At 48.2% G+C, this 72,089-nt stretch overlaps 2 protein-coding genes and 1 pseudogene across 4 annotated transcripts in view; 2 read left to right on the plus strand and 1 right to left on the minus strand.

Annotated features, from left to right (window-relative positions):
• Nucleotides 1–383: 383 nt before the first annotated feature.
• On the plus strand, nt 384–24,318 carry LOC109688523 (cell adhesion molecule CEACAM6-like; annotated as a pseudogene).
• An 8,934-nt stretch (nt 24,319–33,252) lies between these two features.
• On the plus strand, nt 33,253–44,027 carry Ceacam3 (CEA cell adhesion molecule 3). The gene is given in 6 exon segments (XM_074057346.1): nt 33,253–33,410; nt 34,237–34,511; nt 34,514–34,606; nt 42,106–42,155; nt 42,157–42,224; nt 43,919–44,027. Coding segments are annotated over 6 exon segments (648 nt in total). The 5' UTR covers nt 33,253–33,357.
• A 26,628-nt stretch (nt 44,028–70,655) lies between these two features.
• Nucleotides 70,656–72,089, minus strand: part of Lypd4 (LY6/PLAUR domain containing 4) — a 1,947-nt gene continuing 513 nt past the window's right edge. For all 3 annotated transcript variants that reach the window (XM_020166909.1, XM_074058164.1, XM_020166910.1), the window contains 2 exons: nt 71,440–71,766; nt 70,656–70,858 (listed from right to left, as the gene is read on the minus strand). In XM_020166909.1, the coding sequence (XP_020022498.1) occupies nt 70,656–70,858; nt 71,440–71,766 (530 nt within the window). The remainder of the gene's footprint in view (nt 70,859–71,439; nt 71,767–72,089) is intronic.

Here is a 72,089-nt window from a genome sequence, read left to right on the forward strand (position 1 = left end):
GTAGAGCAAGAGGACTCTGGTTTTGTGTAACGCCAGAGCAGTTCCTTGCTTCTAAGGAGAGGGGGGGTTGTGAGGTGTGACAGGTGTCTCTGATATGAACCTGGTCCTCTGCTAAGGGAGTCCCCAGTGTGGTCTGAGAGGATCCACACCTTCCCTGACCCAGTGAGGTCCAGACGTCCTGAGGATGAGGAAGATGGAGATGCCCCCAGAAGTGAGAGAAAGAGGCTGAGAGCCTCACACCAGCCCTGGTTTCAGGACTCAGATGGCTCTGAGGTCTTTGAAGTGGGAGAGGGGATGGAATATTGTGGCTCATACGAGGACACAGGGACACTGATCCTGTCTTCTCCTCAAACACGCTCTAGCACATCTCAATGGCCGTTAACATGGTGCTGGATCCCCAGTACTGCAGACACAGCTTGGCCTGGCACAGACCACTGACCTTAGTTTGATGACATCCTATTGGCACCTCAGAGAGGAGCTTGGTTGTGAACAGTTAAGAATTCCAGATGGAAGGTGATGCATTATTACAACTACATGGAAATTTTATAAATGCTTAGTAGGAAGTGATACAAAATCCTTACAACTCTACAGTCTACATTTTCCTTACTGTCCACCAGGGGACAAAAGCTCCCCCAGCCTGAAGCCACCCAAAGGGCTACTGAACTCAGTCTAGCAAAGCCTGACCAGCCCCAGTCAGGACTCAACTCACTCCCCCTTGTTCTCCAGCCTCCTCCTTCAGGCTCTGCAAGCTTCATTCTGATGCTGTCACTCTGTAGGCATCAGAGTGCTTCTACCCTTTGTCCCTCACAGGGATGTCTTCAGGTCTCATTCAAAAAGGTCCTTATCTAGGGCAGCTCTCTGTGATCCCCGGGCCCGCACAGGCCCTGGCGCAACCATACTGTCCCTCTTACCCCTCTCTCAGCCATAATTAACTCCCCCCTTCAGCCTTTCTTCACATGGTGAGGTCTGGGGACTGAAACCTAACCCAAAGAAAGGGGAAGAAGGCAGGAGGCAGGATTGAGAGAGGAGGGAACAGACAGGTGTCCTGGACATAGTCTCTACCATGTGACCCTGGGAAGAGCTTTTGCCTTGGGTCAGATCAGAGGCAGGAAGGAGAGCAGAGCTGACCCTGAAGCAGCCCTGCTTGGGAGCGGGTCTAGAGCAGAAACTCTGTTACACAGAGGGAGGACAGAGCCGGAAGCAAAGACCACGGAGACCCTGTCAGCCCCTCCCAGCAGAATGGGTGTCCCCTGGCAGGAGGTCCTGCTCTCAGGTGAGGGGGAGACCTCTCTGGGAGTGTGCAGGAGAAAGGAAGCATAGAGACTGGCTGGGGGTCTCCTGGGGGAAGATAAGATCCTGGGAGGGGACCTATGCCTTCTGTTTGGAGCCTGAGGGGAGAGGACACAAAGAGTGACACAGGCTCAGTCACAAAAACTCTAGTGAACAGAAATTGGAAAAGAGGGGAGGAAAAGCTATTCCAAGTTGATCACCACTGGCCACTGTATTTCAACAATTAATATGATGAACTATGTAAGGTATCTCACCAAACAAAAATCTAACATACATTAAATATGTCCTAGTTAGTACTTCAAATTGTCAGATATTTGTTCATCCATGGCTCTGAGAGCACTGGTTCATTCATCCACAGTTACCTGAGCCAGTTCCAGGCACTGGACTACAACAAAGATCAGACCCATCCCTGTCCCCACAGAGCTCTTGTTCTAGTGGGCAGCAAGACAGAGAAGCAAGGACATCTAGAAGGTGAGGTCAGGGAGTGACAAGAGCCACAGAGAGAAGAGCACAGAGAGAGGTGAGAAAGGGTCTCCAGAGGAGAAGGTCAGGGAAGGAGTTCACCAGGACACCCTGAGTGTGAGCAGGGATGTGAGGGCAGCGCGGAGCAAGCCGTGCAGACACCTGGGAAGGGTGTTCCACACAAAGGAAGTGATGAGTTCAGGGTCAGTGAAGGAATGGCGGTCACGCTGCTGACCTGTACCCTAGGAGACACTCATGCACCACACAAATATCACACACACACACACACACACACACACACACACACCAAGGAATGCGGGTACAGACAACTGATCAGGGCTCAGCGTTCTATCTTTCTATCTATCCTGAAGGTCACAATATTAATGATTTCTCTCTCCTCCCTCCTAGTCTCACTTTTTACCTTCTGGAACCTGTCCACCACTGCCCAACTCACCATTGAATCAGTGCCAGCCAATGCTGCTGAAGGCAGTGACATTTTCCTACGTGTGCGCAACCTGTCAGAACCTTCAAGCATATTACTGGTACAAAAGTGAAGAGGTGATGTGTAACCATCAAATTGCACTTTATGTGATAGCTGCTCAATACACACTAAACCAGAGCATGCATACAGCGGTAGACAGACAATATACCCCAATGGATCCCTGCTGTTCCAGAAAGTCACCCAGTATGACACGGGATTCTACATCCTACAAACTGTAAGTAAGGATTTTAATTATGAAGACGTCTTTGTGGAGCTCCATGTGTTCAGCGAGTGATTCTCTGCTCACTGGGTGTTGGGTGGGGTTATTCCACTTCAGGTGTGCCAGGCCTGCACTGTGACACCTCCCCTTCTGCACTGTGCCCTCACATTAGGTTTGATTAGAACATAGTAATTAGACAAACATCAAAAGATAACCATCATTCTTGTGACTGATAGAGAAACAATAAACTGACGGGGTAATCGGTCCCCAGGGCCACACCCCTGCAAGACATCATAGAACTGAGAGGGGGACCCGAAGGCCTCCCTGGGATTTTCACAGACAAACTCTATCCTGGGAAGTCTCTGTCCTTGGCCCCTGTCTCAGGTTTATGACTCCAGACGACCCGAGAAAACCTTGGCCTCCTATTTGGGCTGATGAGAAATGGTGATTTCCTGCCTGTGTGCTCTCATGGCTCTGGTAACTGGTCACCAGTCAGTGCACTGCCCCGTGAGCCACATCTAGGCAAGGGCATCTGGGCATCTCCCTCTCCTGAGGCTCAGCACCTCAGACTTCTCCTCTGACCCATGTAGGACAAATGTGACCTGCAGAACCTCAGAGCTTAGACTAAGACATTGCCATGCTCTGTACAGAAATAGTCCCTTCAAGAATTGGTCTTAGATCTGGATATTAACACAATTATTACAATTTGCCCAGTGTCACAAATTCCCATCTCAGATCTTTCAGACATGCATGGCCACAAGAGCCTGAAGTGCAGCAAGTTCATTCTCCCTGCCTTCTGCCAGTCTGCTCTTCTGCACTTGAAAACTTCCACAAGCTTTGCCCCTGCTGCCCGGCTTGCCTCTTCCTTACCTTCCCCAACTAATGCTGACCTTCCTGTTCCCTTCCTGCTAAACCCTGGGGCCAGGCCACCCTCCTGGGCACAGGAATCAGTTCAAGTAGCTGTCCCCTGTGCCTATCACAAGACAATGTCCCCCACTCTGCAGTAGCCTCCACTGGGTCCCTGACTAGCACTGCTTTCTTCCATGACGCTGATATGTGAAACAGCCCACAACCAAGACAAGCAACATCCCTGTCCACTCTCTGCACTGACTCAACCAGGGGGTCAGAGAGAGGACAGGACTGCACGCCCTAAAGCCCCAGCCTCCTCCACCCCTCTCACTCTGTCCACCCTGGTTCCACTGTGGCACTCAGGATCCTCCAGTGGTCCTGGGAGCTTCCCCAAGGGGCAGCTGGCCAGACGGTGCCGTCTGATGGGCTCACTGAATATCTCACACCCATCTGTGTCCCCTAGTGACACCATTGTCACAGGTGGGTCCTTTACAAGGTCCAGACGCTCCACCCACTGATCATTTCAATGAGACTCTGCCTCATTTGGAAGAACTTGAAAAAACTGTAGTTGAGATTTGTAGCCAAAAGAAATCGAGAAAACATTTCACACATCTGTGTTGGGTTCCTCCCCCGCCTTACCTGAGACTCCATAGCAGCTGGGGACATAGACGTCTAAATTACTCATGTGATGTATAACACAATGAGTTTGGTATGATTCCTCCTTTATATACTAGTGCATCTCAGACTTCTCCTCTAACCCTTTGTCCCAGGAGACTCACATCACAATGTGACCTGCAGGACTTCAGAGCTCAGACTAAGACATTGTCATGCTCTACAGAAATAGTCCCTTCAAGAATTGGTCTTAGATCTGGATATTAACACAATTAATACAATTTGCCCAGTGTCACAATTCCCATCTCAGATCTTTCAGACACGCATGGCCACAAGAGCCTGAAGTGCAGCAAGTTCATTCTCCCTGCCTTCTGCCAGTCTGCTCTTCTGCACTTGAAAACCTCCACAAGCTTTGCAGGAGAGACACAGGGTCCTTATCTGTCCTCTGCAGAGGGAGTAGGGACACTAAAGCCTAAGGACAAGAAGGTAGTCCTGCTCTAAAGCCTGTCTGTGGCCCTCACTCTTTCCTAGATCATTCTTTGGAATCACTGTATTTTTGGGTCCCTGGCTCATGATGGTGACCATCAAACATCTGAGCAGAATTGTCCAATTTTGCGGTTCCAACCTATCCTTGAAGCCAAATACCAGGCTTGCTCCTGATTTGCTTTTGCATGACGTCTACCAACACACTTGGTCCTCCGGCCAAGCCATGTTGGCTCCTAGAAGTTTAAGCACAATGGATAGTCCATCAGGACCTTTCTCTAGGACAGCCTTGAAAAGCAGAGTCAGAGGTCATACCCAAGGTGAGCAGGGGAAGTCTGTGCAGCTGAAGGGACTGAGAACCCACAGGTCCTGAGGCCAGGGAAGCAGTAGGTCAGTGAGGATGAGGGGAAGCACTGAGGGGCTCTGACTCCAGGTCCTGGGCCTGTCCATGCTCAAAGGCTTAGGCTATGTTCACACATGAGAAAGCCAGCGCTTTTCCACATAAGCTCAGGTGGCCCCACGTATTCTGAGTGCTCAGGTCCTCAGGCATCTGCTGTGAGATGCACTCCTGACTGGCTCCTTAAGGACTCAGGTTTGTTGGGAAGAGTAAGAGAGGGAGACTTGAAGCTAAGAGACTTCTGCAGGGAACACAGGGCTGTCTTCTCTCTGATGACTGCACAGCGAAATTACCCAAACCCTTCATCACAAGCACCAACTACAACCCGGGTGAAGACGAGGACTCTGTAGCATTAACATGTGAGCCTGAGACTCCCGACACAACCTACCTGTGGTGGATAAATGGTCACAGCCTTCCAGACAGGGACAGGGTGGAGCTGTCCAAGTGCAACAGAACACTCACTTTACCCAGAGTCACAAGGAATGACACTGGAAACTATGAGTGTGGAACCTGGAACCCAGTGAGCATCAACCAAAGTGACCCTGTCACCCTGAATGTTCTCTGTGATTAACTCTATTCCCCCATGGCCCTGGCTGTCAGGCCCAATACACAGGGTCAGAGATGAGGCCACTCAGTCCCTCTCAGGTCCCAGTACACAGTCCCTCATCCCTGGGCATCCAGGCAGGCCATGCTAACCTGTCCCAGGTACATCTCGGCAGCCCAGCCTTGAGCAATTGATGGGGGAAGGGGCTGCTCCTGTCTGGAGAGGATGGGGTCACCTCCTGTGGTGGAGAAACAAGACTTGGGTCATACTCAGTCTCAGTGAACAGAGGAGAGTGTAGTTGGGATGTTTTAAAGTGTGTGTTGTCATGATGAGGCGAGAGCACACAAGGGAGGTAGGAGGGTAGGTAAGACACCTAAGAAACTAGTTGGCATTTTTTGCCCTCAACACAGAGAAACTAAAGCAGATACTTTGGGGCAACTGAGGCCAATAGGAGAGGAGGACCAGGAACTAGAGAAAAGGTTAGTTCAAGAAGAATTAACTTAGAAGGTAACACACACGCACAGGAAATTAATGTGAGTCAACTCCCTGTATAGCTATCCTTATCTCAACTAGCAAAAACCCTTGGTCCTTCCTATTATTGCTTATACTCTCTCTTCAACAAAATTAGAGATAAGGGCAAAATAGTTTCTGCCAGGCAGCGAGGGGGTAGAGGGGGAGAGAAAGGGGGTGGGGGGTGTAAGGGAGGTGGAGGAGGGAAGGGGGGAGAAATGACCCAAACATTGTATGCACATATGAATAAAATAAAAATAAAAAAATATAATAAATAATAAAGTGTGTGTTGTGCTGAGGATGGAACCCAGGGCCTTGTGCATGCTAGGCAAGTGCTCTGTCACTGAAGCTACATTACTAGCCCTGGTTGGGACTTTTTAAAAACAAATTTGTTTATCACTCAGGGTCTTCTTCAAGGCAGAATCTTTCCTCTGTTGACATCACAGGTGACTTTATTCTGTTTGTTCTTGATGGCCTGGATACCCCCACCATATCCCCTGCAGTCTCATATTTCCATCCAGGGGCAAACCTCAGCCTTTCCTGCCATGCAGCTTCTAACCCAGCTGCACAGGTTTTTCAATGGGAGGCCCCAGTCATCCACACAAGAGCTCTTTATCCCCAATGTCACTGCAAATAATGGTGGATCCTACACCCACCTTGTCCATAACTCTGTCACTGGCCTCAGTAGGACCACAGTCAATAATATTCCAGTCTTTGAAAAGTGCATCCTGGAAACATGAGCGCCAAGTTCTAGGGTGGTGCCCTGGGTTTTCTGGAAAGAGCAGGAAGAAGTTCACCCCAGCTTGTATCCACAATCACTAGCAAATTCCGGTCCTTTCCTGAGTCTCCAGCTCCATCTCTGAGAGCCTCTCTCCTCTTGATTATCTCATTTCTTATGGCTGACCTAGGGCTTCAGCCTGAAAAGGTGAGGAGCAAGATTTTCCAGGCCCACAGAGCCCCCAGTACCAGGTTTGAAGCCTTCCCAGGAGAAGAGTGGAGGGTCTATAAGGTCAAATACCTTCCTTCTATTATTAACCCATCCCACTCCATCAACTCTGTTTTCTTTTGCCTCCTTCATCATCTACAACTAATACCCAGGGCTTTGAAACATGCTCAGACTGCTTTTCCCCAAATAAGAGGAGGAAACCCCATCAGGTGTGGGGTGAGCTGCTCAGAGCTCTGCTCCTGTCCCACCTTGTGAGGGGCTCTGCTGTGACTCCAAGTGAGGTGGGGGAGTTGGAGTGGAAAGAAACCCTAAGAATCTTTTGTGAGTGTGGTTAACTTTTAAGGCCAATCAATGCTGGACTCCCTCCACCCCAGCTCAGCTGTAGGGAAATGAGGAAACTGAATTTCAGACCCAATGCCTCTGAGCTGTTCCCTGACTCTGAGGTCCCAGCTGATAGCGCTCTGGACACCAGCATGTGTGATACACCACACAGAGGCCTGAGGGACGCTCGCTTGGAGAACAGAGAGCTATACCCTGGGGTCCATGTGTAGGAGGGAAGGGCAGTGCCGAGGTGAATATGTGAGAGAAGGTGAGACGACCAGCCATTGTCAGCACTGTGTCCACCCCTCTCTACAGACTTCATTCATTATGATAGTCTCTTGGTGAGCCAGGAGGTCTATTTCCTTGTTGTTTTGTTTTATTTTTATGATGATACTGGAGTTTGAACTGGGGGGGGGGTTCGAGATAGGGACTCCCAAACTATTTGTCCTGGCTGGCTTCAAACCTCAATCTTCCTGATCTCTGCATCCTGAGTTGCTAGGATCACAGGCATGAGTCACCACTGCCCGGTTCTATTTCCTTGTTAATTAAGAAATTCTTTACGTTTGGCCCTCAATAACTCTTAATGTCATGGTGACTGGGTGGGCCATCTTTGTTCTCTAATAAATTACTTACAAGGAAGCACATGCATTCGTATTTCATGTTATCCTTCCCTTACCTGAGTCGGGGCTGATAATTCCAACTTACACAGGAACATATACTAGAGATGAGAGTCTAATCTTTTACAGAGCAACCCCAAAAACATGTGGTGAAAATAGAATTCCCAACACAACAGGGATCAAAGATGGCACCCAGTGGAAAGTGAATAGGTGCTCAGGGCTCTGCCCTCATGAATGGAGCCCTGCTGCTGACCCAGGAGTGGGCCAGTTAGCGAGCGTGTAGGTTCATCACGAAGGGATGAGGTTCTCCCCTTCCCTCCTCTCTCTCACACACGCTCTCCTCATGGAGAGCTCTCCTCATCCCAATCTGTGATGCAGCAAGAGGCCCTCAGGAGATGTAGCCCTTGGTCTCAGACTTCCCAACCTCCAGAACTGTGAGCAAAAAAAAAAAAAACCTGTTCTTAATAAATTATCCAGTCACATGGTGTTCTGTTATAGCAACACAGAATGAATGCAGACAATCATAAAAGTTCTAGAAAATGAAGACATGTGAACACATGGGGAAAATTCCACCTGATGAGAATGTGGGACCCATAGACTGAAAAGAGATTCCCCATGTGGATCCTACAGAGACATCCAAGGGAGGAGTCCGTAGTCACACTGGGTGATCTAGAGACAGAGGGAGGTACAGTCTGCCTTACAGATCATCACCTACTCAAAGATGCCCAACCTTACAAAAGGTAAATCCATCCACTGCCCCCCTTACACCTCTCTGTGGGCGCCTAGCACTGGAGGACACTTCTGAGAAAGCAGCCAGATCCAGGTCACACTCAAACCCCTGATCCTCAGTTTACTCATCTGTAAAACGATAACACAAGCCTGGATCTTAAAGTTGTCATGAGGACATTTATTAGATCTATGGCATTAAAGTCCTCATCACAGGGCCTGCAGGGTCACGGCTCAGGCAATGCAATCGCTGGTAACACTTCCATGAACTTGGTTGTTAGCTGGTGAGTCAGGCAGACTTGGGTGAGCATGTTGCTGTATCACTGACCTGTTCTGTGACCTTCATGGGTTATTTAAGCACAATGATCCTAAATCTGCAGAATGGAGTGACATCTGCTGCCCCTCACGGGGACAGAAGGATGAGGTGAGATGTAGGAAAAGTGACTTCCTCCACACAGAGGGCCCTGAGAGCAGGCAGTCACCACCATTATCACTAATGAGCCTTTGCTGACTGGTCAGGACCTGCCCTCTAAGACAGTCATTGGAGGGACAAGAGGAAGCAGAGGAAGAGGCACTAACAGGAACATGACAGAGCCTGGCACAGCCTGCAGGTGGGGAAATATGAGAGTTAGAGCAAGTCAGGGTTTCAACAAAGGAAATGAAACAACTGCTGGCAGAGGCAGACTCAGAGGACGTGGAGATGACAACACAACAAACCACTTTCACACCTCCAGTGTCATTGTTTCTGGTCCCCTCCCTGCAAGGCCCCTTGTTATTTCCCTGGAACACAGTTCTTCTCTTTCTCTTCTCCTTTTAGCAGAAGGAAACCACCCAGGCCTCTGTGTGGGGGTCATTGCAGGCATCATGACAAGAGTCCTAGTCAGTGTGGTTCTTGTGGCCACATTGGCCCATTTCCTGCTCCTCAGAAGGACTGGCAGGTACTGAGGCTTCTCTCCACGTGATCCCACCCTAGGCTGACTAGGCAGGAGGGAGACCCCATTCTTGAGTCCCCCAACCTCCCATGGATGCTTGTCCCTGTTCTTCTCGCTCCTCCTTAACCAGCTGCTGACCCTGGGCTGCTTCCTCAACTGCTTCCTCCTCTGTAAATGGCACAACTAGGAACCCAGGTGAGATTTGTCCTAGTCTCTCACACAGCAAGCCTGAAGTGCTACCTGAGGAGTCCATGCTCAATCAGCAAACATCTCTTCCCTTTGTATTCATCCACCTCCCAGGGAGGGGTCACATCTTAGGTCTGAGGGGTGGTCTTGGCTAAGGTCACACAGTTAGAGTGGAAGAACCTGGACAGGCTGGGTGGGGTCAGCACCCCACATTGCTGCTGTGCCACAACCCCTGATAGGTGAGATGGGACTGCCAGGGCCCAGCTAGGACAGTGGGTCCTGAATGTCCTGTCTCCTGCCAAGGCAGATGGAAGAGAAGACAAAGCCACTGACACATTTCAGCAACTCCTGACTTAAGCAGTACAGGGACAATCGCAATGCATGCAGCTCCCCCAGGGTCCTGCCCACACAGCTGGCCCTGCTTTCCCTCCCCGGCCTGGACCCTTCCACTAAGTCAAACCCTCAAGTTGCCTCCTTTCCTGGGCCCTCAGGTCCTTTCCTGGGTCCTGTGTCAGTGTGTCCTGGGTCTGCATCTGCCTGAGGGACCTTCCCCTCTATTCCAAGATGGAAATGGATTCTGAAAGTCTTTGCTCAGTTCCCCTCTACTGGGTCCCCTGCTCTTACCACAGAAGTGATGGAGAGAGGAGGTGTCCACATAATCTTTGAAATGGGGTCCCCTCCTCATCCCATGTCTGCTCCCAAACCTCCAACCTCTCCCTGCTCCCTCATTAACAACCTGAGCTTTTCTAGGGCCAACCATCTACATGACTTCAGAGACCACAAGCTCCCAGCATCCACTCCAGGTGAGTGCCCCTTGACCCCACGTGTGGCTGGAGCCCCCACACTTGTCTATCCTGCCAGTCACCCCTCTGGGATCTGACCCTTTTCCTGGGGCTTCACAGAGCTTCTCAGAAAACACTAGGTGCAGTGGACCCCAAACTCCAGGTCAGCACAGACACATGGGATCTAGTTATGGTCACCTCCTCAACCTCAGTGGTCATTTGGTCTTAAAATCTTGGCGATCGTCTCCCAGAAAATGCTCTGTGAAATCAGAGGACCTCCCGCAGTCCACCTTTAGGAAGGGCCCAGACTTCCTCACACCCTCTTGCTAACTCCTGTCTGTATCCCTAGGTCGAGGACCCTTGGACAGCTCCACTTCTTTGGTAAGCCTTTACCCTCCCCTTTCAGAAACGGGGGGCACCAGCTGTGCAGGCTCAGGCCAGGATGCTGTCACCCCCACTGCAGTACAGGTCCACTTTCCCCCCATATCAGGACAGTGTTATCCCAGTCATGACCAGGAATGAGCGTTTATGCAGGGGCAGGACCACCCTTACCAATCCTGACCCAATCTGTGTCTCTCTGACAATCAGAGTGGACCCCTGGAGTCCTGCAGATGCACAGTGGTTTCTAGGAGGATCAAGCAAGTATACTGGGACATGGAGTGTGCAGAGTGGGTGCAGCCACAACAGGATATGGAGTTTGGTGCATACTCCACCCCAGGAGGTACAGCTGTTCACTCCTGAGGGGAAATGGGGAAGTAGAATCAAGGATGTAAGCTCTGCCTGTCAGAGACCAGAACCTTCTAGGCTTTGCCTGGCATTTGCTCACTGAAACCTAAGCCTGGTTGGCCCTCCTTCCCAGTCCCCTGCCATCTGTTCTCTCTTCTCCCTCTGCCGCAGGCCCCTCTTCCTGGACCAAGGGCAGCTGTTCCCATTTATGAGGTAAGTGTGGGAGACAAGGCTCTGGTGACACTGGCCCGAAAGCATTCAGATCTGCTCCCACCCCACACCTGGCTGAGCTTTGAGATTCAAGAATCAGCAGTAAAAAGGGGATGAGGAGGTGGTGAGCAGAGGATGAGGGACCTTGGGACTGGAGCCCTGAGCTCAGTCCAGCCAGGGCAGAGAGCAGCTTGGGATGGACAAGGCCTGGGAGACTTGGACCCTTCTCTGAGAAGGACACAGGGCTCAGTGACCTCTTCATTCATTTTACAGGAATTACTAAAACATGACATGAATGTTTATGGCCAGACCACAAAGCACACGTGACTTCTTAGTTTCCTCTAGAAACTTCTGCTTATGGGTCAGGGAGAGTCTCTCTAAACCTTCAGATTCTGGCTTGTGGGCCAGAGATGGGCTCTGAGCCCTGACTTGGGGAGGGAGCCCTATCCTGGGTTTCTAGAGATCCAAACAGGCTGACTGGGGCTCTGGACAGGACAGATCAATCTTCCCTGTCTGACATAAACAGGGGAGATTCCAGGGAAAGTGAATGGAGCACACTAGTTGTCACCTGGAAAGCTGATGAAATAGAGTCCCTTTCCTTCACTGGCTCCTTTTGTTCTTATGGGAGCTTCTCTGAGCCGAAATTCACATGAAATTGTGAATCTCTCCTGGGGATTACCCTTAACAAGGGGGAATATTTGCATGTTGTTACCACAAGCTCTGTATTCCTATGATACAGAAGAGGTAGAAGCCAGGGTTAAAGCCGGGGTCCCTGCACAGGGAGGGGTGAGATTCCCAAGAGCCCTGTAACCAGCAGAGTGCTCAGGGGTCCCCACCATCCAAAGACTCAGAGTGGCCTGTCATGGCCACTGTGTGTCTCCTCTGCCCAAAAGGCAAATCTCCAGGACATCTTCATCTGTGTGGGGACACAGAGAGTGGTCGGCAGAGTAACCAGCATGGGACAGACCCAGGCTCAGATCCCCAACAATGTCTTCCAGACACTGCCTGGAATCTTGGCCCTGTACTCCCCATCTTTTTCCACTTTTTGCTTGACTGGGCCTCACTGGGCCCAGTCTCTTCTCCACACTTAAGCACCCAGGGCAGAGCTCACTGGGTGACTTTTCCAGGCTCCATGGTGGTGGTACAATGTGTCTCTTCTTGACCTGGCCACAGGATGTCCACCTGCAGTCTCCTCCACACACCTGGGCCTCTGCTCCAAGTCCTTCTCTGATGGCTTCACATCTCCTCACTTGGATCAAGCACCACATCCCACAGACAGCTCTCCCTGCACTAGAGCTCTGAGGATGTTCTGTTAATGCCTGAGTGTGGTTGTCCTGGGATGAAAAGCAGGAAAACAACCCCAGGGTTTTATGCAGTGATCTGGTCACCGTTACTCCTTATTCTACATGCACAGAGTCTAGCTTAGGCCAGGAGACTCCTCCTTCCTTCTTTGCCTATTGAAGCTGTGATAAATTGCCTCAAGCACGATGGCATTAAAACAACAACAACAACAGAAATTAACATGTCCACTTGGCTATGTTTATCTGGTGGCCAGCAGACAGCCTGTTTCCTCACAGACGAGCAGCTGCCTGGTTTCTGGGGCTGTGAATCCTTCTTTTACTTTGAAGCCAACAGTATGGCGTCTTGGAGCCCCTCTCTGCTCTGAACCCTTCTCACACCTCCTGCTCCTCCTCAACTCTCCTGCCTCCTCTCTCATTGTAAGAAAAGGACCTTGTGATCACTCACATCTCATCAGCTGCATAAATCACAGAACCTGCCAGTTTTGTGATCCTTCTGTAATCTATAGAGTGCCTTTTCCATGTCACATATTCTAAGGCTCTGAGGATGAGGTTGTGGACATCCTTAAAGGAACTTGTTCTGTGTACTGCCCTTCCCAAGGCCATTTTGTCATCTTTTCACTGAGTCGCCCTTCTTGGTATCATCCCTACAGTGACGTCCACTGCACCTTCCAGCTCCTCTGAGGAATGCAGGAGCACATGGCACTCCTTGGCTTCTTGGTGGTGTTCAGCTGTTAGGCACTAAAGAACAGAAAAGTCACTGTTTACCTTCCCTTCCTGATCATCAGCACCATGGACAGTGTCTCGGGACCACTGGTTCCCAGGCTCTGCAGCAAGGAGGAGACAGTGGAAGGCAGTGAGAGAGAGGTGTGGGAAAGAGGGAGTGAGGGCAGTTTTGCAGATTGATTCTCCACTAATTTCTGTTTTATGAGTCCTCTGCAGATTGAGGGACCTTAGGGTCATTGCATGTTTACCACCTCTTGTGCTTGTCACATGACTGCACCCCTGAGTGTGGCACTGGGGAGACTGAGAGCAAGCTCTAACTCACAGTGAGTGTTTCTGTTCCTGAGAGTAAGGGATGGGTGTGTGGCTCAGTGGCAGAGCTTTTGCCTACCATAGGCAACTCCCTGTTTGATTATCAGGAGGACCATATCAGTCAATCAATCAGTCCCTTGAGATTCAGGACAATATTTTCCCCTAAAAATGTAGGAATCTTTTCATGATTAATTTCTTGCCTCAGTGCCTGACCTTTTTTTTTCTTTTTCTTTTTCTTTTTGTGATGGGATTTTTCAAGATAGAGCTCATGAACTATTTGCCCAGCCTGGCTTCAAACCACAGTCCTCCTGATCTCTGCCTCCTGCATAGCTAGTATTACAGGCATGAGCCACGGGCATCTGACTCAGTGCCTGACCTTTTTTTAATGACCACATCACCCAACTTGAAGGCACTCTGAGTCCTCCCCTCCCCAAGCCTCTGATGGAGACAGACACAAACACATCTCTTCTCACCATCCAGCCCTCCAAGGTCAACCCCAGGCCAAGTTCTTCCCCAGCCCCGCTGCAACAGGATGACCTCCTTGATGTTCTTTCTCCAGAAAGGCAGGTTCCAGCCTCTGTTTCAGTAGCCTGTGCTCCCTGCCCAGTAGCTCAAACTTACCCTTCTGCCTGCCTCAAAGTCAAATACTGAAGCCACCCGCTCCCTCAGGTGCTAATGACTCCCCACCCTCTGTACCTTATCCTGTCCTAGTCAGTTGCCAACTGGTCCCAAGATTCCCCTGAGCATCTGCAGGGATGGTGCTCACAGAGGTGATGACTCACGGCCATGGCCAGATTTAAAGGGAATGAAAAGAAACTTGGGGTGGAATAAACAAGCAGCAGATCATGTTCAGCCTCCTTCTTCACTGCTCAAGTGGACTGTGCATGGCTATCAGACAAGGAGATGAAAAGAAACCTCACGATGTCCAGTGAACATTTCCTTCTCATCGCCTCTTTTACCTGTGGGCAACACCGGACCCACACGGCTACCCAGATGTAAGGCTCCACCATCTGGGCATGGGTAGGTGAGCAAACCTCAAACACCATCACTTGTAATTCACAAACACTCCACCCTCTGCAATGACGGTGTCCATTGCCACCAAATGTGGGTGCGCCACTCTCCCTCACAGTCAGGGAAGTGGAAATGCATCCCTCATGCCTTTGTCTCAGAAGGTGAAAATAAACAAAAATAAATGTTACCATAACTCAGAAGGTGGAAGAGCTCCCTGGTGGAAGCCTTCCTTCTCATGGTGTGGTCTGGGAACTGAAACCTAACCCAAAGAAAGGAACAGGGACAGAATCAGGACTGAGAGGGGAGGGGACAGACAAGTATACTGGACACAGACTCCACCCCAGCCCATGTGACACTGGGAAGAGCTCTTGCCCTGGTGGAGGCTCAGCTCAGAGCGAGGAAGGACAACAGAGTGACTCCCAGAGCAGCCCTGCTTAGGAGAGGATCTGGAGCTGAAGCTCTGCTCCACAGAGAGAGGACAGAGCAGGCAGCAGACACCATGGAGACCCCCTCAGCTCCTCCCAGCAGAATGGGCGACACCTGGCAGGGGGTCCTGCTCTCAGGTAAGGGGACGATTCCTTGTGTGTGAGCAGGAGGAGGGGAGCACAGAGACTAGATGGGGTCTCCTGGGAAGATAAGATCCTGAGAGGGAACATAGGGCTCTGTTTGGAGCCTGAGAGGAGAGGACACAAAGAGTGACACAGGCTCAGGCACAGGAAACTCTTAGTGAACAGGAATTAGAAAGGAGGGGAAGAAAAGCCTTTCCAAGTTGACCATCACTGGCCACTGTAATTTTAAAATTAATGTGAACAAGTATGTCAACTGTGTCTCACCAAAAAATATACAATCGATACATTAAATACGTCCTTAGTTACCACTTAGTTACCACCTTCAAAACTGACATACCGCTGTTCCTGAGGCCCTGGGAACGCTAGCTCCTCACCCACAGGAACCTGAGCCTGCTCCAGGCACTGGGTTACAACAAAGATCAGAGCAGGCCCTGTCCTCACACAGCTCTCCTTCTAGTGGCAGGAGCACAGCACAGCAAGGACATCCAGAAGGTGAGGTCAGGGAGAGACAAGAGCCACAGGGACAGAGCAGGGAGAGGTGAGAAAGTGAAGACCCAGGGCCTCCAAAAGAGGGGGTCAAGGAAGGCGTCTCCCCAGGGTGCCCTAAGTGTGAACAAGGATGTGAATGCAGTGAGGGGTGAGCCATGCAGACACTGGGAAAGAGTGCGCCACACAGAGGAAGTGACGAGTTCAGGGGCAGTGAAGGAATGAGGTCAGCAGAGATCATGCTGCTGACCTCAACTCAACAGGAGACACCAACATGCGTGCACACACACATATTCACACACACACACACACACACACACACACACGCCAAGGCTGAGGGTTGCAGACACGTCCTCAGGATCCAGGGTCCAAATTTCCATCCAACACAACATTGAAAAATTCTCTCTCCTCTGGAACCTGCCCAACACTACCCACTCACCATTGAATCGGTGCTAGTCAATGCTGCTGAAGGCAGTGACGTTCTTCTACGTGTGCACAATCTGTCAGAGAACCTTTATGGCTATCGTTGGTTCAAAGGCAAAGAGGCAGTTGAATCTCTTAGAATTGCAGCACTTGTAATAACCATTCAAAAAAGAAAACCAGGCCCTGCATACAGCAGTAAAGAGACAATATGTCCCAATGGATTCCTATGGCTCTAGAATGTCATCCAGAACAACACAGGATTCTAAAGCCTTGCAATCATAACCAGACATCTTCAGGCTAAAGAAGCATCTGTGCAGCTCCTTGTGTATGGCAAGTGATTCTCTGTGACCTCTGAGTGCTGGATGGGGTTAATTCCACTTCACATGCACAAGTCTGCCAGGCCTGGACTGTGCCTATTTCCCCTCCCCATGCATTATGTCCCCTGGTTGGGATTTGAACATTGAGTCCAGTGTTAGAAATGCCGTTCACAAACAGTGATCAAAGTAACACTTGGGAGTCGCTCAGCAAGGCAAAAAGAAAAGTTTTACTTCTGCAGAAGGGTACAGCTACAGACCACAGTCCGATAGAACACACCTGGGTGGGGAGTTCACCCAGATCATATTCCTGAGCACAACTCCTCCCAAGGACTGGTCCACACTTGGGCTCACAACACACTGCGGCTAGCTATTATTTGGGGGTAAGGGAAAGGTTTTCCAACGTACTGACATTTTTATAGGTCAGTGAGAAAGTGATTTCTCGAGGTCCCCTGAAGATAGGGGACAGAGACTGACATTTTACTCATCAAGAAGTTTGAGAGTAGGGCATCTGGCAGTAAACAGCCTTTTGACTGCAAGAACCTTGCTGGGTCAAGCAAGGTTTCACAAAGCACAGGAAAGTTGGCTGGCATCCACACATTAACTCCTTTGACAGAAAAGACCTAACTTTATTTGATTCTCACAATTCCAGCCTTTTATTTACAGTTCTTTTCTTCAAACTTAGCTAGTATCAATTGACTTCTGGTCAAGCCCAACCATCTACTTGCCCCCATCCTTATCAGACTGGACATTCCAAGAGTGCCTCATTAGTCCATTCTGTTCTTGAGTCTTGTCACCTATATTTTATGACTATTGCTCATTATTTTGGTGAGACCCCCCCCTTTTGTTTTTTGGGAAATTTCATTGTGCCTCAGCACCTGTGTGCGAAGCTGGTTTTTTCATGTCTCCCTAAATGTTTTGTTTTTAAGTGTCTTTTGTCTCCTTAATCTATAACAAAGTTACTTTTGTTATTTATCCCTTTACATTTACATCTCTAGAGATATTTTTGTTATTTTTGTTTATATTTGTCCCCTTATATTCCCTCCTCCTCAGAGGTAACCCTGACTTCTATCAGGAAAAGGGATGCTGTCTCAAGGGGTCCTGGAACAGTCAGCCAGGGTCTCTTCCAAGAAGTCGAAGGGGGTCTCTCAAAGTCCATGGTACCAGGAGGAGGTTTCCCTCATGTGTGGCTTTGTCTCCATCACCATCTGGAGCTTGATTGTCTCCAACCTTGAAGAAACAAACTTGATAAGCAGATTAAGAGACCAAGGGGCAAGTAGAGGGAGGAATCAGGTTAGAGACAGTAGTCAAGATTTAATTTTTTTTATACTTGTAGCAGGACATGTTGGCTATAGTACATTTTTTCAATGTCTGGACCTGTGGTTTTTCTTGTACTGAGTAGAATTACCATGGCAACAATACATTATCAGTATATGTCCAAGAAAAACCCATTGTTTAAAAAAAAAGTTTAAAACATCATCTTTAAGTATTAAAGGACATGTCTAGAGCCAGTAAAAATAGTCACTTTGTCTCTATTTAAGTAGAAGACCCTGGCTAAAAACATGAGTTTGTGTCTGGAAGGGCTTTAATGCCAGATAGCCACACATGCATAAAAACCACTTCCTCAATCCTCTCAGCTTTGGTTATTTTTGAAAGGTCTGGCTTCAGAGACTCCATTGGAACTTTGATGGCATTCCCCTCTTGTCTCCAAACTGCTTGCCTCTGAGCAGGCTCCTCTGAAGATCTGTCTCCCCTCCAAGTACTAACCAGGCCCAACCCTGCTTAGCTTCTGAGATAGGGTATATTCAGGGTGCTATGGCCATAGACCTGGATCTTTTTCAATAGGTCATTTTTGTCCCCATTGTGAAGATTTGTTTTTTTCCTGGATCTTTTTGTTTTTGGTCCACATGGAGGGGGAGGGGATAATAACAAGCAGATCAGGTGGGAGTCAGTACCAACTAGACCTTTTTGGCCAAATTTAAACAACAAAGAGGCTTCTAGATAAGGACAATACAAAACAAAATCCAACAAAAGCAGATGTCTAAAAGCTAACCTGGGGCTGGAGATGTGGCTCAGTTAGTAGAGTGCCTGATTTGTAAACACATAAGCCCTGAGTTCAAACCCCAGTCCTACCACAAAAATAAAAAATAAAGCAAAACAAATAGGTATGACTATGTTCTAAAAGCTAACCTGGTTGACACATAAGTACTTATTAGTCATTTTCCATGGACTGGATTGTAAATGCCCCAGGAGGATCAGAACTGTGATGACAAAAATCTTAAAAGAGCCATGGTTAAAATTTTAATGGACAATTTAGCAACCAACAGAGCAGTATATCAGTACCACTAACTTCTTGCTACAGTGTTTATCTAAACTTAGTGTTTTAGAAGGCTTGATATACTTGGAAAACACAAATATATTTATATACAGGAGCCAGCAACAGCATCACAGCTCTATGAGGTTATACATACATTTTAATTTAGTTGTTACTGTTGAAGTAAAACCTTAGATTTGCCCATCACTTCAAGGTGGGGCAGTGTCAGTGAGCCCAAGTAGCCTAGTCACAGACACATATAGGGTACCGACTGCATTAGAATCACCCAAGACAATAGTTATATAACCATAATTATGAAGTTATCTAAAAGATTTTACATAAACCCACTCTTAAATTAATTTTATTTAGTTATGATTCAGTTACCTCAGTAGTCAACACCCTGACAAAAATCGCCAGAGAACACAGGTAAATATTCTTGGAGACTAAGTATGGAGTTAGGAAACCTAGTGGCTGAGAATCATGGCTCAGATGTTGATAAGGGATCACATCCCAGATTGTTGACATTAACAGATGGCTCATGACATACAGCAGGCTCCCACCAACCTGTAGTCAATGGAGTCCCCCTAAAATAACAGGTCCAATCTTATCATACCAGGCCAAAAATTCCCTCTGCCTGCCACGTGGAAGGAGTAGGACTAACATCTCCACTCTGTTGAGTCCAGTAACAAAAACTTGAGGTCTCAAGACTTCCAGTGTAGTGCTCCTTTTTGGCTTTTCCCTTATCCTAACTGGAGCATGGATTTTGACTTTGTTTTTTTTTTTTTTACTTTGATTTGCATAAGTAAATCTGACCCAACCCTCATATCAGTGCAGCAGCACTCCCCGTCCTCAGCTGCCTCTTGCCTCTCTGTATTTTAATAAACTCTTGGTGTCTTGATAAATCTTTGGATTAACCTGTAGCACCAAAAATCCCTAACAGTTATCTTGATAAAACAAAAACTTTTCCTTTAAGACAGTTTTTTTAAATGTTATCAAGAACAGAACAATATTTTTTAAGACAGCCTTGTTTGTTATGAGATTAGAAAATTAAGTTTTAGTTTAACATCAGTGCATAAAATTTTGACCTTACAAAACCTTTAATGTAGCTCTTAGATTTTAGTCAACTTAATCACTTACATAAGCACTTATAGGCTCCATCTTTTTATGACAACTTACTCTGTATCTTATGACACCTTATTCTGTACCTCCTGAGGGAGCTTGTCCGTATCCCTTCTTTTTCCATTTTGAGATAATTTTGAGGACAAACCCTTCTTTACATAATCCTTTTTTTCTATCTAAAAGTATTTTTTCCTTTAACCTTTCATTTTTAAAAACCATATCCTTAATACCTTTTATGTATTGTTTTTGTTACTTGTTGAAAATAACTCATAAAACCTTTTAACTTAGAGTCTTATATTTGCATGAGAAAACCAGAAAGAAAGCAACTTTAAAATTATTTTTATATATAAATACAATTTATAGAAAGCTCATTTGTTAATAGACCCATATATTATAAAAGAGAATTAAATCCCAGATTTTATTTAAGACAGAATTAAGCATGCTAGAAAAAAAATGTCAATTTAAACATGCATAAGATGAGCTGGAATTCCAGGAGAAATAAAATTTTGCCCAATGGTATAAACAAAAATCATACACACACACACACACACACACACACACACACACACAATCAGAAAAACCTTTTAAACCATGTCTAGAGGTCTCTTGATGGAATGGTGGGTGATGCATCTATTCTTTTGTGAGTCTCCCTCTTTGGAACTGAATTTTTGTTACCCATCCCTTAACCTTGGTTGTGTCTATTTCCCTGGGAAAAGCTCAAACCTCACTCCTCCCGCCACAAGTACTGGAGTTTTCTTTCACTTTATCCAAAGTGCTTTCTTTTCCTCCAAAGTCAGAACTTGTCTAAGTCCCAGTCACACCCACCCAGCTTCTGGGATGTCCCAGCCACCAAGGAAATACCCTTACCTTGGTCAGTGCCCAGAGTTGCCCTGGCTGCTGCAGTGCTTGCTATAAGGGACCCTTCCCTGAGTTGGTGAGTGACTCTCAAACTTGGGTTCATTTTTGGCCTTGAGGATGGCAGATCTCCCCACTCTGAGGCTGCAGCAACTAGGCAGCAGGACGATCCTCCTTTAAGAAGGGGGTCCCTGTGATCCCCATGGCAACAAAGTTGGCCCCACATTGTCAGAAATGCCATTGTCAAACGGTGATCAAAGAAACACTTGGAGCTGCTCAGCAAGGCAAAAAGAGACGTTTTACTTCTGCAGAAGGGTGCAGCCACAGACCACGGTCCGACAGAACACACCTGGGTGGGGAGTTCACCCAGATCATATTCCTGATGCATGACTCCTCCCAAGGACTGGTCCACACTTGGGCTCACAACACACTGCGGCTAGCTATTATTTTGGGTAAGGGAAAGGTTTTCCAACACAGCGACATTTTTATAGCTCAGTGAGAAAGTGATTTCTCGAGGTCCCCTGAAGATAGGGGACAGAGGCTGACATTTTACTCATCAAGGAGTTTGAGAGTAGGGCATCTGGCAGTAAACAGCTCTTTGTCTGATTGCAAGAAATTTGCAGGATCAAGCAACGATTTGCAAAGTACGGGGAGGTTAGCTGGCATCTACACATTAACTAACTCCTTTGACAGAAAAGGCCGAACTTTAGTTGATTCTCACAACTCCAGCATTTTCTTTTATTTACATCTTCCTCCCCAGCCCCCCACCCCCATTTCCCTTAAGCAGACAATCCATGCCCTCCCTCACTGGACTTCAAGTCTGACATTTATTTCCTGATATGTTGGTATCACTCCATGATTCAGCCTGCCACTGCACAGAGCCCAGTGTGAAACAAGGTCTCCATGACTCTTTGATGAGGGAGGATGCAGTAAGGAGCGAGTGGATGGAGAGGGAATGATCCAAAATCCCTCAGACCAGGCCGGGATGCACATTCATGGGGACACATTCCATTGTCCCCAGGGACTGAGACCATGCCTGGGACTTTTCACTGCTTTCTAGAAAAATATTCCTTCCAGTTGTTTGTCAGATTTTCAGGCATTAATATTTTTCCATATAAGGACTAAATTTATCTGTTCCTCAAATTTCTGATTTGTCTGTTCTGTTTTGTTTTCATGGCAGTGTTTGGGAGGGGACCCAGGGCCTGGTGGATGCTAGGCAAGTGCTCTGCCACTGAGGTACACACCCAGCCCATTTTCAAATTTCTATCTCATATCTGCCTAACAAATGAGGTCCGGGGACAGGGGCAGAGTTTTAGCATGGTTCCCCACCTTCCACCAGTCAGTTGGGATTTGAATGTGTCTGTGTGTGTTCGGTGAAGAGTCACATGGTCCTCTCATTCCCTCTGCAGTGGAGAAGAGACATTGAAGACCATGCACTGAGAACATGGTTCTACTGGTCCAGGTTCTGCCTGCCTGACCCCCTTCACTCTCTCTAGGTCATTTCTTCATTTATGTGCCACATTTTTGGAGATCACATCACGTCTCCTATTAGTTGCAGTCACCTGGGCAGAAGAGCTTCACCCTATGGCCCTATGTTCTCAGTATACAACTATCCCCTGGCCTTGCTCCTAGTCTTCCCAGTTGTCATTTTTGCTCAAATACCCAGTCCTCATCAGCAGGCAGTGGATCAGTGAGGGCCAAGAAAGGCACCAGGGGTGTGTCCACGACCAATTCAGGCAGCACAGTTCACTCCTGAGATAGTCTGTGCTTGTCCCACACAGTACAGGCAGCGCCATGTTCTCTGAGTGCACAGGTCCTCAGGCATCTACTGTAAGACAGACTCCTGCCTGGTTCTTTAAGGGCTCAACTTGACTGACAGGTGAGAGAGGCCAAATTGTAGAAAGTGACCTTTCCAGGGATCCCAGGTACCATACAGGGCCATCTTCTCTCTGGTGTCTGCCTAGTGGAGTTACCCAGTAGTAGGGTTTGAACTCAGGGCCTACACCTTGAGCCACTCCACCAGCCTTTTTTTGTGATGGGTATTTTCAAGATAGGGTCTGGCAAACTATTTTCCTGGGCTGGCTTTGAACTGCAATCCTCCTGATCTCTGCCTCCTGAGTAGAGGACTCTGTAGAGGGTTACAGACACGAACCACTGGTGCCTGGTGGTTGTGACTTATTTAATCAAGGTTTTGCCACTGTTCAGGGGACACTGTGGTGTTCTGCTAGAGACTTTGTTCACAACTGACCCTCTGATTTACTATGCTCTGACTCTCTCTGAGGTGGGAGGCCTGTCCTGATCAGGACAAATCATGTAATCTAGGCACCAAAGACCCTCCTCAGAGTCAGGTGCAGGGAAATGGAAAAGGTGAGCCTCCGGCTGAGGCTGATAATCCCTCCTTCCCCACCATGCAAGGAAGCATGTACCAGAAAAGGGGACCTAATTGTTTATTGCGTCAGTGCTATAGTGGGTCCTTCTATAAGCAAGTGTTAGGAACTGAATCCCCAACGCAACACTGATCTGAGGTGGGGCCAACGGAAGGTGAGTGGACCCTGAGGGGTCTGCCCTGTGAATGGAGTGTCTCAGTTACCATGATCACAAACCCTCATGTTCTCTTTTATTTTGTGATGCTCCCACCATGTTCTAATGCAATAAGGCAGCCCTGACCAGATGTGGCCCCTTAGTCTTGGATTTCCCAGTCTCTACAACTGTAACGTAATAGTCCCAGGCACCACTCTATTATAGCATCAAAAATGGAGCCTGATTATACCAAAAGTTCTTAGAAAAATAAACGGACGTGAGAGTCCATGGGAAAATAAATCCACCTGAAAAGCCACGTGCCGGTGGCTCAGGCCTGTAAGTCCTAGCTAATCAGGAGGCAGAGATCAGGATTAGGGTTTGAAGCCAACCCAGTAAATGGTTCGCAAGACTTTATCTTGAAAATATTCAACACAAAAAGGGCTGGCAGAGTGACTCAAGTGGTACAGCACCTGCCTAGCAAGCATGAGGCCCTGAATTCAAACTCCAGTACCAACAGCAACAATTAGAAAGTCCACCCCGTGAGAGAGTTTCTGGATTGTGGATTGAGAAGACATTTCTCATGTTGATCCTACAAAGATATCTAAGGGAACAGTCAGGGGTCTTTCGGGGGGACCTGGGGTCAAAGGGAGATACAGTCATCTCCTCCTCAGAGGATCAGGCCCATCCTCTGCCACCTCCCACAGCTCACTGTGCGCCCCGAGAGCTTCCTGAGATGTCAGAGAAAGAAGAGTGGCCCACGCCTCAGGCCACTCTTAGTCTTTCCCCTCCTGTTTGTCCACAGAGCTGGTGACACAGCCTTCCATCCGAGTTACCAACACCACAGTCACAGAGCAGTAATCTGTGGTCCTGACCTGCCTCTCAGATGACAATGGAATCTCCTTTCAGTGGATCTTCAATGACCAGAACTTGGAGCTCACAGAGAAGATGAATCCATCTCAGGACAACAGCAACCTCAGCAGAGACCCCGTCAGGAGGGAGGACTCCGGAGAGTATCAGCGTAAGGTCTCCAACCTGCCAGTTCCAGAAGGAGTGACCCCTCAGGCTGGCCATGAAATATGACTCACACATGGTCCTTACCATCAGTTATTAAGCTTTTTTAAAATTCAGTACTGGGGTTTGAGCTTGCTAGGCAGGCACTCCACCACTTGAGCTAAAACCCCAGGCCAATTATTAAACTCTTCATTGAATTTTTTCCTGTGATATGGCAGTTGTCAGGCACTCAACAGTGCCTGAACAGACAATGGGATGGGGGTAGAAGTCCATAGATGACTCGAGAGAGTCAATAAATGGAGAAAACGTGAGCTGACATTGTCAGGAATCTTGGGCTAAGGTCCTGTTCAACACCAGGTCCCACTCCTCATGGTCTCAGCTGCACCTTCTCACCTGTGACTGGGACACCATATTCTGTGGAAGAGAAGCAAGCTGGGCTGGGACCCAATGGGAGTCAGTCACTAAGAAGACAAGGTCTCTCCTGCCCTTTGGCTCCACCTTCTTCCTGGAAAGATGCTTGCAGGTACATCTGATGGTGTGGGACACTAGCCAGGCTGACTCATGCTAGGGGTGAACTCCAAGCCCTAAACACACCCACCCTCTGTGCCTGCATCAGCCCTGCTGCCTTCCCCTCCTGTATAAGCAAACCCTCAGTCCTGACACAGGGAGTGGACTTCATTCTTCTACATAACAGGGGATTCCAGGACACACTCAATATCTCTAAAGAGAGGAACCTCAAATTATCTGTGCAGTGCCAGGCCTCAATCCTCCCCTCACTTCCCCATGTTCCAGGCTCTCCTTCTGCTTTTTCACTGTCACCAAATGCTCTAGGAACATGCCTTTGAACACTAGGTGTAGGGAAATAGCCTCTGTTCTTCCCTGACCCTGTGAGGGGAAGCTGAGCACAGATGGCCACCATGATGCACAACTCCAGAAGGCACCATCTCTGGAATAGCATGCCCATGCCTGTGGAGTAAACCTGGGGTTCCTGGCTAGTGAGATAGGCCTCTTTCTACTCCCCAGGCCTCAGCCCCTGACCACGTGGTGATCAGATGTGACTTTCCTGAAGGTCTCCATCCCCTCCCTCCACATATGTCCCCAGAGAGCACATAGTCATCTCAGTGTCCCTGCACTGAGCATTAGGGATGGGTCTTGCCTCACAGAGCAGGTAAAGGGGGGGAAAGGAAGGAAAAGAAACTGAGTCTCTGAAATCATGTCTGAAGGACATGTCAGGAACATCTCTGGTACCCAGGACTGGAGAGGGAATGGGGCTCCAGCTTCTCCATATGACAGGAGGTACTGACCCTGGATTCCAGAATGACTGTCCTGTATGTCCCATTGCAGACGGCAGGGTTGGTCACTCTGGAGCAGACCGTAGGTGGAGGACCTTCTGGGACAGTGAAGACAGATCCTCTGTTCCAGGGAAACCTGGCCTCAGGGCTCTGCCTGGGTAGTGGGAAAAGCTCTGGCCATTGTTTGGAACCAGCTCCCTGAGGCCCTCAGTTCTGGGCCCATAGTGAGGGTGTATTTGCCCAGTTATGAAAGTGGACTTGTCCTTCTCTGACTCGTTTCTCCTAGTCTTATCACAGGATGGATGCCTATTCAGTCCCAGAAGAAAGTACATCTCCGTCTCCTCTTCCTCCCTCACAGACATTCCAGATCCTTCTCTGCCAGACTCAGGATGTTAGGGGAGACCTAGGTTTGACCCACACATAGCATTATCTCTGCTGGGTCACTCAGGAATGCAGAAAGTGGTACTGTCAGGGCAGGCAGGGATTGGGGTTCTGAGGGATCCAATTCTGACCAGGTGTCAAAGTTCCTACTGGGACGGCAGAGCTCTAGGCCTTGAGTGCTGACCAGGGGAGACAGGCAGACTGTAGTTCATAAGATACCCCTCCTCCAGGGAGACCCACACACCAAGATCCCTTTGAAGTATCCTACTGGGGCCTGTCCCATCCTGCTCTGAAACCCCAACAAGTGGGGTCATATTGAAGGCTGTGTGCAGCCCATGAGACTAACCTTGCCGGTCAGGAGGAGAGGGTCAGATCGTTCCTTCAGTGTAAATCATGATAGCACAAGGGCTCATTGACAAAATACCAGCAAGCTGGGGCTTCTTGGGGCCTGTGCAGTCTCTCAGATGCCACCAGGACCCCACAAGCTCCTTGCAGAACCAATCAGTTCCTACCTGACCCATCTTGTGTTCCATAAACACACTGAGCCCATCCTGCTCTGGCACTGCTCTCAGAGGCCATGTGCCCCTCAGTGCCTCCCTCACCTTGCCAGTCTGAGCTACATGGTGAGATGCTGTCTCTTAAATAAATAAACGAACAAATAAAGCAAATTTTTTAGAGGCACAAAAACAGACACAAAGACCAATGGAACAGAACAGATGACCCAGAAATATAATCACAGAGCTACAGTAGTCATCTGATCTTTGACAAAGGAGCCAAAGGCACACATGGCAAAAAGACATCCTCTTCAATTAATGGTGCTGGCAAAACTGGTTATCTACATGTGCAGAAGACTGAAACTAGATCCCTATCTCACCCTGTGCAAAAGTCAACTGTAATGGATCAAAGACCTTAATGTAAGACTTGAAACTTTGAAACTACTGCAGGAAAACTCTGGAAGATAAAGGCATAGGTAATTATTTTTTGAGTAGGACTCCAATTGCCCAGGAAATAAGAGCAAGAACTGACAGACGGAATTGCAACAAATCAAAAAGTTTCTGCACATCAAAAGACACAATCACCGGAATCAAGAGACAATCCACAGAATGGGAGAAAAATCCTCACCAATTATTCAGCAGAGAAAGAATCAATATCTAGAATATACGAAGAGCTAAAAAATAACTAAGCAACAAAAGAACAAATAATTCAATTAATAAATGGACAAATGAATTGAACAGACAGTTCTCGGAAGAAATACAAATAGCTTAATAAACCCATGAAGAAATGTTCAACATCCCTGGCCATAAAGGAGCAGCAAATCAAAACTCACTAAGATTCCATCCCACTCCAGTGATTGGCAATCATCAAGAGAGCAAGCACCAACATGTGCTGGTGAGGACGCGGGGGGCTGGGGAGGAACCCCCATACACTGCTGGTGGAAATGTAAACAGGTGCAACCACTATGGAAATCAGTATGGAGGTTCCTCAGAAAACTAAAAATAGTGGTGCTTTATGGTCCACCATACCACTCTTGGGCATATATCCAAAGGAGTATAAATCAATATACAAGAGAGAGATCTGCATACTCATGTTTATCACAGCTCTGTTCATAATTGCCAAACTATGGGATCAGCAGAGGTGCCCAACAACTGTTGAATGGACAAAGAAAATATGGAATCTATCTATCATAGAATATTATTCAGCCATAAAGAAAAGTGAAATTATGTCATTTACAGGAAAATGGATAGAAATGGAGATTATGATGTTGGGTGAGATAAGCCAAGCTTAAAAGGCCAAATATCAAATGTTCTTGGTCCATTTGTTGAACCTAGACCTAAAATGATAATGATGGTGGGATATGAATATAAAATGGAGATTTTTCTAGGGGGAGGGATTGTTGATCCCAAGTTCGTGTCTTGGCGAAGTCAATGATTGAAGATGCCAGATCAGGAGTTAAGAGTAAAGAAAGCACAAAGTTTACTGAAAGGATAGCAAAGCACACTTTGTGGGGGGCAGTATTTAGTGAAAAGAGCTAAATCAAAGAATGACTGAAGTCTAGGAGATGGTATAAGGCTCTTCCTGACTATGGTCCTCTTATTCTACCTTGAAACTAGTTTATGATTGGTGAACCCAACCACCTGGCCACTCCCATCCTTATCCAAACTGGACATTCCAGGAGGGTCTGGCCCTGAAGCCCATCGTTTACACTTTACTCTAACTTTTGCTATGTTGGTAGAAGTTTGCTGTGTTACTTTCCTTGAGGACCCTGTTTCTCATCTCTTTGGATATTTGTTTTCAAAGGTGCTTCCCTGTCTTCCTTATATAGGAGAAAAAAAAACCCTGCATGTTATTATTTATTCCTCAAGTGTCCTTAGATGTTTACTTTTAAGAATGCTTTCCTATATTTTAATAAACTAAAATTAATTACAATTTTTTAGAAGAGCCAAAAAATGGAACAATCCTTGTGTCTAGCAGCACAATGAGAAAACTGTTGTGTTTATTCAAAGGACTATTACACATGGGAAAGGACTGAGCTAGTGTTGTACATGGCCACACAGGTCACTCTCATGTGCACAGAGTTGAATGACCAGGAGCCAAAAGCAGAAAGGAAAAGAATGAATGGTTCTCCTTATATAAAGTACCCAAAGAGGCTCAAACAGGCTTTGGTGCTAGAAGTCAAGACAGAGGGGCCACTGGGTTGTTATAGCTGGAAGAGACCTTAGAGTGACTGTGGGGCAAGCAATGTTCTCTGTCTTGATGTGGGCCATGGTTTCATGGGTGCACATGTATAGAAATTTAGGACAATGTTCATTTTACTCCAGGGAAAAGGAGCATGAAGTCTCTTTAGCTGAAACAAAACAGCAACGCCCACAAAGCTATCAAAGACCAACTCATTCCAACCATATGCAGCTCTTCCAGAAGACAGGAGCAATAAAGAATGTCATTAACTCTTTTATGTGGACTTAGCCTCTTCCTGTCACAGCCACTCCAGGAAAGAATGAGGAAGTAAAACTGTAAGTCCATCTCAGAACAAAGAGAGAAATCCCTAAATAAAATACCACAAAATGAGTTCCATAATTACTGTCTTGACCGTGTTCCCCAAAAATGCAGGAGAGTTTAACACTTCAACATCACCCATTGCCTTTGAGGAAATTAACAGATTAACTAGAAAAATGTACTTATCAGAAGAGAAGCAAAATATCCTATTTCACCTCCACTTGTGATTTAGATAGTACAGAAACAAATGATAAATTCTAAAAAGAGGGAAACTCCTTCACTTGATAAAGACATCTATAAACCATGAAATAAAATTTTCGGGAAGCCACTGGTTTGCCTTAGGCCCCCCTATGGGCCCAATGGAACAATCCAAGATGGAGTCATTCATGCTAAATGAAGCTGATGAATTTAGGATTATGCTCTTATCCCAATGCAAAGTTTCCATTAGTTACAGCAGCTGAGTGATAGGCAGCCAACTGACTTAAACAAGGCAAACCCCTTAAGCCACACACCTCATTTCTGTCTCTTCACCTCACTTCCATTTTCTACCCACGTTGAAGACTCAGAGTTCTTTGTAGTTCTTCTACTTCTGAGGGCTGCCCCATTCTAGAAACATGAATAAAAGCCAATGACTGTTTTTCACCAAATTTGTTGTAATCCTTTTGTCTTTTGACAAAACCTACAGCAAACATCAGACTTCTGGAGAATCACTAAAATGCTGTCTGATATTTACATTCAACTCCAAGATCCTAGGACTCAACCTCCTACAGAAGCTATCCCTTGGTCACCCCACAGGGACAGTACAAGGGCAAAAGGGGACCTATCTGACATCCAAGCACTGTGGAAGCTGAGACCAGAGCAATAATGGGGCTATGAGTGGAACTCTGGTTGGTGTCAGGGCTTCTTGAGGAAACCATCTCCCTGGACATAGAAAGCCAGTCCCAGGCTCCAACGTCAGTCAAAACACAGGAAGCCAGTGCTCTGGGGCTTTGTAGGGGCAACTGAGGTGACTTCAGTATATGGAACACAGCGGGTTCCTTGAGTTCACCAAGAAAAAGGAGCCAACCAGGGGACACCCTTCTTGTGGCTGTTTAGGAGAGAGTGAGGACAACTGCTGGAGCCTCCTCTGGGAGGCAGAACTGACCTTGACCACTCCTCCTGCAGTCCATCCATCAGCCTCTTCAAGTCTCAGGGACAAAGCCAAGATAAATGGCTCCCACATACAGGTCTAGTCTGGAATGTTCCAGACTAGAACCCTGCCAAGGCTCATGAGGACAGATTCTAAATGACAGAGTTGTTAGGGACCCAGGCTCTGGGCCATTTCCTCCAGTGGCCACACAGAGACAGGAGCATCTGTGTGTCCAGCCACTGTGCCTGAACCTTACTTCTCCTCACTGACCTGGGCCCTCGGGTTGCGTTCCAGGTCATCAGAGCATCCCGCCATACTCTCCACGTGCAGTTCTTCCCTAGAGTCCCTGGTGGCTGTCCCAGGAGCTTCACCTTGGGCAAATCTGAAGCCTGCCTGACAACTGGAGCTGGGACAAGAAAAGCCAACTGTATTTGTCTCAGGGATGGTGAGGGTCATATGGCTCAAAGAGGAGTGTGTGCACCCTCTAGTGGCCGCTTCCTGTTTGACGTGCAAAGGGACCAAGAGAGGGGACTTTGGACAAGGGGCACCTTTGGATGATGGAACTGACAATGTAAGAGGAGGGGAGCTAAGCAGGGGGAGTCATGGGAGGGATGGGGATAATCAGGGTGAAGGGGTCTCCAGGGGAAGCTGGGGAAGGGCACCGCAGCTTCCAGGACTCCAATCTGTAATCCACTGACGTGTCCTTGCTGTGGGACTGTCTGTGTTGTGGAGGTGCACAGCACTGCTCCCTCACTGGAGCTGGGGGAGGCAGAAGGGGCGTTTTAATGTCCCTGTCACTTCTCAGACTCTGGGCCATTCCATAACCCTCTTGGACTTGATACTCATATTACTCACCTCTATATCCGTCCTTCAACCATCCCAACTTTGTCACACACCTTCTGTGTGTGATTTTGAGGGATGCATTCTCAGGGACCATTTCCTTCACACCACCTTGAGCAGACAGACCTCCACCTGGAGTCATCATTGTGACCAGCAGCATCTGGACACTTTGTGGGGGGGGGTCTCTGGGGAGTCTGTCAGATGCCTTCCAACTCTGAGGGGGAAATGTGTCTCTCCACACTGTGTACTGGGATGACAGGTGGAAATGGACAGGGACAATCTACACCAGTGTGCACAGAGATGATCTGTCGGCTCCTGTGAAGCTTAAATGTACAGAAGTCCTCCTAAATCCACACCGTGTGGACAGCTCTTCCCATGGCCTTCAGAGATAAAATGCAAAACATGGCATTAACTAGGATTCTAGAAGAATGAAACATACATTACTGATAGCGATTTTTTTTGAAAGAGTGTTACACTCAGAATTTTAAACAGGGGCTCAGATACTTGCAGGGTAATGCTCACTCCAGCATCATTCATAACAGGCACAGTGTGGAGACACCCAAGTGCCCCATGACACGTGAGTGGACAAACAAATGTGATCTGTGTCCAATATTAATCGGCCATAAAAATAAAGTTCTGATGCATGCTATGACATGGATTAAAAATCGTGCTTAGTGAAATAAACCAAAGTGCAAAAAGTATTACCATTCATTCTATTATTCTATTTAAATAAAATATCCAGAAAAGACAAATCCATAGACAGGAAGTAGATTCCAGGAATCCACGCCTGGGGGAGGATCATGATGAGGTATTGCTAATGGCTACAGAGTTTTTGTTCAAGTGATGAAATCTCTAGAAATAGTAGTGGTGGTTGAACAACATTTGAATGTAATTAATAGAATTGAACATTGAAAATGATTAAAATAGTGCATTTCACATTATATATATTTTTAAACAATTTTAAAGACTTTAGGGAAGATGTATAAAACATACCCACCCTAGTCAAATAGTCATCAAATCCCTTGTGAAAGATCCGAGGATATAGTCTCCCCAACCAAGTGAAGATGCAGCCCAGGCTGCTTTCAAGTCCTTAATGGACTCAGAGTCACATGGCTGCTCCTGAGGCCACTCATCCCCAAGGTTCACAACTCCTGACTCTGGACATTTCCTATGCTCTCCCTAGACTTACCTTGCATTGGATGGAATCAGATACCTGGGAACACCTGAACAGGACCCAAGATGACCAGCCCTGCAGCATAGAGGGCAGAACCTACCTGCACCCAGGGGTCAGGAAGCTCACACCATTTGGAGCCTGGTCACCATCCCTGCTGCAGCCCCTGACACTGGCTGCAGGTCTCCTGATGGCCTCCAGGGAGCGACATCAGAACACACAAGCAACACTCAGCAAAGTAAATCCCTGAGACATGAACTTGGCTTTGACTCAGCAGGTGGAGATGCAGCCTGACTTCCATCCCTTGCTCCAACAGACTCTACCGGGTCCCTCCCACGTGTGTGCTCTGTCTTGCCCACTCATTCCTGGGCCTCTGAGGACACTGCTCTGCCAAGTGTCTCTATGCAGCCCTCTCCTTCTTGGCATCACTCATGGGAAAAACAGGGTGACCACAGGAAAGTCACCTAGGCAGAAGACAGGAGCCAACCAGAATAGTTATGAAGGACATGGCAGACCTGAATCACAGATCAGCCAACACAGGGATATAGAGGGTCTCCCTAACACCTTCCCTAAGATGACCAGGCCCGGGGCCAACGGACCTCCACCACCACAGTCCTTTCTTGACAGGACACACAGGTCACCTGTCCTTGTACACCCAGGACCTGAAGCTGCTTCTCACACAAGCACTCCTGGTTCTCTGTCCCTGGATCAGTGGCCAGGCTGGTGACACAGATAGAGGACAGGTCCCTCTCACCAGTCATCACTCACCTGGCTCCTTTCTAGCCCTAAGAGCCTCACCTGTCACCTTCCCACTGGGAGTAAATCCCACCCTCCCATATATGTGAGAACAGCGGGGAAGACCAGGTACCCATTTAGGTTTTTATAATACAAAAGGAGAACATTCCCCAGGGCTTGGGAACCCACAGGACCCCCTGTGTGGCACTGAGAGCCTAAAGGCCAAGACAAAGCAGAGTTTGGTACTGAGGTGAGCTGGTCATCCTCTCAGCAAATAGGGGAACCCATCACACTTGCTTCCACAGTGTGGTTTGGGGGATTGAAAAACTAACCAAAAGGGGAAGAGGGACTGTAGCAAAACCGAGAGGGGAGGGGATGGAGAGGCTTCCTGAATACACACCCCACCCTCAGCCCATTTGACCCTGGGATGAGCTTCTACCTAAGAACCAGTTCATCTCAGAGGAAGGAAAGACAACAGAGCTGACTCCTGAGCAGGCCTGTTTGGATAAAGTTCCAGGGCTGAAGTTCTGCTTCACAGAGAGAGGATAGAGCAGGTGGCAGACACCATGGAGACCCCCTCAGTCCCTCTGAACAGAAGACACCTTCCCTGGCAGGGGCTCTGCTCACAGGTGAGGAGATGATTTCCTGGGAGTGGGCAGGAGGGGCAGTAGGGTATACAAGGCTTCTGTTTGGAGCCTTAAGTGAGAGGACATATAGAGGAACAGAGGCTCAACCACATGAAACTGTCAGCAAGCTGGAGTTGGTAAGGGGGGAGAAAAGGTATTATTCTCCTTTCTAAGTTAATTATTGAAGACCTCCATAATTTGAAATTTGATGTTAACAATTATGTCAAGGCAACTCTCCAAACAAAAACATGTCCTTAGCCATCAGTCTCAGAAATTGGCAAATAAACCGTGGATATGCAAGACTCCAGGAACATGGCTCATTCAGCCACAGGAACCTGAGCCTGCTCCAGGCACTGGGTTACAACAAAGATCAGAGCAGGTCTTGTCCTCACACAGCTCTCCTTCTAGTGGCAGGAGCACAGCACAGCAAGGACATCCAGAAGGTGAGGTCAGGGAGTGACAAGAGCCACAGGGACAGAGCAGGGAGAGGTGAGAAAGTGAAGGTCGAGGGTCTCCAAAAGAGGGGGTCAGGCAAGGCATCTCTCCAGGGTGCCCTGAGTGTGAGCAGGGACGTGAGGGCATTGAGGGGTGAGCCGTGCAGACACCTGGGAAGAGTTCAGGGGCAGTGAAAGAATGGAGGTCATGCTGCTGACCTCCCTTTAGGAGACCTGAGTGCGCGCGCACACACACACACACACACACACACACACACACATAGACAGACAGACAGACACATACACTGAAGCTTGAAGACACTTGCCCAGGGCCCAAAGCTTCACTTACCCTCTCTACAAAGGTCCCGATATTGACGGGTTTCTCTCTCCTCCCAGCCTCCCTTTTGGCCTTCTGGGGCCTGTGCACCGCCGCCCAACTCACCATTGAATCAGTGCCATTCAATGCCGTTGAGGGGAAGGATGTCCTTCTACTTGTCCACAACACTCGAGAGAATCTTCTAGTCTATCGCTGGTTCAAAGGGGAAAGGGCAGTTGAAAGCTTTGGAATTGCAACCTATGCAATGACCACTCAGGTAAACACGCCAGGGCCAGCACACAGTGGCCAAGAGACAGTGTACCCCAATGGATCCCTGCTCTTCCAGACGTCACTCAAAATGACTCGGGATTTTACACCCTACAAACCATGAACTCAGATCTTGGGAGTGAAGAAGCATCCGGACAGCTCCATGTGTACTGTGAGTGATTCCCTGTGACCTCTGGGTGCTGGTGGGGTTAATGCCACTTCACTCAGGGCAGTCATGCCCAACTGTCCCTTCCTTCTGCTCTGCGTTGTGTCCCTACATTGGGGTTTGAGCATTGAGTGCAGGATACACATGCAGTGGAGACAAACTTCAAAAGATGGGAATCTTTCACCTGAATCCTGCTGATGGGTAGCTCAGTCTCTGCCTAACCCCCAAGACCCCACCATGAACCTGGCCCTGAGAAGGCCCCTGTAGAACCAGGTCAGGGCCTTGCTGAGGGCCCCGTGGGATCCTCAGAGCAGCTCAGCCCCAGAAAGTGTCTGTCCCAGGCTTCGGACTCCAGGCGATCCTGGTGAGCTTGTGGCCAGTGATGGGTTTTGGTCTCTTGACCAGGACTGACTGGGAACCACAGTTGTCAGGCTGTCCAGATCTCATAGCTCCCAGAACTGGTCATCAGCAGGGAACAGAACCAAGAGCCACATCTGAGCCAGGGCAGAGCCCCATCTTTACCTGAGACTCGGTGTGGGCAGCAGAGATGGACAAATTCCCAAGGCCATTAGCCATCTGTCCTGGGGGACTTAAGAGACTCCACAGGGAGGTCAGCATCTCCAGTGGGAAGAAGAAGAAGAAGAGACCTCATCCACTGGAGTTCAGGCTGAGGGACACCTCCTGGGGACACAGTACAGTAGATGCTGTTGTTTTCAGCAGCTCTCCATACCAAGTTCAGGTCAGGTGATTGTGAATGTTTTAAGGTGTTTCATAGACAACGTGGCAAGCAAATATCATTAACTGGTTATACTATTTTATTAAAGGGAAACAGAGGCACACAGAATCCAGTTACCAAATTAGGTGACAGACCATGAGTGGCAGACCAGAGACTGGCTGTCTGCAGCCACAGTCCTGTCTACTCCTCCACCCTTATTAGGCATCTGTAGAGCCCAATACCAGTGGCCGGTTCAGTTCCTTTCCTCTTGGCCTGGGCGGCTTGGAGGGAGAGCTTGGTCTGGGAAGGGAGGGCAATTAGGGAGCCCATCAGCTTTTACTCTAGGACTGAATCACCTGCCTCAGCTCTCAGACACAGTATGGAGAGTGTCCAGTCTTCTCTACCAGCCACCCCCACACACACTCCCTTGCTAAACTTGAAATCTGGTGTACTGGCTATCACACTGTCACTCCTCCTGGAGAATAAAGGAAAGGACTTTGCTGTCTCACTCCTTACCTCACCCCGCAGCCAACGCAGGGCCCAATGTGTAGCCAACTTGCAATAGTTTTGTGATGCAGGAGGGAAGGAATGAACAACGAGTGAATGAATGGATGGATAAATGGATGAATGGATGGATGGATAGATGGATGTGAGGGTGGTGGATGGATGAATGGATGGTGGATGGATAGATGAGTGGATGGGCTAGAACCTCTTCAGAAACTGGAACCTTCATGCAGAGTTCTAGGAGGTTCTGCCCACACCTGCTCTCTGGGTGATGAGACCCTTGTCTCCTGATGACCCTGGGGCTGCTGGGCTGGGGGAACGTTTTAAGGCTGCTATGATGTTCTTGGTCCCTGGGTTCTTTTTTTTTTTGAAGTACTGGGGCTTGAACTCAGGGCCTTCACCTTGAGTCATTCTGCCAGCCCTTTTTTTTGTGATGGGTATTTTTGAGATAGGGTCTTGCAAACTATTTGCCTGGCTGGCTTTGAACTGTGATCCTCCTGATCCCTGCCTCCTGTGTTATAGACATGAGCCACCAGCACCTGGCTCCCCTGGGGTCTTTGAAGTCACTGCAACCCCCATGGTTCCCTGCTCCTTCCTTGCCCTCTCTTCTCACTCTAAGTGGAACTGCCCCTTTCCTGCCCAGTTACTGCTTCCTTACCTTCACCCAGACTATGCCCACCCTCACAGACAACAGTAAAGGGCACAGAAATTAGTCAAAGCAGCTGCCTATATGAAGGCGACTGACATAAAAAGCCAATGTCCCCCACTGTGTAGTAGCCTCCACTGTGTCCCCATCCAGAACTCTTTCCTTCCATGATGGTGACACGTGGAACAGGCTATGAGCCAGGGATGGACAGATTCTCTGTCTATTCTCTACACTGATTCAACCAGGGAGTAAGAGGCAGAAGAAGGACAGGGTTTCAGGCCCCCAAACTCCAGGCTCCTCCACCCATTTCACTCCTTACTCCATCCTGGTCCCAGTGTGGGGCTGTCACTCCTCCAGTGGTCCCTGGGAGTTTCCCCAAAGGGGAGCTAGCTCCACTGGTGCTGTCTGATGGGGTACTGCATATTTCACACCCACCGGTTTCCCCATGATGACACTATTGTCACAAGGTGAGTCCTTCAACATGGTCAGATGCACCAGTCAGACTCTGACCCATTTGGAAGAATTTGATAAAATTCTAGCTGTGATTCCTGTGATCAAAAGAAAAGAAAGAAACCAGACTGGATGGAGTGGCTTATGCCTGTAATCCCAGCTACTTGAAGAGGTAGAGACCAGGAAGACTGCTGTTTTAGGGTAGCCCAGACTCAAAGTCAGCAAAACTCCATCTCAATCCATATGCCAATCATGGTGGTGCACACCTGTCATCTCAGCTATGGGGAAGACTTTGGGTAAAAGAATCATGGTCTGAGGCCAGCCCCAGGCAAAAATGTGACACCCTACCTGAAAAATAACTAAAGCAAGAACGGGCTGGTGGAGTGGCTCAAACAGTAGAGTGCCTGCCTAGCAAGCGCAAGGACTGAGTTCAAACCCCAGTACCGGGTGGGACAGTGGGGGTGGGGAAGAAAGCATTTCCCACACTGTGCTGGTCTTCTTCCTACTTCACAGTAATTGGGGACCTAGACTTCTAAGTTTATTCACATGGCACAGAACACTTCTCCAAATTTAGTATTTGGTATTGTTCCTCTTTTTATATAGAGACACCTAAACTTCCTCTCTGACCAGTTCTGTCTACCCACAGGACCCACAAGTCTTCATATTGAGGATCTCAACTGATGTTAGCGTCTGCCTTTAATCTTAATGTGACCCTGCAGGCCTCAGAGCTTGGCCTAAGGCCTTATGGTGCTCTCTAGAGAAATACTCCTTTCAGAATTGGTCTTAGATCATGGGAATCACTAAAAAATGTTCCCATATAGAAAAAATTTAACTTCTAAAACTTTTATCCTAGATCACATTCCCTGAGCACTCGGGTCCTCAAGCATCTGCTATAAGACACACTCCTGCCTGGTTCTTTAAGGACTCAGGTTCCCTGGGAGGTGAGAGGGGACACGCTGATGAAAAGACAAGAGGTCTCCACAGGGATCACAGGTACCACACAGGACCACCTTCTCTCTAATATCTGCATAGCAGAGTTATCCAAACCCTTTGTCATAAGCACCAACTCCAGCCCCGTGGAGGGCGAGGTCTCTGTAGCACTAACGTGTGAGCCTGAGACTCAGCACACAACCTACCGGTGGATAAATGGTCACAGCCTTCTAGCTGGAAACAAGCTGGTGATGTCAAAGAACAGCAGGATTTTCACTTTATTAAGTGTCACAAGGAATAACATGGGGCACTACGAATATAGAACCTAGAACCCAGTGAGTGCTGGTCACAGTGATCCAATCACCCTAAATTTTCTCTGTGAGTAACTTCTATCTTCCTTGGCCCTGGCTGCCAGCCCCAATACACAGGACCAGAGCTCAGTCCATTCAGTTCCTCTCAGGTCCAAGTACACCGTCTTTCACACTTGGGCACCCAGGCTGGCCATGTGGTCCTGCCCCAGGCACATCCAGGCAGCCCAGCCTTGAGCCAAGGATGGGAGGAGGACTGTTCCTGTCTGGAGAGGCTGGGGGCCACGACCTGTGATAGAGAAAAGGGGGAGGTCTCAGAGTTAGCTCAGTGGAAGGTAGTGTGTAAGGGATTTGTGTGTGTGTGTGGTGCTATGGATGGAAACCAGAACTTTGTGCATGACAAGCAAGTGCTCTACCACTGGGATATACTCCCAGCCAAGTTTGTGACATGGCTCAGAGGAATATTATGGCCTTATCATACAAGGAGCTTCTCCTTCCCTCTTAAGACATCACATGTGGCTTTTTTCTGTTTGCACCAGACAGCCTTGAGGACCCCCCCAACTCCTGCCTTGGACCCATCAGGGAAAAATCTCAGAATTCCTCTATCCTTTCCCCATGGTATTCTTGGCTTATCAAGGGCAGTCCCAGCCATCCACAAAGAGCTCTTAGTCCCCAACATAACTACAAGTAACACTGGACTCTACACCTGTCCCATCCGTGACTCTGCCACAAACCACAGTAGGACCACAGTTAAGAATATTACAATCCTATCTGGGAGCAGTAGTTCATGCCTGTAATTCTAGCTATGTGGGAGGCAGAGATCAGGAGAATGGCACTTTCAGGCCAGCTTGGGCAAAAAGATCACAGGATCCCATCTTAATCAATAAAAGCTGGGTACAATGACAAGCACCTGTCATCCCAGTTACACAGGAAGCATAAACAAGAGGATCAAGGTCTGGGCGAGTTTGAACATAAATGCTAGACCCTATTCAGAAAATACCTAAAACAAAAAGGGCTGGAGGGATGGCTCAAGTGGTAGAGTGCCTGCCTTGTAAGCACAAGGTCCTCAGTTCAAACCCCAGCACCATAAATACATGACACTCCTTAGTAAGTGGCTCCCTGGGGTGGAGTCCTTAGTTTTGTGCAAAGAGCAGGAAGAATTTCATTTCTAGCCCCTGTCCACAGTCACTAGCAAATCCCAGGCCTCCCCTGATCCTCCAGCTCCATCCCCAAGGGCTTCACAGAGTAGGGGAAGGAAGTGACAAGTAGGTTTTTTCTATCATTAACTTGTCATATTTGTTGCTGCTTTGTTTTCTTTTATATCCCCCATGGAACACACAGGCTTTGACAAACACTTCCCCTCTTGTCTCTCAAATCAGAGGAGGAAACCCCTCCTCTAGGGACAGATGGGTATAAACAGCTCAGAACCCTGCTCCCAGCTCATGCAGTGATTGGTTCTGCTCTGACTCCATGCGCGGTAGGACAGGATGATGGAGAAGGTATCTAGGAGATCCGTCCTGAACCAGATAAATTATGTCACTTATGGACGCCTGGATGGATCTCCCCAAGTCAGGTGCAGGGAAATGTGAAAAGCAAGCCTTGGGGCCAACACCTCTGAGCTGTGTCTTGGCTCTGAAGCTGTGTAAGGCCGTGGACACCTGCACATGTGAGCCACCTGGAGAACTCTGAGGGACACTCGCTTGGATAACAGGGAGCTTCACTGTGGAGTCCCTGCGTGGGAGGGAAGGGCAAGGCTAAACTCAGTATTTGAGCAAAGCTGGGACACCAGGTTTGGTCAGCACTGTGACCACCTCTCTCTAGAGATTTCAATCGGCCTAATCAGGAATTCCATTTCCCTTTAACCGACAAATTACCGACTCTTCAGGTCTTAAGGTCATAATCACTGCGATGATTCTTCCTCATTCCCTAATGATTACTTAACTAAAAGCACATACCTTCACTACTTCGAGTCACTGGACCTTGGCCCCAGACGGATAGAACTGATAATCCCTTCTTTCCAAGTTACACAGAGCATATGCCAGAACTGAGGACCCAATATTTTTAAGCTCACTGATAGGGTTTGAATGTGTTGGAAACGAAACCCCCAAAGCAACAGTGATCTGAGGTGGGCCCAATGGAAGGCGAGTAGGTCCTGAGTACTCTGTCCTCATAAATGGAGCCATGCTGCTGTCCCAAGAGTGGGTCAGGTTATGCAGCATAGGTTCTTCATGAAAGGATGGGTTACACCCCTTCCTTCCTCTCTGTCACACACTCACATCCTGTGATGCTTCTGCCATGCTGTGCTGCAGCAGTAGGGCCCTCACCTGACAGGGCCCCTGGATTTCAGACTTCTCAGGATCCAAATTGCGAGCAATAAATCTGTTTTTAATAAATTATCCAGTCTCAACTATTTTGTTATAGCAGCACAAAATGCAGTAGAACCATGAGAATTTTGGGAAAAACCTCCCAAGAGTCCCTGATGCGGAGGATGCTGAAAAAATGGGGTAAGAAGAGGATTCTGGTGTGTATGTTACAGAGATGTCCAGGGGAGCAGTCGGGGTCACCCTGAGTTATCCATGTTCAGAGCGAGGTGCAGCCCTCTCCTTGCAGCTGTCATCTGAACAAAGACATACAACCGCCTCAAGTGTCAGAGTCATTCTCTAGCCACCTTACACAGCTCACTGTGGACCTCAAGAGCTGCCTGAGGTCTCTGAGGAAGGAGTGTGGTCCAGGTCTCAGACCACACTTAGTCATTTCTCTCCTGCTAGTCCACAGAGCCAGTGACATGGCCCTCCATTCAAGCCACCAACACCACAGTCACAGAACAGGAATCTGTGGTCCTGACCTGCCTCTCAGCCGACACTGGAATCTCCATTCGGTGGATCTTCAATAACCAGAGTCTGTGGCTCATGGAGAGGATGAATCCATCTCAGGACAACAGAAGCCTCAGCATAGACCCCGTCAGGAGGGAGGATGCCAGAGAGTGTCAGTGTGAGGTCTCCAACCCAGCCAGTTCCAGCAAGTGGCCCCCTCAGGCTGGCCATGATCTGTAAGTGCCCCTCAGCCCCTCCCACCCCTTCCCTCTTCTATTTCATTGTCAGGGGTAGAAAATTATATAAACATGAGGATGGGGAGATCCTCAGGCCTGTAGAACACATGGTTAAGAAAGCAGAAATTAGATAACCTCGTCAGTATCTTGGTTTTGATCTGTACCAGATCAACCTCTTGATCCTCAGTTTTCTCATCTGTGAAATTAAAACACAAAGCCTGGATCTTAAAGTTGTTCGGAGAGACATTTATTAGATTAAGGCTTCAAAGTCCTCATCATAGGGCCTGCAGGGTCACGGCTCAGGCAATGCGATCGCTGGTAACACTTCCATGAACTTGGTGTTAGCTGGTGAGTCAGGCAGACCTGGGTGAGCATGTTACTGTATCACTGACCAGTGCTGTGACCTTTGTTGGTATGTAAGCACATAGTGTCAGATCTTAAATCTGCACAATGGAGTGACATCTGTTGCTCCTCAAGTGGACAGAAGGATGAGATGAGATGTAAGGAAAGTGACTTCTGCCATTCTGACACATGGAGGGCTCCTGAGGGCAGGCAGTCACCAGCATCATCACTAATGAGCCTGTGTTGACTGACTAGTACCTGTCCTCCAGGACTGTTGTAGGAAGGAGAAGAGAAACAAAGGAAGAGTCACTAACAGGAACGTGACAGATATGAGACAGGCTGCATGTGGGGAATGTGAGTTAGATGAAGTCCAGGTTTCTAGAGAGAAAGCGAAGCAACCGCCAACAGAAACAGACTCAAAGGACATGGAGATGACAACATAACAAATCACACTGAGACCTCGATTATGTTTTCTTCAACTTTGACCTTTCGCCTCCCTGCGAGGCCCCTCATGGTTCCCCTGGAACACAGTTTTTCCCTTTTCTCTTCTCCTTTCAGCAGGAGGAAATAGCTCAGGCCTTTCTCCAGGGACCATCGCAGGCATCGTGAGGGGGGGTCCTGGTCGGGGTGGCTCTGGTGGCTGCCCTGGTCTGTTTCCTGTTCCTCACAAGGGCTGACAGGTACTAAAGCTTCTTCCCACCTGACTCCACCCCAAGATGACCAGGCAGGAGGTTCTGGGACAGGCTCCCCCAGCCTCGCATGGATGCTTCCCCTTGTTCTGCCAGCTCCTCCCTCACCAGCTGCTGATCCCGGGCTGCTTCCTCAACTGCTTCCTCCTCTGTAAATGGCACACCTAGGGGCCCAGCCCAGACTCTGTCCTAGTCCCTCACACAGCAAGCCTGCAGTGCTACTTGGGAAGTCAGTGCTCAGCAAATACCCCTCCCCTATGTATTTCACCCACCTTCCAGGGAGGGGTCACAGCCCAGGATCTGAGGGGTGGCTCTGGCCAGGGAGAGTCACACAGGGAGAGTGGAGGAGCCTGGACAGACTGGGTAGGGTCAGCACCCCCACGGCTGCTGTGCTGCCCACAGCCCTGGATAGGTAAGATGGGAGTGCCAGGGCCCAGCCAGGACAGTGGGTTCTGAATGTCCTCTCTCCTGCCCAGGGGATCAAAAAGTAAGGACAAGGCCACTGTCACATGCCATCACCTTCTGATCTGAGCAGAGTGTCTGGCCATCGCAGGGTCACCGAATTCAGGGAGAATCAAGATGCATGCTGGCCCCCAGGGTCCTGTCTACTTGGTTGGCCCTGCTTTTCCTCTTAGGGGCTGGAAACTTCCACTCAGCCACACCCTGGGGTGGATTCCTTTCCTGGGTCCTCAGTCCCTTGCATGGCTTCCTGTGTCAGTGTTCTACTGCAGCTATATCTGCCTGAAGGACCTTCCTCTCTGGCCCCCAGCACTGGATTCTTTTCATTGATAGTGGTTGTGGTATTGGGGTTTGAACTCAGAGCCTCATGCTTGCCAGGCAGGCACTCTACCACTTGAGTCACAGCCCAAGGCAAGTAAGTGGATTGCTAAGACTTTTCCTCAGTTCCCCTTTTCTGGCTCCCTGTCCTCCTTATCACAGAACTGATGGAGAAGAGCGTCTCCACATCTCTCCTTAGAAATGCTGTCCCTTCCTTGTTCTCTGTCTTCCCCCAATGCTGTGATGTCTCCTTGCATGCTCATGAATAAACCTGATCTTTCCTAGGGCCAGCATCCTCCATACCCTCAGAGGCCACCAGCCCTCAGCGTCCACCCTCAGTGAGTACACCTCGATCCCAGGAGTGGCTGAAGTCCCAGGCCTGCCCCACACTGTCCACCTGTGCAGTCACCTTCCTGGGGTCTCATCCCTTTCCTTGGAGCTTCAAGAAAGTATCTGAGAAAAAAACTCAGCATAGGAGGCCCTAACTTCCAGGTTAATCCAGACCTTTGGGATCCAGGTCATGATTATCACTCAGCCTCACTCACTCACTTGGCCTCTGACATGACTGGGAGACTCTCTCTGGGAGGCTCTGAGAGCTAAGGACTCCCAGGCCACCCTAACAGAAGGTACCCAGCCCTGCATACATCTTCCTGCTAACTCCTGTCTTTGCCCCCAAGATGTGGACCCTTCAACAGCTCTGCCTCCCTGGTAAGTCTGTCCCCTCCTCCTTCACAGAGAGTCCCAGCTGTGCAGGCTCAGGACAGAGCACTGTCACCTCCACCTTCCTCATGTGTCAGGAATAGTTAGCCCAGCCCTGGCCAAATTAGGGCCTCTCTTTAGAGAGAGGACCACATTCAAATAGACATTAGCCCATCCTGGGTCCACCTAAGGGACCCCTGGTCCAGCAGGTGCACAGTGGTGCTAGGAGCATCAGGGGTCCTGGATAAGAAGGGTGCAGGGCAGGCACAACTAGGACAGGGACTGGCGGTCCTTCTGGACCTGGAGGGTGGTGAATAGAAGGCAGAGCTTGTCACATCTGGAGGCAAATGAGGAAAGTAGACACAGGGAAGTAAGCTTTGGACTGCAGAGACCAGAACCTTCCAGGCTCAACCTGGCACTTGCTTACTGGGTCTTTGACTTCAATGGCCCTCCTTCCCTGTCCCTTGCCATCTGTCCTCTCTCACTTCTCACAGGCCCCTCTCCCTGGCCCCAGGACAGCTGCTCCCATCTATGAGGTAAGTGTGGAAGATGAATGTTCTGGTTCCACAGGTCCAAGGTGTACCCAGAACCTGTCCCCACCACATGCCTGGCTGAATTTTGAGATTCAGAAGACAGCAGTAAAAAAGGGAGCAGGGGTGGAGAGCAGAGGAGAGTGAGTCCTGAGGACTGGAGCCCTGAGCACAGCCAGGCCAGGGCAGCTAGCAGCCCCAGGTGGAGCAGGACCTGGAAGACTCTGGACCCTGTTCTGAGCAGGGCACAGGGGTCAGAGCCTCTATATTCCTTTACAGGAATTACTAAACCCTGATGTGAACATTTACAGCCAGATTGACCACAAAGCATATGTGGCTTCTTAGTTTCCTCCAAAAACTGCAGCTTATCAGCAGACGAAGGGTCCTTCTAGGACCCCTGATCCTGGGTGGTGGGCCAGAGGTGGAGCCTGAGCCCTGAAGAGACTGTGACTTGAGAAGGGAAGGGAAGGGGTCCCTCCTGAGTTTCTGGAGGTTCAGAGAAGCAGTTCTGGGCTCTGGATGGGACAAGCAAAAGGCACCTATCCCCAAGGAAGAAGAGATCTTCTAGGAAAAGTGAAGGGAGCACTAGTAGTCACCTGGAAAGGAGCTGAATAAAGAGACCCTTCCCTCACTGGCTCTTTTTGTTTTCATGGGAACTTCTCTGAGCAGACATTCACCTGAAATTCCAAGGTCAGCTCTCTCCTGTGTCATGCAGAGGAAACATTATCACTAAGTTGTTCCCACATGGTCTGTCTTCCCAGGACACAGGAGCTGGGAGTTGGGAGCCAAGATGAAGGTCAGGGTTCAAGCCCAAGGAGTGATGAAATTCACAAGAGCTCTGCAGTCAGCAGACGTTCAGGGGTTCCCACATTTCAGAGCCTCACTGTGGCCTGCCCTGGCCATTGAGTGTCTCCTCCGCCCAGAAGGCCAGTGCTCAGGACATAACCCCTGTGGGGACACAGTGAGGGGCTGTCAGAGCAACTGAGGAAAGGACCAACCCAGGTTCAGACACCTAGCAAGGTCCTCCAGGCCTCTGGCCCCACACTCTTCATCACTTTCCACTCTACCCCTGACCGGGTCGCACTGGGACAAGTCTCCTCTCCACACTGATCCTCCAGGGCAGAGGTACAGCTCCCTGCTTGAACATCTGCAGGTTCCATAGTGATAGAATAAAGTGCCTCCTCCCTGACCTGACTCACAAGGCATCCACCTGCAACCTCTTCCACTCACCTGGGCTGCTGCTCTCAGTCCTCCTCTGAGAACCCGGGCAGGGTGATGGCCTCACACACCTTTGCTCCAATCAGGTGCCACACTCCCACAAAGAAGCTGCCTCTGCACTAGAGCTCCAAGGGTGTTCTGCCAATGCCCCCAAGTGTCATCTGTCCTGGGATGAGAAGCAGGAAAACAATAGAGTTTTGCGACATGATCTAGCCCTTATCCCACATCCACAGAGCCCCAGATTAGACAAGCTGACTTCTCTTGCATTTAACACCTACAGGTGCTGTGACAAATTGCCATAAACACAGTAACATGAAACTACAGAAATCAACATGTTCCCATAGCTGGGATCTTTCTGGAGGCTCTGAGGGACAGCCCCTTTCCTCACCTTTTCCAGTCTCTAACAGTCACCAGCTTTACAGGGCTATGGCCTCTTCTTTTATCTCGAAGTCAGCAGTGAGGCTTCCTGGAGCCCTTCTCTGAGCTACATCCATCTTCACACTTCCTGCTCCTTCCCTGACTCTCCTGCTTCCCTCTCTCAGTTCTAAAGAAAGGCCCTTGTGACTATTATTATTACTATATTATTATTATTTTGTACCTGCAACACATGGTAAGGACCCACCTCTTCCTGGACACTGGGACAGAAGGCAAGCATTCCTAGAGCATTGTTAAATACTGTTAAAGTACTGTTACTGCCGGATGCTGGTGGTTCACACCTATACTCCTAGCTACTCAGGAGCAGAGATCAGGAGGATCGAAGTTTAAAGTCAGCCCAGGCAAATATTCCTTACACCCTATCTTGAAAAAAAACAATCACAAAAAGGGCTGGTGAACTGGCTCAGTGTTTTGGCTCTGAGTTCAAACCCCAGTACCACAAAAAAAAAGTGCTGTTACTGATAAGTCTTGTTTTAAACTTTCCCTTTGGGAAAGTGCTTTGGCCCAATGGAAGATCAATTGCAAAAACTGCCACAAAGGAGGGGCACTTCCACCCAACAGAAGAGTGGTGATTGTAGCAAACACAGTACTTCATTTGCATAACGGATTGTGCATGATGGGTGCAAACACAATCCTTCATCTGCTAACAGACTGTACCACTTTTGGTGCAAACATAGGGGATTGCTAAGATTGGTATAGATACCCCTGTCCCCTTCCCATTCTGGCTATATAAGCAGGCTGCGCAATTCACTTGTGAGCAGCTAGGAGACCATCCCCCCCTTCATGTTGCTCCCCTAATGTTATAACATAAGGCCCTAAGAAAGAATTTCTCTCCAATGGCCTTGCACAACTTTGCTGAACTGGTGATGAGAAGAAAAAGAAGAGAAGAAGCATCAGTGATAGATAGGGAAGAGGCTGTCCTGGCAGCAGTAAAGCCAGCAAACTGAGCAGCCTGGGTAAAACTAACTGGAGGCAGCTGGCATCAGAGAATTTGGATGGGCAACAGAGAAAGTAAAAATAGCAGCTTCTTGGGATCAATGGTGGAGAGATCCCTCCTGCTTCAGGAGCTGTAGCTCTTAGGGCCCTGACTCCTGTGCAGCAACCACCCTTGCTGTTAGGTGCCTTGGGCCTGAACCCAAGGCCTGAGCCTTGCCCCACCTCCCTCACTATCAAAGGGCCAGTTCTGACTGCTGCTGCCACTGTTACCCACTCCACCACTTGCAAATACCCAGTGTCCAGAATGACCAGAGAAGTTTCCCCTCACCTATCCATAATTTCTATCTGCGTAGAAAGAACCCCAGCCAGCTGGTTTGTAACATACTCAACTAGATAAATTCTAACACCTTCCGATATCATAATCCTTAGTGTAATCTGTAAAGTGTCCTTTCCCATGTCAAACATTCACAGACTCTGAGGATGAGAATGGGTACTTCTTTGAAAGAATCTGTCTACTACACTTCAGCCATTTTGTTATTGTCTTTCACTAACTACACATGGGCACTTGTACTTGACTGCACTGGTCTGATGTCAGGTCCTGCAATGTCATCCATAAAACCACCCAACTTCTGACAGGCAAGTGTAGATACATGGTATTCCCTCACTCACTGCCTTCTCCTTGGTGATAAAGGTCATCCTTTAGGAATAGAAGAACTGGAAGATCCCAGCTCACCAGTTCTTCAATAGCTGGCATTCGTCAGCACCAAGGACAGCGTCTCAGGGCCACTGGTTCCCAGACTCTGCAGCAGGGAAGAGGCAGATGACAAAAGACTGCAGGAGAAGCTGCCTGTTTCTCTCCTACCCAAGAAAGATACAGTGAGAACATTTTTACAAGGAAAATCGAAGTCTCTGTTTCGATAGTGTGCATCCTCTGCACATGGAGGGACATTTACCAGTGCATCTCCCCGCCCGGCAGATGGCTGTGTCCCTGAGTGTGGCCTTGGGGAGGCTGAGAGTCTGCTCAGACTCACAGTGAGTGTTTCTGTTCCTGAGACTCAGGGGCTGGGGGTGTGGCTCAGTGGTAGAGCTCTTGCCTATCATAGGTGAGTCCCAGTTCAATCAGCAATAGTGTCAACTTAATTAATTAACAAACAAACCCTCTGACACTCAGGATATAGTTTCTGCCCATAACACTGTGGGAACTTTTCATGATTAACTTCTGACCTTGGGACCACATTCATCACCCAGTCTGGAGGCCCCCTGAGCACAGCACCTACTTCTCTGTGCCGTACCTGAGCCTCAGGTTCATTCCATCCAATATCCCTGCAGATCTCACACTAAAACCACCCAGTCACTCTGTGTCAGGATCACCTGTGTCCTCAGGGGGTTCCCCCTAGATATGGATGGGGAAAGATCCCTCCTCACATCCCCCATCTGCGCAGTCACCAGGGTTCTCTGTAGCCTGTCCTATCTTCTGGACACAGCCTCAGCTTCTGACAGGTGGAGGTGAGGCTCTGTCTCTCCAGGAGCCCTTCCAGCTCCTACCAAGTGAATCTGCTCACCCATGTGACCCTCCTTTCAACAGATGCCTTGTGCTCTGAAGTCCTAGACACCTGCTTCCACATCATGCAAACATCAGAAAATTGACACCCACTCAACCCAAGGCACGTGTCTGGCCAGAGTCACCAGGTGAGATGCTGAGACTCCACACACTTGAAGCCTCAGTATGCAGGAGCATCCTAGTCCCTTTTCTGCCTCTCTAGAGGCTAGTGATCCCCACAGGCTGTCTCGGACTCCCAGGACCTGTGCATACCTCAGCCTCACTGACCCTCTGCAAGATAAGAACTGAGGGAATCATAGGCACTAGAGCATTCCACCATCAAGAACCCCTCCTGAGTTTGCCCTTCCTCATGTCTAACAGGGACAGACACACAACACACCTCTTCCCACCATCTGGCCCTAAAGTCAACCCCAGGCTGCCTTCCCTCCTACCAGCCCAGCTGCAGCAGGATGACCTCCTTGCTGCTTTTTCTCCATGAATGCAAGTCCCAGCTACTGTGTCATTGCTGGAAGGCCTCTCCTCCCACCAGGAGCCCAAACCTACCAGTTGATCTACTTCAAGAACAAAGCTCTCAGCCAGCTGCTCCTCTCAGGTGCCTCCTACACCTCACCTGACCCATCCCATCCTGCCCTAGCCACACTTTGCCCCCTGGTCCCCTGGGCATATCCAGGGAGACATGCTCACAGCAAGCTGTAGGCTCATGGCCACGGCCAGATTTCAGAGTAATTAAACATGTAGTGAGAAAAGCAAGAGGAAGAGCTTTCCCTTATATTACTGTTCTGCATAGCCATGACATCAAGATATAAAAAGAAAACCTCATAACTCCCAGTGAACATTTCATTCTAATCCTCTCTGTTACCTGTGGGCAACACCAAATCCACATAGCTACCCCAGATGTAAGGCTCCAACATCTGGACGTGGGTAGGTGAACAAACCACAAATACCATCACTTGTTAATTTACAAACACTCCACCCTCTGTAATGAGGGCGTCTCATTGCCACCAAACCTCTTGCTGATACCATTCTCCCTCTCATTCAGGGAAGGTGAAAATGTATCCCCCTCATGCCTTCTCATCTCAGGCAAAAATAAATAAAAATAAATGTAAGGATAACTCAGAAGTTTGAAGAGACCCATGAATTCCTGATAATCCAGTCACTATGACCCAAAACTTCTCCCAAGGCCATGGAAAAGATGGATTCCTGGGCTCTGGGCCTCACCCCTTTCTTGCCCATGTGAGGACACACATCAGAGCACTGAGGGGGCAGGACGCTGAGCCAGGTGAGCCCGCACACCATCAGGTTCAGGTGTGTGAGCTCCGACATCCTTAGTAGATCCTGTCATAATCTCACCAGGATGGCTAATTGCAAGTTAATAGGGGACCTAAGACCCTTCTGTCCCCATCCCACACAGTGTCACCTATCCTGGGACACCTCCTTAGTCCCCTGCTGAGGAAGGACAGTGTGACTTTCACATCTCACCAAAAGCTTGATTGTGAAGAGCTAGGAGGGGGGCCTTTACATGATCTCCCCCAATTCTGTGGGATCTGGCAGGAGAGGGAGAGCTAGAGAACCCAGATTCACGTGACCTCAGAGCAGTTCCTGTGCTTCTGAGAAGCATGAGGGTCATGAGGTGTGACAGGTGGCTCTGAGCTGAAGCCTGGTCCTCTGCTAAGGGAGTCCCCCCCGATGGGGTCTGACACAGTGAGGTCCGGATGCCCTGAGGATGTGGAGTTCCTCAGATAAGAGAGAAAGAGGCTAAGAGCCCCACGCCAGCCCTGGTTTTGGGGCTTAGCAGACTGTGAGGTCATCGGGTGGGAAGGTATGGAGGCTTGTCCATCTGAGCACTGTGGCTCATGTGAGGACACAGGGACATTGATCCTCCCCTCTCTTCCTCATATACATTCCATCCCAGCCCAAGGGTCAGGAACATAGCTCTGCATCCCCAGTATGGCAGACACAGCTTGAACTGACACCAACCACAAACCTGAGTTCAATGACATTTGATGGGCAGGAAAGAGAACAGCTTGGTTGGAAGATAGCAATAATTGCAGATACAAACTCCAGTATCGACAAAAAAAAGAATTGCAGACAGAAACTGAGGCCAAATCACAATTATATGTGGATTTGAGAAATGCTTAAAGATGTTGCGTAAAACATTTCTCCTGGTCCTGTTATCTGCACTTTCCTCACTGTTCACCAGAGGGTGGTAACTCACCCCCAGCTGTGTCTGGGTCCCTCTTACACAGGGCCCACCCATCAGCAGGGCCTGCACCTCTTCTGCAAGGCCTCACCTCCACATCCCATGTGGCTTCTGCCAGCTCCACCCTGAAAGGCATCACTCCTGCAGGCAGCTCCTCCCCCTGTACCCTTTATCCATCCCAGGGTAATGTTCAACTGGCTTCAGGTATCAGTCAAAAAAGACCCTTTTCCTTGGTTGCCAATCAACTGTCTGATAGGATAGGAATCGTGGTAGGTGAGCAGAAACTCTTGCAGTGCTGGCACTCCCAGGCAGCACTGAGGCCTACGCCTGGGACTGGCAGACCCAGAGACTTACATGTAGCTCTAGGCACTAAGGATAGAAACCTATTGCTCTGGTCTTTGACGACCATCTACCAATCATCAACCCTGGCACTTTGGAAGCCTTTATAATCCTCAGTTTCCAGCAGCAGACATCGGCAAACAGCAGGTGGCCCCACCATCTCTGACTGTTCAGGTCCTCCTGCAACTGCTGTGATACACATTCCTGCCTGGTTCTTTTAAAACTTAGGTTGGCTGAGGGGGTGACTTTGAAAGGCTAACTCTGGTAAAGAGAGGCCACTGTAGGGATCAAAGATAACACACAGGGTAATCTCTGTTGTCACCAGACAGTGACAGGCTAAAGCTGTCCAAGAGCAAATGACTCTCTATTTATTAATCAGTGTCACAAGGAATGAGACAGGACCCAATGAGTGTGAAATGTGGAGCTGACTGAATACTGGCCTAGTGTCAGTCATGCTGAATGCTCTCTGTGAGTAACTGTTCTTTCATGGCCCTGGCTACCTTCTTGAACACACAGGGCCAGAGGCCAGACCACTCAGTCCCCTTGAGTTCAAATACACAGACTCTCATCCCTGGACACCCAGGCTGGCCATGCCATCCGGCCCCAGGCACACCCAGGCAGCCTAGCCTTGAGCTAAGGATACAGGGAAGGAAGTGCTTCTATGTGGAGAAGTTGTGGTCACCTCCTATGATGCAGAAACAGGACATGTCTCAGACTCAGGTTCAGTGAAAAGAGGGATACATGGTTGGGACTTTAAAGCAAATTAGCTCAGAAACTTCAGTGAGCTGAGATAGAGCTGGGGCTGAGGAGGGGCATGGCCAGGCCTGCTGGAAGGGTGGAGTCTGCAGGGAGTTGAGGGGGTGGAGGACAGCATAGAGCCTGTCCTTACGCCCAAGGAGGACGGAGCACCATTCCCAACCCAGGTAAAATTTTCACAGCAGCTGTACACACAGCCAGTCCCCAGGACAGACAGATGTGGTCTTCCAATGCTAAACGTGCTCCGGGGTGTGGAATCTGAAGGCTGTATCCCAGATGGGTGGGAGTGAGGTTGACAATGATACCCAAGAGAACATTGTATCTGACAACAGATTCTTAGATACTATGCAAAAGTGTGAGCAACAAAAGGAAAATTTGACAAATCACATTTTTTTTCAGTACTGGGTAATTTAACCCAGCCTTCCCACTTTCTAGGCAAGCGCTGTACCATTTTAGCCATGCCCTCCACCCTTTTGCTTCATTTGGTTTTTGTGATAGGGTCTCACTAACTTTGCTTGGCTTGGCCTCAAACTTGTGATCCTCTAGCCTCCACCCTCCAAATAGCTGGGATTAGAGGTGTTCACCACCATGCCTGGCTGATAAATTGCAGTTTATCAAGATTAACACTTTTGTATATCAAAGTATATTATCAACGAAGTTAAAAAAAAAAACCTCTAGAATGGGGAAAAATATTTGGAAATCATATGTGTGTTAAGGGTTTCATGTTCAGAATATATAAGAACTGTACAACTCATCAACAAAAGACACCTAATTTAAAAATGGGCAGAGAACTTGAACAGCCTTGTCTGCAAAGAGGATGTATGAATGGCTCAGTGTCACAGGCCATGACAGAAATGCAAATCAAAGTCACAGTGAGCTCCCGTGCACACCACAGCATTTGTATAACAGTTAACAAAAGTTATTAACGAGCACGGGGGAGGATGTGGAGAAATCGGCCTCTGTGCTTCACTTGGGGAACAGGAAATGCTGCAGGCGCTGTGGGAAACACTTGGGCAGTGCCTAGCAGAGCCTCAGAGTGGCCACGTGCCCAGAGCCCTGCTGCTGGGTACAAACTCAGTAACAAGTAGATACTTGCAGTCCAGTGTCACTGCAGCATCACCCGTGATAGACAAGACACTCAAGTGTCCATCAACACATGAACACATGAACATGGCATTGACATACATTCAAATTTAGGGGAGGCGTACGGGGGTTGGAATTTCAGGGCTTTGAACTTGCTGAGCAGACATTCTACCACTTGAGCCATAACCCCCAGACCTTTTTGTTTTCATTATTTTTCAAAAAGGGTCTTGTTTTTATGCCTGGGTCAGCCTGAATCACAATCCTTCTATTTACACTTCCTGTTTAGCTGGTATGATAGGTTCATACCACTGTGCTCAGCTTCTTATTGATTGAAATGGTGTCTTGGCAACTTTTTGCTCAGGCTGACCTTGAACTATGATCCTCCCAATCTTTATCTCCCAAGTAGCTAGGATTATAGGCATGAGCCACTGTGCCAAACATTTTTTGCAGGGTAGGGGTAACTGAGTTTTGAACTCAGGTCCTCATGCTTACTAGTCAGGCACTCCATCACTTGCACCACTCACCCAGCCCTGGAATATTGATCACCATAATCCATAAATTCTGATACATGCTACAACATGGGTAAACCTGAAAACATTATTAAGCAAGAAACAAAATAGCACGTGTTTGCATTATTTCATTTATGTGAAATACCAAAAATACACAAATGCACAAAGATAGGAAGTAGACTAAAGGTTTTCAGAGACTAGGATTGCTTAATGGTTAGAGTTTTAGTTTAATTGATGAAATTTCCGCAAGTAGTAGTCATAATTGTACAGTTGAATGTAATTAATGGCATTTATGTACATACTTAAAACGCTTAAGATAGCATTTTTACAATATGCTACAACAATTAAAAAGACTTCAGGGAAGATGTAGGGGATACTTTGGTCAGCTAATTCTCCTTGTACTCACCCAACCACCTGGAGGGCAGAGCCCACCCACCTGCGCCCAGCAACAAGGCAGCTTACACAATTTGAATCCATCACTGCTGCAGTTCTCCACGTAACCTACAGGGGGCGACATCAGGTCACACAGGCCGCACACAACAAATTAAATTTCGTGAGCGGTGATGTAGCCTGGTTTCCAAACCTTCTCGACCAAATCCTACTGTGTCCCTCCCATGTACCTGTTCTACTCCATGTCTCCTCCCTGGCCTCTGAAGACTCTGCTCTGCCAGGTGTCTCTGTGTAGCCTCTTCTCTCCTGGCATCACCCATTAGGAAAGCAGGGTAACCACAGGAGAGTCACCTGGGCAGAGGACAGAGGTCACTCAGAAAATTCAAAAAGGACATGAGCAGACCTGAGTCACAGTTCAGCCCCCACACAGAGATGCAGAATCTCTCTGGCACCGTCCCCTGAGACAACCAAGATCATAGTCACTAGACTCCACCACCACAGTCTTCCCTTGCCAAGACACACAGGTGTGTGTTCCTGCATGCCTAGAACTCGCAGCTCCTTCTCAGAAACTGCTATTGAGTCTCTGTCCCTGGATCAGTGCTAGGCTGTTGATACAGAGACAGAGGACAGGTCCCTTTCACTGTGGTCACTCAGCAGGCCCCTTTCCAGCTCCCAGAGCGGCATCTGTCACCTTCCTGATGGGAATAAAACCCACCTTCCCAGTGCATTTTTTGCTTGTTTGTTTGTTTGTTTTGTTTTGCAGTACTGGGGCGTGAACTCAAGGTCTACAACTTGAGCCACTCCACCAGCCTTTTTTTGTATTGGGTTTTTTCAAGATAGGGTCTCATGAACTATTTCCCTGGGCTGGCTTTGAACCATGATCCTACTGATCTCTGCCTCCTGAGTAGCTAAGATTACAGGTGTGAACCACTGGTGCCCAGCTTCTTCACAGTGCATTTGAGAACAGAGGGAAGACCAAGTGTCCAGCTGTGTTTCTATGTCACAAAAGGAAAGAGTCCCTTGTGTTTGGGAACCCAGGGGGCTCCCTGTGGGGTGCTGACAGCACCAAGGCCAGAACACAGAGTTTGCCACTGGGGTGAGGGGGAACAGGGGACCCCCATCAGCCTTGCTTCTCACAGTGTGATCAGGGGACTAAAACCTAACAAAAAGGAATGGGCCAAAGGACATGAGGCAGGACTGAGAAGGGAAGGGACAGAGAGAATTCCTGGACACACCCTGCCTCCAGCCCATGCCAAGAGCTTCTGCCCTGGGGAGAAGCTCAGCTCAGAGGGAGGAAGGACAGGAGTGCTCATCACTCCTGCCCTGTGTCAGTTTTGGAGCAGAAGCTCTTCTCCACAGAGGGAGAACAGAGCAGGCAGCAGACACCATGGAGACCCTCTCAGTCCCTCCCCACAGAGGGCATGTCCCCTGGCAGGGGCTCCTGCTCACAGGTGAGGAGATGATTACCTGAGAGTGAGTGGGAAGTGGGGATCACAGAGACTGGCTGGTGGACATTAGATCAAGGGCAAACACAACAAGGGGATTGGACTATGAGCACATGATAAAAGCGAGAGCACACAAGGGAGGGGTGAGGATAGGTAAGACACCTAAAAAACTAGCTAGCATTTGTTGCCCTTAACGCAGAGAAACTAAAGCAGATACCTTAAAGCAACGGAGGCCAATAGGAAAAGGAGACCAGGAACTAGAGAAAAGGTTAGATTAAAAAGAATTAACCTAGAAGGTAACACCCACGCACAGGAAATCAATGTGAGTCAATGCCCTGTATAGCTATCCTTATCTCAACCAGCAAAACCCCTTGTTCCTTCCTATTATTGCTTATACTCTCTCTACAACAAAATTAGAGATAAGGGCAAAATAGTTTCTGCTGGGTATTGAGGGGGGGAGCGGGAGGGGGTGGAGTGGGTGGTAAGGGAGGGGGTGGGGGCAGGGGGGAGAAACAAACCAAGCCTTGTATGCACATATGAATAATAAAAGAAAAATGAAAAAAAAAAAAAAAAAAAAAACAGAGACTGGCTGGGGTGTCCTGGGGAGAACAAGACCTGAAGGAATACAAAGGGCTTCTGTTTGGAGCCTGAGGGGAGAGGACACAAATGAGGAACAGAGACTCAGCCATACGAAACTCAATCGGCTGGAATTGGTGATCAGGGAGGAAAACCTCAGCTCTTCCTTATTTCAAATTCATCTTCACTGCCACTGTATTTTAAAAATTGTTACTATGTCAGGGTAACAAACTCTCTAAATAAAAACACCAATTAAGAATGTCCTTAGTCACCAACTTCAGAAATTGGCAAATAAACCCTGAATACACAGCACCCTGTTTATTCGTCCACAGGAACCTGAGCCTGTTCCAGGCACTGGGCTACAACAAAGATCAGACCAGGCCCTTCCTCACAGAGCAGGAAGTCAGAGCAGCAAGGACATCCAAAAGGTGAGGTCAGGGAATGACGAGAGTCACAGGAACTGAACAGGGAGGGGTGAGAAAGTGAAGACCCAGGGTCTCCAGAGGAGGGGCTCAGGGAGACATCTCCCAAGGGTGCCCTGAGTACGAGCAAGGATATGAGGGCAGCAAGGGGTTAGCCGTGCAGACACTGGGAAGAATATTGCACACAGAGGAAGTGATGAGTTCAGGGGCAGTGAAGCAATGGGGGTCATGCTGCCGACCTCGATCCAGTATGAGATACACACACGTATGTACATACTACACACATGCAAATACACATGTACCAAGGCTGGAAGATAGGACACCTGCTCTATCTTTCCAACCTACATGAAGGTCTCGATATTGATGGATTTCTCTCTTCTTCCTCCTAGCCTCACTTTTAACTTCCTGAAGCCCACCCATCATAGTTCAACTCACTATTGAATCAGTACCACCCAATGCTGCTGAAGGGAGTGACGTTCTTCTAAGTGTCCACAAACTGCCAGATAACACTCAAGCCTATGGCTGGTACAAAAGGGAAAAGGAGGAACCAAAGGATTCATTGTAGCATTTGCAACAGCCTCTCAAAGAAGTGTCCCAGGCCAGCACGCAGTGATCAAGAGACATTATACCCCAACAGATCCCTGCTGCTCCAGAACATCACCTTGAAAGACACAGGACCCTACACCCTACAAACTGAAAAGACAGATCACAGGGTCAAAATGCATCTGTCCAGCTCCACGTGTTTGGTGAGTGATTCTCTGTGACCTCTAGGTGCTGGGTGGGGTTGATTCCACTTGACACACAGGTCTGCCAGGCCTGCACTGTGCTATCTCCCCTCTGGGGTTTGAGCATTGAGGGCAGGACACACATGGTAAAGACAAATTTCAAAAGATGAGAAACCTGAATCCACCCTGCAGAGGGGATGGTCTGATGGGTAGCTCAGTCTGCCCAGGCCCTCGCCATCAATGTGGCCCTGGAAAGACTCTACAGGACTTAGGCAGGGCCTGGCTGAGGGGGCCCCTTGAGATCCTCACAGAAAAGCTCAGCCCTGGGAAGTCCCTGCACCAAGTCCCTGTCTCTGACTCCTGACTCCGGGTGACCTGGGGAAACTTGGGGACAAGGTTGGCATTGGGCTTCTTTTTTGAGTTGACAAGGAGTGGTGATTTCCTGCCTATATGAATCTCATAGCTCAGGAAACTGGTCACTAGTCAGTGCACTGCCCTGAGGGCCACATTTGGGAAGAGAAGGCATCTCCTTCTCCTGAGACTCAGCATGAAGAGCACAGGTGCACAGGTGCCACAGGCCATTAGCCAAATGTCCTGATGAGCTTGTGAGTCTCTACAGGAGGGCCAGTGTCCCCAAGGGAAGGAACTGAGGACAAAAGATTCTCCTGGTAGCTCCTTGTCCCCCAGGGGCCCAGCACAGGGAATTCGCCCCTGGAGGAAATAATAATAGATGCTGTTGATGTGAGGCTCCTCTAGTCCAAGGTCAGTGACTGTGAGTATTTCAGGTTAATTCACACACGACATGCCACACATACAATTTGCCATGTGTCCTATGGAAGGGAAACTGAGGCACAGGAAATACAGTTGCAGAATCAGGGTCTCACAGACCATGGGTGACAGGTCAGAGGCCCAAGATGTCTATCTCCAGCCACAGCCTCCCCCTCCTCCCTGGAGGCCACATTAGGGTCTGGGCCCAGAGAGGAGCAGGTGGCTCAGATGCTTTCATCTCAGGCTTCAGCAGCTTGGAGGGAGGAGGAGTCTGGGCTGGGGAAGGAGAGCAAATGGACAATTAGTCAGTTTTTACTCTGGAACTAAATCATCTCCCTCAACAGAATGTCAGGGCCTTTCACCTCAGGCAGCTGAGCCACACCTTTCCTGGGTGGACTTGAAATGGTGTTTCCTGGTGCTGTGGTTGTCACTCCCCCCATACAGCAGAGGAGAAGAGAGCAGTTTCACTCCCATTGCACTCTGCAACCAGCACAGGCCCAATGTGTAGCCAACTCTCAATAGTTTTGTGATGAACAAGGAAAGGAATGTAGGAGAGAGGAATGAACAGCCAGTGGGTGGATGGGTGGATGGACTGGAACCATTTCAGAGACTGAATCCTTCAGGCAGAGCTCTAGAGGTTTCTGTCCATACCTACTTGCTACTTTCCTGGAGGCTGAGACCCTTGTTTCATCCCTCTGACTACTAGCTGCTAAGGCCACCCAGGAGCCACCTCACATGGTGTCCCTGGAGCTGATGGATTAAGGAGGTCTCAGGGTTTCACTAGTTCAATTCAGACTCATTGAGGGAGCTCTTTTTTTTTTTTTTTTTTTTCATTTTTCTTTTATTATTCATATGTGCATACAAGGCTTGGTTTATTTCTCCCCCCTGACCCCACCCCCTCCCTTACCACCCACTCCACCCCCTCCCGCTCCCCCCCTCAATACCCAGCAGAAACTATTTTGCCCTTATCTCTAATTTTGTTGTAGAGAGAGTATAAGCAATAATAGGAAGGAACAAGGGGTTTTGCTGGTTGAGATAAGGATAGCTATACAGGGCATTGACTCACATTGATTTCCTGTGCGTGGGTGTTACCTTCTAGGTTAATTCTTTTTAATCTAACCTTTTCTCTAGTTCCTGGTCTCCTTTTCCTATTGGCCTCAGTTGCTTTAAGGTATCTGCTTTAGTTTCTCTGCATTAAGGGCAACAAATGCTAGCTAGTTTTTTAGGTGTCTTACCTATCCTCACCCCTCCCTTGTGTGCTCTCGCTTTTATCATGTGCTCATAGTCCAATCCCCTTGTTGTGTTTGCCCTTGATCTAATGTCCACATATGAGGGAGAACATACGATTTTTGGTCTTTTGAGCCAGGCTAACCTCACTCAGAATGATGTTCTCCAATTCCATCCATTTACCAGCGAATGATAACATTTCGTTCTTCTTCATGGCTGCATAAAATTCCATTGTGTATAGATACCACATTTTCTTAATCCATTCGTCAGTGCTGGGGCATCTTGGCTGTTTCCATAACTTGGCTATTGTGAATAGTGCCACAATAAACATGGATGTGCAGGTGCCTCTGGAGTAACAGTCTTTTGGGTATATCCCCAAGAGTGGTATTGCTGGATCAAATGGTAGATCGATGTCCAGCTTTTTAAGTAGCCTCCAAATTTTTTTCCAGAGTGGTTGTACTAGTCTACATTCCCACCAACAGTGTAAGAGGGTTCCTTTTTCCCCGCATCCTCGCCAACACCTGTTGTTGGTGGTGTTGCTGATGATGGCTATTCTAACAGGGGTGAGGTGGAATCTTAGTGTGGTTTTAATTTGCATTTCCTTTATTGCTAGAGATGGTGAGCATTTTTTCATGTGTTTTCTGGCCATTTGAATTTCTTCTTTTGAGAAAGTTCTGTTTAGTTCACGTGCCCATTTCTTTATTGGTTCATTAGTTTTGGGAGAATTTAGTTTTTTAAGTTCCCTGTATATTCTGGTTATCAGTCCTTTGTCTGATGTATAGTTGGCAAATATTTTCTCCCACTCTGTGGGTGTTCTCTTCAGTTTAGAGACCATTTCTTTTGATGAACAGAAGCTTTTTAGTTTTATGAGGTCCCATTTATCTATGCTGTCTCTTAGTTGCTGTGCTGCTGGGGTTTCATTGAGAAAGTTCTTACCTATACCTACTAACTCCAGAGTATTTCCTACTCTTTCTTGTATCAACTTAAGAGTTTGGGGTCTGATATTCAGATCCTTGATCCATTTTGAGTTAATCTTGGTATAGGGTGATATACATGGATCTAGTTTCAGTTTTTTGCAGACTGCTAACCAGTTTTCCCAGCAGTTTTTGTTGAAGAGGCTGCTATTTCTCCATCGTATATTTTTAGCTCCTTTGTCAAAGATAAGTTGCTTATAGTTGTGTGGCTTCATATCTGGATCCTCTATTCTGTTCCACTGGTCTTCATGTCTGTTTTTGTGCCAGTACCATGCTGTTTTTATTATTATTGCTTTGTAATATAGTTTGAAGTCAGGTATTGTGATACCTCCTGCATTGTTCTTTTGACTGAGTATTGCCTTGGCTATTCGTGGTTGAGGGAGCTCTTGATACCTGGAGTCTTTGAAGTCAGTGTAACCCCCACTAATCACTGTCCTTGGTGTTTCTGTCACTCTGTGTTCCTTCACCACCACTCATCACACTTCCCCTTCATTCCAAGCAGGACTGCTCCTGCTGCCCAGCTTACCTGTCCCTTATCTTTCCCAGACTATCGGCTGAACTTCCTGCTTCTTTCCCGCTACTGCTGGGGCCAGGCCCACCCTCCAAGGCACAAAAATCGGTCAAAGTAGCTGTCCCCATGTGCCATCACAACTCAATGTCCCTTACTCTGCAGTAGCTTCTACTGGGTCCCTGACCAGTGCTCTTTTCTTCCATGATGCTGACATGTGAAACAAGTCACAGCAAGGACTAGCAACTCCTCTGTTCACTTTCTGCAACCAGGGGACCAACCAGGGGTCAAAAGCAGAAAGCCATGGCTGCATGCCCCAAAGCCCCAGGCTCCTCCACCCATTTCACTGTCTCCATCCTGGTTCCACTGTGGCACTCAGGATCCTCCAGTGGTCCTGGGAGCTTCCCCAAGGGGCAGCTGGCCAGATGGTGCAGTCTGATGGGCTTACTGCATATCTCACACCCACCTGTGTCCCCTAGTGACACCATTGTCACAGGTGGGTCCTTTACAAGGGCCAGAAGCACTACCCACTGATCATGTCAGTCAGACTCTGCCTCTTTTGGAAGAACTTGAAAAAACTGTAGTTGTGATTCCCAGAGCAAAAGAAGTAGAAGAAAACATTTCACACACCTGTGTTGGGTTGTGTCCCACTTTTCCTGAGTCTCCATAGGAGTTGGAGACATAGATTTCTTCTAAATGGACAATTAGTCTGTTTTTACTCAGGACTAATCCTGCTGTTTCAACAGAACATCCAGGACTTTCACCTCAGGCATCTGAGCCACATTGACCCTTGTTGGACTTGAAATGATGTTTCCTGGTGAGCTGACTGTCACTCCCCCTGGAGAGTAGAAGAGAGGACTTTGCTGTCCCACTCCCCACAGCACCCTGCAAGCATCCCAGGGCCAACTCTCAATAGTCTTGTGGTGCAGGGGGGAGGGAGTGAACAGTGAGAGAGGGGATGGATGGATGGATGGATGGATGGCCTAGAACCTCTTCAGACTACTGAACCTGCAGGAGAATCCTTAGGTCTTAGGACTGCTCCTAAGACCATGTCACATGCTGACCCTCGGGCAGCTGGGCTGGGGGAGGGTGTCAGGGTTGTACAGATTCAGTTCTGAGGCAGCCAGTAGGCTCTTGGTTCTTGGGGTCTTTGAAGTCACTATAACCTCCTACGCACGCACAGGCAGGCCCACCCTCCAGAGCAAAAGTAAAGGGCACAGAAATCAGTTGAAACACTTACCCACGTGAGACTCCATCACAAGGCAATGTCCCCTAGTGTGAAGGAGCCTCCACTGTGTCCCTCTGCAGGCCTCTTTCCTCCCATAACACTGACACATGGAAGTGGCCATGAGACAGAACCAAGTCAGTTCACTCTCCACACTGACACAGCCAGGGTGTCAGAGGTAGGACAAGGCTGCGGGTTCCAAGCCCCAGGCTCCTCTACCCATTTCCCTCTAGACCCCATCCTGCTCCCAGTGTGGAGCCATCATTCCTTCAGTGGTTCTCAGGATCTTCCCCAGGGGCAGCTGGCTCCACTGGTGCTGTCTGGTAGGCTTACCACCCATTCCACACCGACCTGTGTCCTCAATATTACACCATTGTGACAAGGAAGGTCATTTAACAAGGTCAAATGTACCACCCACCACATTTCAACCAGTCTCTGCCTCATTTGGAAGAATTTGATAAAATTCGAGCTGTGATTCCTTGGGACAAAAGAAAAGGAAGAATGTAGTTCACACATCTGTGTCGGGCTCCTCCCACTTTGCCTGACTCCACAGCAGCTGGGGACCTGGGCTTCCTCTAAATTTATTAGCACAACACATAACACTTCTCTGACTTTGGTATTATTTTTCCTTTTGTATATGGACATCTCAGAATTCCCCTCTGATCAGTTCTGTCCCCTCAACAGGACTCACAGGTGTATCTACTCAGGAAGTTATGGATTTCAAACTGACTTTAGCATTTTCCTTTGATCCTGCCGAACTCAGTTTGGCCTAAGACCTTAGGGTTCTTTCTAGAGAAATATTCCTTATGGTAATTGGCCCAGGGTGTAAATAACAATTTCCTATTGGGAAGAAATTTAAGTTCTAAAATTTCTACTCACATTTGGTAAGTATACGTGGCCCACGTGGGCCAAATTTGCAGCAAGTTCATTTTTCCTACCTTCTACCAGACAGTTCTTCTGAACTTGAAAACTTCTACCATATTTCAGGAAAGATCTACATAGTCCTTACCTGCCTTCTGCAGTGGGAAAAGAGACATTAAAGATACAGTTCCGTTTCAAAGCCCCTTATTCTTACCTAGATCATTCTTTGGATTCATGGTTTCTCTTTTGGGCTTTCCTGGCTCATGTCAGTCACCATCAAACATCTGAGCAGATTTGCCCACCTTAATGCCCTAACCTATCCACTGAGCCAAATGCCAGGCTTGCTCCTGGTCTGCTTGTGTGTGACATTACTAACATACCTGTTCCTCAGGCCAAGCTGCAGGGGCTTCTAGGAGTTTAAGCACAATAGGAAGTCCATCAGGACTTTTCTCTAGGACAGCTTTGAAAAGCAGAGTCTTACAGGACATCACCCAGGCTGAGCAGGGGAGGTCTGTGCAGCTGGAGGAACTGAGAACCCACAGGTCCTGAGGCAAGGGAGGCAATGGGTCAGTGAGGGCCAGGAGAAGCATCAAGGAACTCTGAGTTGAGGGCCTGGGCCTGTCCATGGCCAAAGGCTTCAGCTGTATTCACTCGTGAGAAAGTGTGAGCTACTCCACATAAGCTCAGGTGGCCCCATGTTCTCTGAGTGCTCAGGTCCTCAGACACCTACTGTGAGATGCACTCCTGCCTGGTCTTTAAGGATGCAGGTTCACAGGGAGGTGAGAGGGGTCACTTTGATGGAAAGAGACCTCTACAGGGATCACAGGTACCATACAGGATCACCTCTCCATAATCTGCACACCAGAGTTACCCAAACCCTTCATCACAAGCAACAACTCCAGCCCCATGAAGGGTGAGAACTGTTTAGCATTTATATATCAACCTGAGACTCAGGACACAACTTACCTTTTGTGGATAAGTGGTTACAGTCTTCCAGACAGTAATGGTCTGGATCTGTCCGAGGACAACAGGACCCTCACTTTACTCAGAGTCACGAGGAATGACACAGGAACCTATGAGTGTGGAACCTGGGACCCAGTGAGTGCCAATCCCAGTGACCTGGTCACCCTGAATGTTACAGCTCTATTCCAACACAACCCTGGCCATCAGCCCAAATACCAAGGGTCAAAGGCCAGGTCACTCAGTCCCTCTCAGGTCCAAGTACACAGACTCTCACCCTTGGATGGCTGCTCATTCATCTTCCACCAGCTATATCCAGGAAGCCCTACCTTGAGCCTGGCAGCCACACCACAGCCCTAAGACCAGAGTTTCAAAACAAGAAATGAAGCAACTGCCAGCCACACAAGAGTTGGGAAGACCAAGAGATGACAAGATAGCAAACAGCACTGGGACCTCTGTGCTATTTCCTTCAACCTCACCCTGTCTCCTCCCTGCGAGGCCCCTCATTGCTCCCCTGGAACACAGTTCTTCCCCTTTCTCTTCTGCTTTCACCAAGAGGAAATGCCTCAGTTCTCGCTGCAGGGGCCATCGCGGGCATCATGAGGGGAGTCCTGGTCAGGGTGGCTTTGGTGGCTGCCCTGGTCTGTTTCCTGTTCCTCACAAGGGCTGACAGGTACCAAGGCTTCTCCCCACCTGACTCCACCCCAAGATGACCAGGCAGGAGGAAGGAGACCCCATCCTCGGGTTCTGGGCCTGGCTCCCATCCCCCAACGTCCCATGGACGCTTACCCCTGTTCTACCTACTCTTCATTCACCAGCTACTGATCCCAGACTGCTTCCTCAACTGCTTCCTCCTCTTAAATGGCACAACTAGGAACCCAGCTGGATCTATCCTAGTCCCTCACACAGCAAACCTGCAGTGCTACCTGAGGAGTCACAGCTCAGCAAACATCCCTCTCCTGTGTATTTTGCCCACCACCCAGGGACAGCCCAGGATCTGAGGGGTAGTTCTGGCCAGGGACAGTCACACAGGGTGAGTGGAGGAGCCTGGACAGGCTCGGTGGGGTCAGCATCCCCAACAGCTGCTATGCTGCCTATAGCCCCAGAGTGGTGAGATGTGAATGCCAGGGCAGAAGAGCGGGTCCTGAATGTCCTGTCTCCTGCTAGGGCAGATGAGGAGAGAGGATAAGGCCATTGTCACGTTGCAGCACCTTCTGGCCTGAGCAGTTCAGGGAGAACCCCAATGCATGCGGCTCCCCCAGGGTCCTGCCCACACAGCTGGCCCTGCTTTCCCTCCCAGGCCTGGACCCTTCCACTAAGTCAACCCCTCAGGTTGATTCTTATCCTGGGCCCTCAGTCCCTTTCCTAGGTCCCGAATTAGTGTGTCCTGGGCTTATATATGCCTGAAGGACCTTCCCCTCTGACCTTGGGCAGAAGTAGATTCTTAAGGACTCTCCTCAGCTTCCCTCTCCTGGGCCCCCTCCTGCTATCACAGAACTGATGGAGAATGGAGGTCACCACTCCATTACTTGTAAAAGATAGTCCCTCCTCATCCCCTGGCTGCCCCCAAAGCTGTGACCTCTCCCTGTACCCTCATGAATACACCTGATCTTTCCCAAGACCAGAGTCCAGCATGACTTTAGAGAACACTGGCTCCCAACATCCACCCTGGGTGAGTGCCTCTTGTGTGTCAATTGTAACTGGAGCCCCAGGGCTGCCCCACACCCTGACAGTCACCACTCTTGGGTCTGACTCTGAGCAGACATTCACCTGAAATTCCAGTCAGCTCTCTCCTGTGTCACACAGTCTCAGATCACACAGAGTGGCTCCTCTTGCATTCATTGCCACAAACACAGTGACATAAAACAATAAAAATCAATGTTTCCACATATCTGAGTCCACTCTGGAGTCTTCTCACTGTTTCTAGTCTCTAGCAGCAGCCTGCTTTTCTGGGCTGGGGCCCCTTCTTTTACCTTGAAGCCAGCAGCATGGTGTCCTGGAGCCCCTCTCTGCTCTGATCCATCCTCACACCTCCTGTTCTTCCTCAACTCTCCTGCCTCCCTCTCTCGTTGTAAGGAAAGGACCTTGTGATTACTCAGTTTATCAACTGGATAAACCACAGAACCTGTCAGTTTCATGATCCTTAATGAGGATCATTATGTAAAGTGTCTTTCCCATGTCACATGTTCACAGGCTCTGGGGATGAGAAAGGGGACACTTCTGAAGGGACTTTGCTCTATCCACCACACCTCTTAAGGCTATTTTTTCCTTCTTTTTTTTTTTTTTTTTTTGTGGAACTGGGGTTTTAACTCAGGGCTTTGTGCTTGCAAAGCAGGTGCTCTATTGCTTTAGCCACATCTCCAACCCTGGTTATTTGGGAGATGGGGGGGTCTCACAAATGATTTGCTCAGGTTGGCCTCAAACCATGATCCTCCCAATCTCAGCCTTCCAAGTAACTAAGTATGAACCACCAGCGCCTGACCACTTTGTCACCTTTTTAGTAACAACTACAAATGAGCACCTGGACTCAGTTGTCCTGATTGGTGTCAGCTCCTTCAAAGATGTCAATGGCATATTCCAGCTCCTAAGAGGGAGGCGGGAACATTTGACATCCCAATACCTACCCACCTTCTCCATGGTGCTAAGGCTCAGCTGTTAGAAATAAAAAGAACTAGATCACAGTTCACCAGCCCTCCAACTGCTCCTGGTTGTCAGCACCACAGACAGTGTCCCAGGGCTGCGGGTTCCCAGTTCTTTGCAGTGGGGAGGAGGTAGACAAAAAGGGATTGCTAAGCAGGACATTTGTTTTCCCAGCACTCAAGAGGTGGAGTCAGGAAGATTGTGAGTGTCATGCTTTCAGTTTTCCCCATCCAGTCTAATGTTGGCTACAGGCTTGTCATATGTTGCCTTTATTGATCCTGCTATTCCTATTTATCACATTTTTCCCCCTCCTTGTCCCCATCCTTGTTTATTTACAGTTTTATATTGAACTATATTCAGTGCCCATGCCCAGTACATTTACCAAAGTTTCACAGGTCCTAGTCTTGTTTGGGTGAAAGGATGCCCATCCTATAGTCAGGACCCCTGAGAGAGATTACTCCAGTGTTCCCCGGAGATTTCACATGGAAAACTGCTGTTCATAGCCTTTCTCGCTTTCCTTCCTTCTTTCTTTCTTTCTTTTTTTTTTTTTTTTTTTGGTGGTGCTGGGGTTTGAATTCTAGGCTTCATGCTTGCTAGGCAGGTGCTCTACCACTTGAGCCTCTCCACCAGCCCTGCTCATAGTCCTATACTTGGAAATTAGCCCACCTAGATAAAAAATATTTCTATCACGCTTCCTTTAGTCCCTTAAAAATGCAACTACATTGTTCGCTTATTTTATATGAGAAGTCTAATTTTCTTTTCACTAAGTGATTTAGTCTTTCTACCTGAAATGTAGACATTTTTTTCCTTTCTCTTTAAAACTGAATATTTTCAGACAGGCACAGTGGCCCACGTCCGTAATCACTGCTACTAAAGAGGCAGAGATAAGAAGGATCACAGTCCAGGCCAGCCTGAGCAAAAAGTGAGACACTGTCATTGCCACCCCCAAAAAAACTAAAACAAAAAAGGCTGGATGTGTAGCTCAAGTGGTAGAGCATGTGTCTGGCAAGCATGAAACCCTGAGTTCAAATCCCAGTACTTATCTTTTTAAAAAATATTTTCCTAGCACACTACTTAGACTTCACTGTCCCATGTTTCTTTTCCCAGGAAGATACAGATTCAAGTCTTCTTTTAATATTAGAAATTTATCTTAGCTTACAGTTTTAGACATCAAATATTTTCCACTGTAATGTTCTAGACTCTCCTGAGGCTTTCTTCTATCAATTATTTTGGCTCTGACCTTTTTTGTTTCATTCCTTGTCTTCATTCTCTTGACTCCCATGACTTTCCTCAATCTCTCCTATATTTTTAGTCAAATTTGTTGCCTCATGAGTACTTTGTAAGTTAGCCCTTATTTTTGTATTTTAAATTAATTAATTTGTGTATTTATTTTTGCAGTACTAGGGTTTGAACTCAAGGTCCTGTGCTTGCTAAGCAAATACTCTACCACTTGATCCATCCTCCCAGCCCTTTTTGCTTTGGTTATTTTTTGAGTGGAGATAGGTTCTCACTTTTTGCCAAGACTGGCCTGGATTGCAATCTTCCTATTTATGATTCCTGCACAGCTGGGATGAGAGACTTATAACACCACACCCAGCTATTGATTGAGATGGGGTCTCTCAAACTTTTTGCCTGGGATGGCCTCCTACCACTAACTTCCCAATCTCTGCCTCCTGAGTAGCTGGGATTACAGGTGTGAGACATCATACACAGACACTTAATTCTTATTTCACATTTTTCCTGGGGTTTATTTTAGGATATTTGGTTCAGTTGAGTATTGCGCTAATGATCATGTTTGATTTGGGTAGGAGAAGTTTCATCTGCTGAAATGCTGATCTTCTATATTGTTTTCATCATTAATGTCTTTGTATAGATGTCTTTGTATGGATTCTGTTCATTTTATTATTATTATTATTATTTGTCATAATCATCATTGGCAGTACTGGGGACTGAACTCAGGGCCTTGAGCCTGCTAGGCAAGTACTCTACCACTTGAGCCACACCCCTAAGCTTCTGTTCATTTTTAAATGCTACATATACACTTATATGTAAGCACAATTCTGGTGGGTGGGCGACTGACAGTGTTTCTTAGTTCAAGAGTACCCTCTTCTGCTGGCATGGGAAAGTATAGTTTCTTGGGGAAGGGCATTGTTTTTGTTTTCTCACAAAAGGATGTTGAATTTGTCAAGTGCCATTTGTCTATGAGATTAAAAATTAAAAAGGAATGAAAAGAAAGGGGACTACTGGAAAAGCTGCCCATTCTATTCTATCCAAAAAAAAGACCCATTGAGAAAGTTAGCACAAGGATGATCAGGTTTCCTCTAGTTCATGTATCGTGAGCCCTGTGCACATGTAGAGACCCTAGGATTGTTGACAGGCCCACCACAACCCCCCACTCCCCGCACAGAGAATTGCTGGGACTAGGGTACAACATCAGGGAGTCTGAAAGCCTGCTCCAGCCTCAGGGTGTCTGCTCCTGAAATTCAGTCACTGTCACTGCCTATAACATTGTGGGAACTTTTCATCATTAAAATGACCCCAGAGCCTGGCCTTGAAACCACCCCATCACTCAGCCTGGAACAACTCCAAGCATAGCATCGTTTTTCCTGAGTTCCAGCCGAACCCCTTAGAAAGCTGAATCAAACTGATAGTTGGATAAATAAAATGTGGTCTATCAACACAATGAAACATTATTTAGCATTAAAAGGAAATGAAGTACTGATACATGCTACATGAATTAACCTTGAAAACATTACGCCAAGCAAAAGAATCCAGTCAAAAGACCACATATGCTATGATTCAATTATATATGACTCAATATCTCTACAACAGGCAAACATGTAGAGACAGAAAATAGTCCAGTGGTTACCAAGGGCTGCAGGATTTGGGGGAAATGGAGAGTGATTGCTAATGGGTGTAGAGTTTCTTTGAGGGGTTGATTAAGATTGTTTAAAATTGATTTGGGTGATAGCTGTACAACACTTTGCATATACTAAACACTATTCAGACACTTAAAATAGGTGACTTTTTGGTGCATGAGTTATACCCCAATGGTATTATAAATTAATAAGAGAAGATGTTCAAGAATATAGTGAGCTTAAGAATTGTTTTCTACATATATTGAGTACCATATTTGATGCTTTTTATATTTTACCATCAGTGATACATGATTAAAGAAACTCACGAAATAAAGGACAGTATCATGTTTACTTCTATTTTTATCCATTCTGTTCCTCGTGAAGCTCCCAGCCTTCTTCTTTGTTTGGAGAGCTTCCTTCAGCTATTCTTTCAGGACAGCCAATAAATTCTCTTAGTCTTCCTTCATCAGAGAAAGATAGCTCCCCTGGTGGCTGAGCATAGCACTATCATGGTAACAGGGCCTGCTCCTTTGGGAGTTGTCTTTAGCTGGATTATTTTTGTTTCCTCTCCCTTTGCTCTTTTACAAGATTATACCCCCTCCCTTTGCCCAGCATTCTAAGTTCTAAAGAGAAGCCACACCTAAATTATTAAGATGTTAACTTTTTTCCAGTACTGGGGATTGAACCCAAGACTTCTCACATGCTAGGCAAGCACTTTACTATTGAACCATGCCCTTAGCCCTTTTGTTTGTTTTTCAGTGCGGTTGGGGTTTGAACTCAGGGCTTACCCCTTGCAAAACAAGTGCTCTATTTTGTTTTTGATCAGCATGGGAGTTTTGACCTGCTCCGTTTCCAACCTGGGCTGGTTCACCCCTCCTTAGGTAACCTGGTGGTCCCCTGCTCCCGGAAGGTCACCATATTGATGCCGAACTTAGTGTGGCACCCAATCAGCATAGCGCACTGCAGCCCAGAACTCCTGGACTCAAGCGATCCTCTTGCCTCAGCCTCCCTAGTAGCTAGTACTGTAGGCGCGCGCCACCGCGCCAGGCTCTATTTTGTTTTTGAAAGGGTGTCTTGCTGCTACCTTTGCCTGGACTTGCCTCAAATTTGCAGTTCTCCTGCCTCTGCTTCCCAAGTAGCTAGGGTTACAGACAAGCACTACCAAGCCCTGTTAAAATGCTAATTTCTAAATAATCTTTAGATTTACAGAACCCAGAACAACCAACCACCTTCAGATAACATCAGAATGTGTAACACCTCTTCTTAATTTTTTTTTCTGTGCCTCAAGTAACACAATGCATGTTAACCGTTGTGAGGTTTAACTTGAAGAAAAGTAATATGTCTGTCTAATGAACTATAGGAACTGGCCTCAGGAGGTCAGGTTGATTGCAATGATCCAGCCAGAGAAGAAAAAAAGGTGACATACATCCTTGATCATGAAGGCCCCACTCAGCAAGTAGCCTTCCTGTCCTGCTCCATCTTTCCTTCCTATAAAAGCCCTTTGGTGTACGTGAGTTCCCCGAGATGAAGCTTTGAGTACAACGCCCCCTCCATCTTGAATTCAGCTCCTTTCCTTTCCACAAACTCATCTCCCAAGTATTGACTTTTGAGACCTGGGCTGCAACATTACTTTGCCAGGCTCCGCTCCCCTTGTGCCCCCTCCCTGGACATGTTTGGCCCTCCTCACACCTTCCATACCTCTATACTCTCACAGACCACAGGACAAAACAGAAAGGTAGTTCTACAATTTTATTCGGTTAGGCAAAGGAGTCTGGGTATTTTTCCAGTCCAGCTGGATAGTCAATTCCTGAAGGCAAGAAGGAGGCCTGAGAGGATGCCCCAAGAAGAGCACTGACTGATGGACCCTGCACCAACAACCTGGGACTTATCTATGATGTTAAGGACTTCATTCACTTGGATGCTCCCAATATGCTGAAAATTTCCTAAGAGCTTTTGATGTTCACGAGCACAGCCCATGAGGAGAAAGGTGGTATTGAGAGTTCCTATAAAGAAGAAAGGGAAGAATCAGGGGCACTTTCAAGATTTAGGCCAGGTGTGGTGGTTCATGTCCGTAATGCCAGCTACAGGGGAGGTGGAAATCAGGAGGATTGCGGTTTGAGGCAAGCCCAGGCAAAAAATTCATGAGACCCCCCCATCTCAACCAATGGTTGGGTGCAGTGGGACATGCCTGCCATCCCAGCTATGCAGGGAAGCATCAAAAGGAGGATCACTGTACAGGCTAGCCCAGGCATAAAGTGGGGCACTATCTTTAAAATAACCAGTGCAAAAAAGGGCTGGTGGAGTGACTCAAGTGGTAGAGCACCAGTCTAGCAAGCACAGCCCTCAGTACTGAAAAAAAAAGTCTTGCCCTCATCCCAGAGGTCCCTCACCAAGACATCTGCTCTCCCACTAGAGATTTGGGTCCCAAATCCTCCTTGGAATTCATATGCCTGGTCCCCTACATTCCCAATCCTATCTCCAGACCTCACCAGTCTCTCTCAGAAGTATGAAGGCACTAGACACACCTTCTACATGAACTAGACATGAATTAGGCAGCTGGTAAACAAAGTTCCTCTTCTCTCACCTGCTCGAAATTGTAAGGTGGAACTGTAACATTTGGGAGCAGAGTAGGGGCAAGTCTCAGCGTTGACAAAAGTCGGAAGACATTCCTGGTCGTGCCTGCCCACACAGGTGGGGCAATTATGGGAAGAAGCTGTTATAGACTTAGGAGCATTGGCCTTGAGTTTCACAAAAGGTTCCAAGTTGGTGAGGTTGTTGCAGAGATAGGTTCGGCAGATGTGGCTATAGGAAGCGATGGACATTCCAGGTGGTGCAACAAGGTAGGAGACTTGAGGAGGGTAAGAGATGGCTGGACTGCAGCCTTTAAAACCCACAACTGCCTTAATTTTCCCTGAAAGGCAGAAGATCAGAATGCTCTGATCAGTGTCATTAGCCTCATCCAGTCTTCCTCCTTCCCTCATCCCTATGCTTCCTGCACCCACCCTGCCCTATTACCAGCTTTGCCTCTCCCCAGTGTCCACCTGCTGCACAGGGCTCAGATGCTGGGGTTGTTTATCAAATGTCTCCTCATCATTCCCCCTGAAGAAGCTCTTCTGCTCCTCTCCCCCTTGTGTCCTATCCTTTTCTCTTCCCCAGGTTGCCCCCTCCTCCAGGGATCTGCCCACCTCTAGTCTGCCCTCTTAGCCAGCCCAAATATTTGGGATCTACCCTACC

Source organism: Castor canadensis, chromosome 16 (genome assembly GCF_047511655.1).
Source record: "Castor canadensis chromosome 16, mCasCan1.hap1v2, whole genome shotgun sequence".
NCBI lineage: Eukaryota > Metazoa > Chordata > Mammalia > Rodentia > Castoridae > Castor > Castor canadensis.